The sequence below is a fragment of the Schistocerca nitens genome, unplaced genomic scaffold, assembly GCF_023898315.1.
Source record: "Schistocerca nitens isolate TAMUIC-IGC-003100 unplaced genomic scaffold, iqSchNite1.1 HiC_scaffold_375, whole genome shotgun sequence".
Lineage (NCBI taxonomy): Eukaryota > Metazoa > Arthropoda > Insecta > Orthoptera > Acrididae > Schistocerca > Schistocerca nitens.
The window spans coordinates 7,790,121-7,862,209 of record NW_026045909.1 but is presented as its reverse complement, the minus strand read 5'-3'; the positions used below and the strand labels follow the sequence as shown (position 1 = coordinate 7,862,209).

Sequence of the window (72,089 nt, the reverse complement as noted above, 5' to 3'; positions counted from 1 at the left end):
ACATATTGATTTTATTTTTTACTTTAGTGCCCTGTGCTGTTGCCTCGTTCACAGAAAGTAGGGACATTGTTTTACCCCCTCCCCAAGTGCACTCAATGTGCTCACTTAATAATGAGGTCGAGGGGATGGGACAATGTGATCAGAAAATTCGTCATCGCCTATTAATGTGGGACAAAAACAGACTGGAGGCAGAAGTGGCGGGGGAGGGCGCTCTGGCTGGAAAATCTCTTTGCCAACCTGATACATTTTGCGTTGTAGAATAGTTTTATCTGAATATTAAAGAACCAAAGTCTTCTTTGTGGAGCATTAAGTTACTTGACCCTCAAGTGGTCGCATCAATTTTTGTAACACTAGTGGTCGCATGGTTGAATCTGTCAATCAGCCATCGTTTTCCTTAAAGATGTGAAAAGTTCTACCATAATATGCTTGCTCCTGAAAAATAATAAGTTCTTCTGTTCTTCTACCTGATCCACAGTGCTACATGCAAACTTTTCACACACAACTGTAGAATGATTCTTGCATATAAACATCTTACACTGACTACAACGAACTGTGGTGACAACATTGTTTTTTCTGCACACATAACGCAACAACTCTTTTTTTGTTTGGGGGTTCTTTTGGTTCTTACAATTTATAAGGCATCAAAAATATTTTGAGATCTTTTCGAGGCATCGAAATGTGGGATATTGTAACTAAATGATCTTTCATAAGTTGTTGAGACAACTGTTTCAAAAATAGCCTCCTTGGTTTTTTTGGGTTTCTGCATTGATGTGAAACAGTATTTGGGCATTGATACCAGCGATGTTTAGTAAAGCGAACCATACAGCCATCGTCCACCTCCTTGTTTCTCGTGCAACAGAATATTTACTGCACATTTGGTCGACTGTGTCAACCCCTCCTTTTGTCATGTTGTAGTCCATGATAATAGCGGCCCTCACTCGCGTCCTAACCGCGTGATTTAGGACGAGCCACGCAGCTCCACACGCAAGAGCGCCCGCGTGATTGCAGGTAAATTCAAGACGCAGGTGCGCGGTCAAGCCGGCAGTATGCGCCCCGCTCTTGCCCGCCAGCGCATACAAACTTACACGCCTGGCGTGTGGCGTTCTCACGTGTGCTGCTTGTGCTCCCCTGAGTTGCCTACAGCCACGTTAATTATAGTGCGCTCTCCCGCTGGTTGTTGTCAGTAACCGACAGTACTCGACGCTATCATGGCGGATTCCCATTGCTGGACGAAGGACTTTTTGACGGAATTTATGCCAGCCGGAGTGGCCAAGCGGTTCTAGGCGCTACAGTCTGGAGCCGCGCGACCGCTGCGGTCGCAGGTTCGAATCCTGCCTCGGGCATGGATGTGTGTGATGTCCTTAGGTTAGTTAGGTTTAAGTAGTTCTAAGTTCTAGGGAACTGATGACCTCAGAAGTTGAGTCCCATAGTGCTCAGAGCCATTTGAACGGAATTTATAAACATCTACAAAGAGCAACAGTGCTTGTGGAAAGTGAGATCAAAAGACTACATAAATAAGAATTTAAAGAACGAAGCTTATGATAAATCGGTTGCAAACCAGTTTTTTCTGAAGCGAACCGCCACTTTGTTGCAAGAAAAATACAAAGCTTACGGGGCTCATTTAGAAAGGAGCTGAAAAAAGTTTGTGACAGTAAGCATAGTGGCAGTTCTCTCAATGACATTTATGTACCAACTTTGTGGTACTATGACTTGCTTTTATTTACTGTAGATCAAGAGCTGCCAAGTGCGAGTTGTTCGAACAAGGATATTTCTGTGGGTGTGCAGAGCGGTATCTTTGACTGTGAAGATGACAATGGAATTGACAATGAAGGCACTGATGAGAGACGAGGTTTCAGTTGATGGTGGAAGTCAACACAATGAACGACAACTTGAAAATGTGAGTTAACAGTTGTGTATTTATATTGTTAATAGTACAGTTACTTGAGTGTATTTTATAGCAACAGAACTTCCAGAAAAATATTAGAACAATATTATATATTTTACTATACAGTTCGCATGTAATGAAACATGTTACGCTCTTCCAGCATGTAACATGTCTTCCTGCCAGGGCACACTTCCTTCTGACACAAAATCTTTCTTGTATGCTTCCCGATTGTCTTTTGCTCGTATAGATGGATTTCTTGACACTCCAAACTGTAAACCAGGTAATTCCACTGCCCCCTTTCGCCAGTAATCCACATGTAATGTACAGCCCACCAAATCTTCCATGTCCAATGCTGTAACTGTAATGTATCCTTTACTTCATCTACATAAAAAATTGTGTTATGCACATATGGCCAAAATAACGTAATTTATCTTTTCGATCTTCATGTTGATTGGTGTATGGAGAATTCTTAATTGTGATGTTATTATACCAAAATCATTTTCTACAACATTGTGAGCACGTGGTAATCTGTTGTTAAAAATTCTTCTGTCACGATCTAATTCTCTTTGAGAATGAGGTTTTAAGAAGTTCTCTTTCAATGAAAAAGCTTCATCGCCCAAAAACACAAAATTTTAATTCTTTATAATTTCGTCATTACGTGGCAAATGTAAATGTTCGTTCTGCAGTGCATGAAAGAATTCTGTGTATTCAAGAATTCCTCCATCAGACATTCTTTCATTTTCCCCCACATCAACAAATACGAATTCGTAATGTGCATTTACCAAAGCGAGTAAAACGACACTGTAGAAGTTCTTGTAGTTGAAGTAATGGGCTCCAGAGTGAGGTGGTGGCACAATGCGTATATGTTTTCCATCTATTGCTCCTCCACAGTTTATAAATTGCCACTTTTCTTCAGATCCTTTCATTATGTCTATCCATTCTTCTTTTGTTGTAGGAAACTGAAGCAAAACCAAAATCAGTAATTTAATATTTCTCCTCTTACAGGGAGAACAAGGACAAACGCAACTTACATGTATGTCTTTGCCGGAACGATGATAGTTTTCTGCCCACTGATACCTGTTTCGAGATCTTGTAGTTTTTTCTAAAGAATTAATGATAAATTATTTGCTGTGAATCATTTCCATACTTGATGTGTTATTGTTTCAGTTGTAATTTGTATTGAGCTTTTCATCCCTTTGATCAAGACACTGGTATCATGTTACCTTGTTATTTACTGCTGTTGGTGTGTCATTAATGTATTTAAGGAAGATAAATGGTTCAAGGATCAAGCCCTGGAGAACACAGTACTTAATACTTCCCCACTCTGGTTTTAATTCTTCACCTGTACCAGTCAGGGCAACTCTTTGTTCCCTGTGATGTAAGTAACATTCTAGCCATACTAGTGATTTGCATTTGATGCCATAGTATAGGAGTTTTTGTACTAACAAGTTATGTTTTACATCGTTAATACCTTTATTGAGATAAAAAATCCCCTAAGAATACCTTATATAGTTCAGTCCATCTCCAATGTCTTTTGTGGGACTGAATATTGCTCTCTATGGGGAGAGTCCCGTTGTACACTACCCCTTCAAACACTTTTGAAAGAATATGCCTCTCTTCACCTTTGAACATTGTCATCGCTGTAGCGTGTTTTAATCTATAAGGAAATACCTCAGATTTCACAGACTAGTTGCATAAATAGCACATTATGTTGCTGGATAAGCTATCACATCACTTTAGTGCCTGTTTGATATTCTGTATTATCCAGAAGAGCTGTTGTTTTTGAGAGATCTGATGATTTACATAATGTAGTTAGTTTACGTTAAGTGAGATTAATTAGCTGTATGGCTTCTTAGAGAGGCCAAGTGTTTTGTTCATATATTTTCAGCTACAGAGAGGAAAAATTTATTCAACTCTGATGATGCCTCTTACATATTATATTTGTCTGTCCCATTTTCCATGAACTTTGATATCCCTCCTTAGTCTAATTTTTGATCATTATTTATTTCAGATTTGTGATTTTTCATGTAGTTTTATTGTTTGATCTGCTAATTTGCTGTGCATAATGCACGTTCTTGGCCTTTTTGATTACACAATAAGATTTTACAGCTTCTTATACTGTATTTTCACTGCTCTCTTTATACTATCCTTCTGTTCCATGTAAAGTTCCCTTTTGCTGTCACATGATATATGAATCCCTGCTGTTATACAGATTTCCCACCTGCTTATATTTGATTTAAGTTTTGTTTCTGTTTGGGGGGAAATGACTTCAGAGTTTCTGAGAAAAAGGTTTGGAAACGAATAAAGTTTCTTATCCATTGTAGCACGGAATTTATGCCAGCCGGAGTGGCCGAGCGGTTCTAGGCGCTTCAGTCTGGAACCGCGTGACCGCTACGGTCACAGGTTCGAATCCTGCCTCGGGCATGGATGTGTGTGATGTCCTTAGGTTAGTTAGGTTTAAGTAGTTCTAAGTTCTAGGGGACTGATGACCTCAGATATTAAGTCCCATAGCGCTCAGAGCCATTTGAACCATTTTTGAACTATACTCATCAACAACGTATTCTCTTTCGCTATTTATAAGTTTTCAAATGCTGGGGTAACTTTCCGATTCCATGACTGTAGTACATCACATAGTTGAGAAGAGCCATATTTGGAGCGCATTTTCATCCAGAAAGGAAGTTCCTTGAAGGTTATCCGATATAGAGCAGAAATGACGAAAATCTGAGGGCTCAAGATCAGGTGAATAAGGTGGGTGCGTAATGACATCCCAACTCTGGTATAATTTTTTTATCAGCCTAGCAGAATGTGGGGGGAGGGGGCATTATCATAAAATAGCATCACTTCAGCAGTCTTCCTGGTCGTTGCTCTTGAATTGCGTCTGATGATAAGTTAAGGCTTTGCATAGAGTTTTTTGAAACTGTTGCAACTGGTATCTAATTCTGTTTTATGACAGTTTCTTAATCAGGAATACCTACAGGTAAACGATAGAACCAGATATCTGATAACAAATATGAGAGTAATCGATTATAGGTGTATTATTTCCAGCTGAAATGTTTAAGTAACCAATATGCTTTCACTTACACTTACACATCATTTTAGAAATTATTTATATGATTTATTTGTGTGAGTTGTTCATAAAAGCAACGAAGAATTTCATTGATGTAAGACAGTTTCAACAAAGAAAGCATACACATTCATGCACTAGCAAGTAAATAATTTGTAACAGATAATGTTTGAGCCAGCAAGTAAGGGCTATCATAGCAGTAAATGATGTTACTCCAAACTAGGTTTGGGGAGTACTTTTAAGTGTCTAAGTCTATAATAATTCCTTGTCAGTGAGACCTCAGGAAGCATTTCCACTGTCCATTACACATGGTGTATCCGGTTTGCATATGGACAGACACACTCCATTCTGTCAGCTTACCACTAGCTCATGGGGTGAATTATGTTGAACAAGGCTTTGCAGTATTCTGGAGAATTCCGCCACCAGCAAGAGTCTGTCTTGACTTATAAAGTTTTCGTAACATCAGGATAAAAATAATAGTAATGAGTGATCATGACAGAAAGCGAAACCAAGGAGGAAAGAAATGGTAGAAGAAGAGGAGAAAGAACCAATTAGAATGCTTATACTGAGGTGGAAGCCAGTCAGTCTGTTACCATGCACTTATTAGCTGAAAAATTTAATCTGAAATGAATGTCCTGCAGGCTAGACATTTCGAGAAGCTAATAAGAAACCCTTGCAGAGGCTAGAACACAGTTAGGCGTCCTGCAGGCTGCAGGGTTCTGATTTTCGAGGTTGAGTGCTTATGTATTAATTTAAGCATGATGTCACCTTTCAACTGCAGCCATGTGGTAGGTTCTAGAGCTAATGTTTGAAATGACACATGATATAAGGATGTAACCAGGTTTGTCGAATATGCTGTCCATTGGCTGCACATGACCCAAAGCAAGTAGTAATGCGGTCCTAGAATTGAGCATCTGTCACATGAGTGGTAAAAAAAATCCCATCAAATTCCGTTTATGTTATGTTATGATAAATTGAATATTTTCAATTTGAAATTCCCACCACACTATGCTAGTCTCTCATTGGTCCATCTCATTCTTATCATTGCCGCCCTTGCTGTATTTGAACTCCTAGAGTCTCGTTCTCACAACCAGCCAGTCCATCAGATGTTCTGGTCTATTATCTCATGGCTACTTCAGTTGCAACTGCGAAACTAGAGATTTAGAGACATATAATGACATTAATTTATAGAAATACAAGGAAAATCTGTATTAATTCTGTACAATTATGATAAAGAACCTTTTTCACTGTATTTCTGATCGCTAGAAGTCGGTAGAAGTCTCAAATCTTCATGTGGGTTGCAACTACTGCCAATGTTTGCTATCTAACAGTACTATAATTCTGATACAACAGTTTTAATTTAATATCGTACCCATTGTTACAAATAATAACAACATTTGAACATGAACATCTCTGTAAGGGGTTTTATGAAATCTTTTTACTTCCATGTGCAATTTGTACCATTTCAGATGATCGCTACAAATCGAAATATGTTTGCATTGCACGTGTTGCGGAAAATGGTTCCCTTACCCTGTGTCGTCCTGCAGCGGTCACCATGCTCATTCCCCACACAACCCATCCACAGTACAGAAAGTTCTTTATAACATGGTTGTACTGCTGTACTATCTGACCACAACAATTTGGCCCCTGTCTCTGGGATGTAGATATCAGAAGCCATCGTCTTGGAACTAATCAAGTACTATCAACCAATGTGAGCTAACATCCTACATCTGACTATCGTCCTCCTCCCCCCCCCCCTTCGACTCGACAGTGAAACCTCGCTTAACGAGCACCTCCCATAACGCGCAATTCGCACAACGAGCAAAGCAAATTGTAAAAGAATAACTCGATTAACGAACGATGTTTCGCATAACAACCGACGAGGGTTTAGTGTGACGTCACCAGCCGTTCCCGCACGGTAGGGGAGACGTTCAACAATATGAACACCTTTCACTGCCGGCAGCGACATATGAACAATGTCTTTAGTGCGCACTTCAATCGGGGTTTAGCGCTTTTTCTGCTACTAACTTAGTGAAGCTTGTGATCAGACATTTTTCTAAACTTGTGTTCACGCATTCTTTTTTTGTGTGCAAATTTTAATTATTTTCATAGAAATGTCCCCCGAAGATAAAGCTGCAAGAAGAGCTGCAAGAAGAGAGAGAAAATGACCTTAGAAAGGAAACGTAAAATCACTGAAAATCGCGAACAGAATGTGAGCGTTGCTGATTGGCACACACATACATCCTCAAGAACAAGGACAAGATTAATGAGACAGATGCTTCAAAGGGAGTGATAAGAGTATCTAAACAATAGTTTCATGTTCTGTACGATGTCGAAAGGTTGCTCGTTATATGGATAAATGAAAAACAATTGCTAGGCAACACTATTATCGAGAACGTTATTTGTTTAATGCGAGAATGATCTTTGATGACCTCGTTAAGAAGACACTAGGATCATCAACGGCCGAAGAAGTGTTTAAGGGAAGCCATGGATGAGTCGAAAAGTTTAAGTGAAGAACCGGCATCCACAGAGTTGTGAAATGCGGGAAATCAGCCAGCTCCAACACAAAGCCAGCAAAGAACTTCATTAGCAACTTCAAGATGCACATAGATTCTGAGGGTTATTGGCCACAAAAGGATTTTATTTGTGACAAGATGGATCTATTCTGAAAAAAGATGCCACACCTTTATAACAGCAGAGGAGACTGCATTGCCTGGTCCAAAGCCAATGAAAGACCAGGTCACAATGCTATTCTTTGCTAATGCAAGGAGCAATTTGAAAATTAAACCGCTACTTGTTTACCATTCAGAAATTCCACAAGCCTTCAGGAAGTGTAAATTCCAGAAGAGCAGGTTAAATGTGACGTGGAGGTCCAACAACAGGGCTTGGGTGACACAAGATCCTTTTTATGATTGGATCAATGAAGTGTTTGGTCCTTTGGTGAAAAAATGTTTGCTTGATATGAATCTGCCACTCCACGTCTTCCTTGTTATGGACAACGATTCTACCCATTCTCCAGGCCTACAAGACTACTTCCTTGAAAAATTTCAATTCATCAATATCCAATTTCTGCCTCCCAACACCACTCCATTACTCCAGCCTATGGACCAGCAGATTATTCCTAACTTTAAGAAGCTCACACTAAAACACTCTTCGAGCATTTCTTTGAGTTGACTGAAACTATCAATCTCATTCTCAGAGAGTTTTGGAAATAACACGTCAACATTGTATCCTGTGTCCAGATGATCGAAAAGGTGTGGGAAGTGGTTACCAAGAGAACTCTCACTTCTTGAAAGAAGCAGAAGTGGCCGGAATGTGTTGCTGAATGTGACTCTGAGGCAATGTAGTCAGTACATGTGGAGACTATAGTCAATGAGATTGTGTCTTCAGCCAAATGAATGGGACTAGAAGTGGATAACAATTATATTGATGAGGTTGTGGAAGAGCACAGTCAAAAAATGACCACTGAAGAGCTTGTGGAGTAGCAGTGTGTTTCACAGCAGGAAGTTGTGAAGAGGAGTTCTTCAGAAGAGGTGGAGGAGGCAGTAACAGCAAAGCAGCGATCTCCTGGTGCAATAAGAGAGATGCTGAAAGCATGGGAATCAGTTGCATTGTACACTGAAAATCATCCCCCCAATAAAGCAGTGGCTACGCGCACTGCAAATTTATCTTTTCCCAAATGTTGAAGTGTTGTCAGAAACAAATGACTACATATAACCTCCTAGTAAAAAAGAATTAGTTATGTATCATAAGTAACAAAGCACATAATACTGTACGTATAATTTTCTTTGAATGACTTTTATACTTATAATATAAATACTTCATAATATACTTTATACTTTATGATATACTTTATAACATATAACTCTTATACTTTTTTTGCATGGAATGCGTTATCGTATTCTTCATTAACACCTTACTGCATGATTTTTTTATTTTTCTCAAAAAAATGTTACATGTTATGTTCGATGTTCTGATTTCATAAAAAATGCTTAAAAAATTCTAAATCTTATGTAGGGGCGGTTATTTTAGAATTAAGGGTTTGTGCCATATATGGGACAGCATGCAGTAACGACTAATACCATGTGATACCAGTTTTGGGATTGATGATGCACGATGTGGAAAATACACAATAAGATACGTACATGAACTAGCAGAACTGTATTTATGTAAAACAATTACACTTTCTATTCATTACAATACACATATTTTGAGAAAATAACACACATTCTGTTTCCATTTTTCTCTATACATTATGAAACTTGATGAAGCAATTTCTCTCCTTATTCAAGCACAATGTTGTACTGCACTTCATACACGCTATATAGGATTTTCCCTTGCATTCTGGATACTTGCAATGACCACGGTTTTCCAGCCAGATAGGCATGTGATGTATCCCATCCAGTCGCACCTGACGCTGTGGAAGATCTGCTGTAGGGCTTCTCTTCTTCTTGCAGTCAAGCTGTTTTTGTATTTCATTGCTTGGCCTACCACGTTTCTTGGATAAGGATTTCCCAGTTTTACAGAGGGCCTCTGCAACTGCGACCTTGAAATCAACAAGAGGCATGTAGTCCGTATTTCTTCTTCTCCATAACAGCCAGCTGTTCACACAAGCCAAGTCAACTAGATGAAAGAATATCTTCAAGTACCATTTCTTTGATCTGATTTGAATTCTATAATATCCTAGCATTGAATCTAATAGATCGACACCCCCCATGTAATCATTGTAGATCATCACAGTGTGTGGACAAGGTACCATTTTGTATTCTTTTTCCTCCCTGAAAAGCCTCTTGATCTCGCCTTCTGGTTTGCATCCAACGTAAGTTGACAAAGTGTTGACTACTTATTATCAAACCAGGAGACTACTGATAGTTGCACACCGTCTACTGTTGCTATCTTTTCCTCCATGCTGCCTCGACCATTCTTCTTCATTACTGCCTCCTTAGGTAAAATGCAACCACGTACTCGATTGGACCGGACTGCATGTTGTGCCATATCCGTCACAGACCTATTTTTCAGTATTATATGTATTCTAATGAACAAATATATAAACTTACCTCTTTATAACTGTCCACAGATGCCCTTTTTCCTCTGCAAATAATATAAACACTGAAATCAATCGTTTACTGTACCTGATTGCAACTGTTTGTGTGACCAAACTTGGATGTAAACAGCTAGCAACACAAAGCAAAGATTCATAACATGTAATTCCTTACTCTCCCAACAGATGGCATACACTACTTGCACAGCTGCTCTTGATTGTGTGCCATATCTGTCCCAACATGCAGTTTGGAAATATATTCTCAGATATGAGATTGACAAAGAGAAAAGTGGTATGTGCCATATCTGGCACATTATGCGGTAAGGGGTTAATTTATATCAGATAAATTTATTTGCTTAAAGAGTGTTTCGCACTATGAGTAAGATTCTGGAAGGAGTTATGCTCGCTATGCATGTATTCATAAATTAGTCTGAAGTACAACAATCACTCAAACACATTCATCATCAGTATAAAGTTCCAAAGTTCATGGAAGCACTAACTTACCTTACACTAGCTGTAAAATGCATGAAAAAATGGAAAGCAAAAAAAAGTGATATTCTGACAATATTTCAAATGGATTAAAAATAAAATGTCTTTCTTAAAATAAAATTTTGTTCTGGGTTTCTTTTGCAAGTCAGTGTCAGTGTTAATTTTTGCCTCTTTTTCGATAGCAAAAATAGCTTGATTCGTTAAACCCAAAGTGGGCATTGTAGATACTCAATAATTTTTTATCAGCGTCAGTGTACAAACGATTCCCTCACAACTGACATTGCTTGTGGCAGCTATGAGGATTACCTCAGCATTGTAACTATATTAGGTAACGACCCTTCAAGTTTGGACTCAAAAATAAACTTTAGTAAATGCAGTGGGCTGGAACAATAAGTTGTTTCTTACAGTCTGTTGTAGCTATGAAAGCCTGTAGATGCACTCACTTAAGTGTAAACTCTTCTCTGTCAATATCTTGAGCAGCTTGGTCAAGGTTGCGTTCCCCATCATCAACACTAATTATCGTTGCAAGCCTTAGGAAGGCATTTTTTCAACCAAATTATGGAGCTTCTGGAACCTTTCTTGAATTTCAGCAGTTGCTTTATTTAATGAAGAAAACATTTTTAGTTTTAAAATGTTTTCATGCGATAAGGTGACATCTCTTCTTCTGTTGCCAGAAATGTCCCTCTTCCTAACTCGTCTTAGAGGCTCAGTAGAAATGCCTAGTTTGGCACAAACTAGGCATTTGGCACAAGCCTCATCTACGAATTCCTCTCGTTTCCCTTCCAGTACCATCTGTAAGATGCGGATTTTCAGAGTATGATGAGGTATGTGAAATCCCTTCATTTGCAGATAATTTTGGGCACCATTCTCTTTATGCAGCACCAGTTGCTAGAGACCCAAGAAACTGCTTTACGATTAACAAAGATTCTTTGTCCGTTAGTGTGTTTGTGCTTTTGCATGCAGTGCCTCTTGCACTCCAATCCGTGTCCTGAATTCTCTTCAAACTCTTGCATGTAGCATCATCAGAACTTTACATCGATGTGCAGATGTAGAAAAGAAAGCATAAGACCGTACCAATTTGCCAAAGAACTCACTGAATTCACAATCATCGAGGCCCTTTCAAGCAAACCAGATTTAGGGAGTGATTTGAGCAGGACATAAATTTGGCATTTGTATTGATTTTACTTGTAGCTGCATACCTATTTGTTTTCCAGCCATTATATAGTCTGTCGGTTAACGGAAGAGCGAGCTAGCGAGTCCCCACTCTGCCAATCCAGCTACGTCACAAGGCGCTTCTACAGGCCATTTCAGAACGCAGTACCGGCCCTGCCGCGGCGCACGATTTAAATCTGTGGCGACGCCGTGTACAGATACGTCTCGGCTGCGTTAATTTTTAGACAAATGTATTAAGACTATAAGGAATACAAAAACGATACCTTCTTCCGAAATACAATATTATAGAGTAAATGATATTAAGATAAGACTGGAAGTCAGGATTATACCACAAACAGAGAACCGAATGCCTGTTCATGTGAATGTATTGTATGTTCCTCTATTGCTATTCTTAAAACGAACCCCACAAAATGCAATCAATCTGTAGAATTTGAGGCTTGTTCTTACTTTGTGTTTCTACTAAAAGGCAGATGTCTTCTTTGAAGGACTGCATTGAAACTTAAAATTTTTGCAACACGAAGAGTGTTTAAAAAGTAAGCAGAAATTAATAATTTTGCTTGTTGTATGAGTCAGATTTGCACTACTTTTTGTCACTGTCTTCGTAAACATGTCTCAAAAGTGTGTGTACAATGTTATGCATATAGGGCATTTACTCTGTTGCAGTCAAAAAGGTTACATGTGTTTTGGTAGCATCAACGATAATTTGCTTTGTATAAAAATAGATTAGAGATTCTGTATTAAATTTTGTTATAGGAATGGACTGAAGTGTATGAAATTTTTAGAAATGTCAAATATTGCTTTTGGTGAGCCTGTTACATGAACCAAGGGCATACAAGTGGTATAAACATTTCAAAGCAGGCCTTAAAGGACAGAGGTTTTACAAGCATGGATGAGATTGAAAATGCACAGTTAAGAGACCTATAAACTACCCCAAAGAAACAGTTCCTAAAGAATTTCGGAAATTGGAAAAAGCACTGGCACAAGTGTATAGTATGTAATGGGGAATATTTTGAAGAGGATAACATTGCTGTAAATTAACAAATAAAGTTCTTACCAAAAAATAAAAATTAATATGTGAACGCATCTCGTATGTCAAGCTTTTTGTATTCCAGAATCCACGTACATGTTTCGAAGAAAATTTCAGCAGTGTTTAGAATAGCTATTGCGCACAAATTTCAAGCAATATGTCTCAGAATCAGGTGAAGAGTGACCGAAATAGAGATTTAGTGTTCCATAAGCATCAAAGGTTTTAGGTGATTCAGAAACTGTCTATAACGATCGGTTTCCTCCCAAGATTATTAGTATTCCTTTGTGGCAATTCCACTAAACCATGCGGCTTATTCGCGCGTTCCTTCCTTATGTGTCCTATTGTACACGGCTGACGTTTGCATAAATTGCAGCCCTTTGATTGGGACTGGTAATATTAGCCAACTGTTCTTTTTGGGTCGCCTCTTTAATACACGATGTAATAACATTAGAGACGATCGAACGCTCGTTACTCCGCAAGTACGTCCTCTTCCTGGTATTCTGCACATTTTCTTGCAATCCTAGATGATTATCCATCACTTCCGGAAATCGAAGTATATCAGTAAGTATACAAAGTTAACTGAGTGACACTGGCAACTAAGATCATACGAACAGAAACGACGTATATCACTGCACTCCAATCTACACCTCTAGACAGGTAACGGGCAACAGATTTTGGGTGCCCCTGTAGGCCGGTGGCAGCGTTCTTCTGGGAAAGGCCACTTCCCCCACCAAAAGCGCTGCTCGCTCTTGAGTTTACAGACAGACTATAGCCGTAGTATCGTAAACTTGTCCACTAAAATTCGCGATATCGAATCTATCAGCATTGAACTTATGTAGTATCATCTCACTAATACCAATGGCTCCCTTGCTTCTCGCTTCAGTGACAGATTCTGCTATTCATATTTCCCCATTTTTCAGTCATCAGACATTGTAATATTCAGTTTGTTTGGTCTTTATGGGAAGTACTGTGGAGTCTCTTGCATTTTTAGCCTGATCTATAATTTTTTCCCTGAAATTTTATAAACTATTTTTGAATTTCTGGTGACATATAAGTAAATTAAATGTTTTTAGCCCATTTTCATTCTTGCCAAATGTCTTCAGAGAACAGGATATTACTTCGCTAATAGATGCACCAGGTCCTAAACGTTGTCTCTATTGACACTGGTGTCATTTTGCCTGTGGTCACATGACGCCAAATTTTGTTTTACCAGAAATCATACATTCTGGTTAGAATTTCATACATTTTTGTCCTATTGTATCTTGTCCTTACTTATCAGTAGTTTTTACGTTTTTATATTCTGTTTCCAGCTCCATCCATTTGGAAAAAAATTTGGTTGTGTGTAGCACTTGATTCATTGTTGGCACTTTGTTTCCAGTTTGTATTTCCGATAGCACAGTGCTATTCATCCACAGTAGGCTATCCTCGAAGCGTTGCCACTTCTTATGACTCCAGCTTGTGTTGTGGGCCCCCTAGATGGTCAACAATATTGAATGTTTCCCAGATTGACAATAATATTGACTTCCTAGGAGTGAGATTGAGAGGCTGTGTAAGAGTACCGAGAACTTCAAAAACTTTGGAAGTATATCGTGTTGCCTGGAAGTATTGTACCATCTGTGAGCTCAAATGCCTCACAGAGCAGGGAGCTTAGGTTTGCTGTTGCATGGAAAATAAGTTCAAAACAAGATGAAAGAGCATTATTATTACAGTGCACTGAAATTTATAAATCATTGCTGGCACTGTGTGATGTTAGGTCAGCGGAGTACAAAAACAGAAGTGTTAAGAATGTAGTAGTAGTTTAATTCATCTATAGATCTCTTTTACAAGGATGCTGGATATCTTTTGGTATTACAATTTTTAACGAAATCACTGTTTTATTTTCGTTAAAGAATAATTATTAATTATTATTGCTTTTAGTTACTTAATTTGCCTCTCTCTTTAACTGTCTTCTGTAAGTACGAACTTTGTTGTAGAACCTCTCTCTTATTTACGTGTGGTAATAAAAAATTCACTTTCAAAAGAATTACGTACATTTAAGAATTATGTGAACTCATATTAACTGATTAAGCATATTCAGTTGAGAATTAAATCCTTTACATAATTCGGCCTTGGCACACATTTTCTAAATGCAGTGGGTTTTTTGTTAAATATTTACTGAATTCTATCCCGGCGCTAGCTATGGAACACAAGATTATCTCTATTAATAGAAAATGGTTAATTATTGCCAAGCCGACATTTAATTATCGCTGATCAAACCTACTTCGCTATACATTTAAGTTATTTGAAAGAACCAAAATTGTTAAATTTCAATGTTAACTAACGTTAACTATCCGCCTACGAATGCACAAACGTATAATTAGTTTAAAAATTCATCAGTCTCAGGATCACTGTAAAAGAAGAACAATTTCTTAATTCACTGTTAATTTTTATCTATTTGTTCCCAATTTACGGGTTTGGTTGATTTTTCCTTTAGCGGAACAATTTTTTAAATGTGCCACCGCTGCAAATCGATCGGTCGCGGCACCGCTAAAAATGCTGAAAATTCTTTAAAGAAATTTTATAGATGACATGGGCAAGCTAATTTACATTAATTATACACACTTTTGATAAATTCTGATATATTTAGATCCAACAATAATTCAACTCACATTAATTTGTAACGCCTCCTCTAATGGCGGCTAAATCTAGACAGAGACAAAAGAAGCCTACCCATTCATAAATCAGTTCAGCACAGCTTCCTCTCGCATTCAGCTCTACACAGAGAAGACCAAAGAATACGCTGTACATGGTTCTTTTATACTAGTGCTGACTATTAACATTTCTTTGTAATTTGACAATATTATTCTCCTCTGGCTAAATTTCACATCTCTGTTATCGCAGATACTGACACATTTCACAATCACATAATAAATATAGAAAAATTACTATCCTAAATACAGAGAGAATATTACTACAAAAAATATTACGATAATATCAAATGTCTTTTACACAAAATTCAATAATATTTTTGTTCATTAATTACGGTATATACAACTTGCTCAGAGCGGCGTATATGGTACAATTAAACTTTTGTTCATTAATAGCGTGAGTTTGCCAGGGGACGTTACAAATTGAAGAATGGCAAAAATAAAGAAATTAACATATACAGACATTTGCAGACTCAGAGGTATAGTAAGATAAGAATGGATAGGTAGACAGTTCTGGTGTTATAGTAGGAACAATTCTGGCATTTGATGAAGTAATTTAGGGAAACCACAGAAAACCTAAATTGGGATTGCTGGATGAAGATTGGAGCTGCTGCCCTTCTGAATACAAGGCCACTGTGCTTAAAACAGTGCTATCTTATTCGGTTTATACTGTTTTACAAATAAGCTATTTCATAATGAAAGAGGCTAATGCTACACTGTAAATTCATTTCCCACTCCTAGTTATTGTTCATACTATACACACTGTAAACACATTGCTTCATAAGACTACACACTGTCAGCTAATGTCAGACCCATTTTGTGCATCTCAACTTCCCCATCGCAGCATGAGAAAGTGAGTCAGTATCAGTCTATAAAGAGCTAGATGTTGAGCTGAAAAAGAGCGTTGCATAGCCCTGACAGTAAGTTTCTCCAGAAACTGTAAATTCATTTCCCACTCCTAGTTATTGTTCATACTATACACACTGTACACACATTGCTTCATAAGACTACACACAGTCAGCTAATGTCAGAACCATTTTGTGCATCTCAACTTCCCCATCGCAGCATGAGAAAGTGAGTCAGTATCAGTCTATAAAGAGCTAGATGTTGAGCTGAAAAAGAGCGTTGCATAGCCCTGACAGTAAGTTTCTCCAGAAAAGGAAAAAGGAAAAAAAATATTGTTTGATATTATTGTGTGGATTGTTTTACGTTTTCTTATTACTATCGTTTGTTTGTGTTACCTTTTTTACTAATCCTCTTATCCGCATTATCTGAGTAATCCCTCAATGTATGGAATGTATTGCTCAGCAGGCACTTTTTAATTGCGTTTTAAAATAAGTTTGTTTTAGCAATGTTTTTAATCTCCTTTAATATTTCACTGTACAGTTTTATTCCTTGATAGAATATGCTATTTTGTTTTTCCTGTTTATTCTTTCTTGGTAAATTTAAGTTCAGTTTAGATTTCGTTCCATGGTCATGGGTGGAACTATTTGTGCTGTAATTATCAGTGTTATTTTAGATTGTACAATTTATACTAAATGTAGAATGAGATTTTCACTCTGCAGCGGTGTGTGCGCTGATATGAAACTTCCTGGCAGATTAAAACTGTGTGCCGGACCGAGACGCGAACTCGACACCTTTACCTTTTCCGGGCAAGTGCTCTACCAACTGAGCTACCCAAAGATGACTCACGCCCCGTCCTCACAGCTTTACTTCTGCCAGCTGCCTAAACGTACTCACACAGTGCAGTTAAAATCCACACTGTTTTGCACAAATCTCTACATTGAGCTCGACTAATAGTTTTCGTTGTTATTCTTATGGTCCTCTTGAAACTGAATTTCATGGTATTTGTTTTCTTTATGCTCAGTGAATCTCTATTGCTTCCTCACCAATTGTAAACTGTATGATTTATCGCTCAGAAAATCCAGGGAATGGCCATGAAGAAAGATTTTTTAAATTCATAGTTATGGATAAAAGTACATGTAGAAATTTGTCTCTATGTATACATTACTTACCCGAATATAGTCCCTTAGAGCATGTTTTATTGTATGACACGTTTCCACAACTATACCTATGTCTCAAATACTGCAAGGTGAAACTCCACTTGTAAATTTCAAGTCTTTGAATGAATTGGCAGTAACAAGGTATCGTCGCGTAGTGGATAAGATGGTGGTGGTGGTGGTTGGTGTTTAACGTCCCGTCGACAACGAGGCCATTAGAGACGGAGCGCAAGCTCGGGTTAGGGAAGGATTGGGAAGGAAATCGGCCGTGCCCTTTCAAAGGAACCATCCCGGCATTCGCCTTAAACGATTTAGGGAAATCACGGAAAACCTAAATCAGGATGGCTGGAGACGGGATTGAACCGTCGTCCTCCCGAAAGCGGGTCCAGTGTGCTAACCACTGCGCCACCTCGCTCGGTAGTGGATAAGAACGTTGTACCATATGTACACATAAATTTATGAGGTTGGTTTTTCGTTCAATCTCAATTCTCTCAACGATTTTTCGTGAGTGACTTTTGATGCTCCTTGAACCAATTTTTTACCTATCTTTTTTCTGCTTGCAACAAAGTAGAGTAATTATCACAGCAGCAGCATTTTTATCGTCCACAATTCCGAAAGACAGTAATATTGCGCAATGTTTTTGAATTTTGACCTTCTAGGGGCCGCACTACAGTCGACTGTGGGTTTTCCCTCCTGCATTGTTACTGGCACAAATGGCGGTGTGCAAGTTTTCAGCTCCTCTGGAAGCTACCCCAAGGCACGCAACAGTTGTTTATGGTTGTGTTTGCGCGGGTAACTTGGAACGCGTCAAATGTATTGTGACCGTAGTATGCCATTTTAATGCGCATGTGTCTTTGTTCTGTGGAGTTCGGAAAAAGTCAAGATGCCGGCGCAGAGGAGTATTCTGAATTTCATTAAACCGGTTCAGATCAAAAGGCCACTATCATCTCTTTCAGAAAATGAGACACAAACGAAGAAATTTAAAGAGAGCACAAATGAAGGTGTAGAATCGAAAACGGAGTCGCCCACTTCTTCACCCCGAGAGTGGCCGAATGCTGTGATTGCAAAAATTAAGCTTACCAGTAAAAGGTGTCCTGCGCTACATCATAGTATTGGTGTCTCTTGGTTCAAGGCCCTGGAATCGGAATTTAAAAGTCCGTATTTTGAGAAGGTATAAATTGTGTGTGTGTGTATGGTGTACTTTATTTATTCCAGTAGGCCATTGGAAATAATTAGAAGGAAACTAATTTTAAGCCATTTTTCCTTTGCAGCTTAGCGAATTCCTACAACAGGAGCGTGGGAAAAGCCGAATTTTCCCCCCAGAGGATAAGGTATGGACATGGACGCAAATGTGCTCCGTTAAAGATGTGAAAGTTGTAATCCTTGGACAGGATCCGTATCACAACCCTGGGCAAGCGCATGGCAAGTGTTACAACAGTTTTTAGTATTACGTGATGTAAAGTTAGCAACAATAGTCAGGCAGTTATTCTTAACACAGAGAATTTTTGCTTGCATTCGCATTAAAATTTTTTGTTTTCATTAATATTTATTTTGGCTGTTTTTAAATTTGTGGGAAATTTCTATATCGTTTATTACAAACGAAGGTCCTCAAAAGTGTATTTGAGCTCTTTTTCAATATGCATCTGTTGACCCATATTGTTATGACATGGATTACTTGCCCGATGATGATTGCACTAAGCAGTGTAGAAGTTTGTTTCTGGTTTGCAACCTCTGTTGATAGTAGTAGCAGCAGCAGCAGCTTTATTCATCCGTAGATCTGTCTTTACAAGGATATAGGACATGTCAAAATATTTACAAATTTAGATCAATTTAAAAAAAGCTAATTTGTATACACATATATTTAGCTATAGACTTCTAGTTAGAGACAATAATTAGATTTACTCCTGGTATAAAATACTTTTTTTTTTACAAATAACATATTAAGTAATGTAATGCCACATTGTTCATTCATCTCACTATGTCACTGCATGCGCTATACACACATTGTTTCATAACATACACACTGGTGATCTCTGTGCCATTTTCTGTACTGCAACTTCCCATCTGCTATCCTGGAAAACTTGAGTCAGCATCCCTCCATACCGAGAGAGCTGTTGAGCACAGAAAGAGGAAGAGGTGTTAGTATTGTGCTATGCATGTCTTGGGGGTAAGTATTTCTAGAAAGGAAAAAAAGAAGGGAAAAAACATAAAGTGAAGGTGTTATGTTGGATATTTCATAATCATTATTATTATTATTTATTTGTATAACATTTTTAATCAAACCCCTACTCTATTTTAGCTAAGTAATCCTTCATTGTATAAATTGTATTGCATAACAGGTACTTTTTAGCTGCTTTTTCAAATAAGTGTGTTTTGGCAATTTCTTTAATCTCTTTTGGTAATTGTACAGTTTTATTCCTTGGTAGAAAATGCTGTTTCGAGTTTTATGTTTATTTTTCTTGGTAAATGTAAGCTGAGTCTATCTCTTCTTGCGTGGTCATGGACACAGCTGTTTGTGAAGTAATTACCAATGCTATTTTTGATGTGTTTAACTGACTGGTAAATGTATTCACATGGAGCAGTTAAAATCCCCAGTGCCCTGAACAGATCTTTACAATGAGCTTGACGAGTATTTTTGGTTATTATTCTTATGGCTCTTTTCTGAAGTTTGAATATTGTGTTCATATTTTGTGCATTTGTTCCCCAAAAAAGAATTCCATAGCTAAGAACTGAGTGTACATATGAATAATATGTAACTAAAAGAAACTCCATTCTGTTTGCAAGTACCTTTGTGTGGTTACACCACTTGCGAATCAATATTCATTCCTAGAAATTTTGCATTTGTTATACAGTCTATAGAGGTGCCGTCTACATTTAATTTAACATTGCCATTTTTTTCTCTTCAAACACTGGGTGGATCGGTGGAATATAGGGCTTGTGTAGTGCTGGAATGGGAACAGTGAAGGGGCTAGATGGGTAAGGACTATGGCTAACGAAGGTTGAGGCCGGAAAGGTTACAGGTACAGAGGATATATTACAAGCAGAATTCCCACTTGGACAATTCAGAAAAGCTGCTGTTGGTGAGAAGGATCCAGACGGCACAGGCTGTGAAGCAGCCCTTGAAATGAAGAACATAATGTTGGGTGGTGTGCTCAGCAATGGGGTGGTCCAGCTGTTTATCCACAATTTGTCGGCAACCATTCAAGTGGACAGACAGTTTATTGGTTGTCATGCCCACATAGAATGCAGCACATTGGTTACAGCTTGGCTAGGCTGTATGGAAAGGACTTTTTGGTATGGAATGCATTGCAGCTGTTGAATTGGAGGTATTGCTAGTGGTTGGTAGGTTTGATATGGACGGAGGTACTGTCATAGCCATTGCCCTTACCCATTGAGCTCCTTCCCTGTTCACATTCCAGCAATACACAGCCCTCTGTTCCACCAACACACCCACGGTCATTTTATTCTCTCCTTTTCTGCTACCCAAACCCTCCCACCCAAGCCCTCCATTTAACCTCCAAACTGTGCACCTAGCTGTCCTACCTTCTCTCCATTTGTCCCTGTATGCTCCCACAAGCAGTGCTTTCCCATCCCCCCACCCCTACCCTGGTATCCCTCTCCCTCCCTGTCCCAGCCTTCTCCACATCTCCACCACCCAATTTATTCTCCCATCATGGACTGGTGCCTCGCAGTCTGGCCTCAGTAGCCAGAGACTGAAGTCGTGTGTCAGCTGCTTTCGTGTGCACGTGTAAGAGTGAGCGCGCAGATATGTTCTCTACTTTCGATGATGAAGGCCTTGTTAGCTGTAAGCTCACTTTGACTCTTCTTTGTTGTGCCTATCTATGACTCAACTTCTCTGCCATATGGTGAGTAGCAACTATCCTATTCACATATTTTAAATTTTGTTTATAATTCAGTTTTTGTACATAGCATGTGGCTTGATGATAAAGTTAATGTCAGATTACAAAACCAAGGATCCCGGGTTCAATCCTTTGTTGGTTCAAGGATTTTTTACCACTTGTTGTTTCTTTCACCTCTGGCAATGATCTGTCCATGAAAAATACAAAAAAATAAATGCCAAGCTGCACAACCACTTCATCGCCATTAAACTATCGGCGTCCAACAACTGCATGAATAATTCACGTCAAAGATTGAAGGAAGGCAAGGGCAGACAACCCTCAGTTGGAGAATGTTTAGGAAGTAACTGTATTGTTGAAACTAATCTCTGTTGTAGACAGCCTTCCACTCCCCCCCCCTCCACCCCCCCCCCCCCCCCAGTCTTGATCTGCGATCTTCAACCAACCTGGAAGCAGGCACATCTTATGAAGAAAAGAAAGTTATGCAGACTAGGCATTAATGGCAACATGACAAGATCATTAGTGGTTGAGCACTATCACTGAAAGGAAAGGAAGTCAACTTTCAAAAGGAACTATCCTGACACATGCCTTAAGTGGGCCAAGAAAACATATGTGGGGATAGCTGTATGGAAATTTCAACTGTTGTCATCTCAACTGACGTCTTGTACCTTAACCCCTGAGTCACATTGAGAAAATCTAAGATCATTTCATGTAGCAGTAAGATGTGATGAAATAGATAAATATATTACTTACTGTGTTGGCCACACAAACAGCAGTCGGTCTGTGGCCTTTGGGCAAATATATTGCGCACATTAATTTATTGACTCATTTGAAACATTTTCTTACTAAAACAACTTATTAGCTTAGTAATTTTAAGCCTTTCTAATTTGTTATTTGTGTGTCTGCCTGTCTGAACCATTTTCTTCATTCAGAATATCTCAATGTCAAACCTCTAGTATTCTTGATAAGTGCAATAGCTGCTTCCACAATTTAAAAAACTATACAGAACAGTGATAATTTAATTGTACTGACACAATTTATTTTGTTTGCTTTTAGGACTGTGTTTTAGTGTACCTCGTGGGGTACCACCTCCACCCAGGTATGTAACAGTAAAGTTTACTGTGTTCTGGTGTTAAGAAAAGAGCCAATGCCATTCTCAAAACTTTTCCCATACTAAAAGTCGGGCGGCATGTCATTTTTGTGTAGCCAAAGTATGAATACTTTCAGGTAATAAACTAAGTGGTAGTCATATAGTTCCGATTATCACCTTGGGAAAAAAGGTTACATACTTCATCACACCACTAGAGGAGCTCAAACAAAAAAAAAATCATTATTTTTATATAGGCACGCAAGGTATTGTGGCACTGGCAGTTAAGTGTGTACCAGGACTGCAGACATTTACCTACCAGTAAACAAAACATTGAGTACATCGCTTTATTTTTTCGAGAGGAATTAAAACATTGATTATGTCTTGTACAACTGAATAAACAGGCACTTAGTTTTTTTTTACTGTGAAATGGAAAGCTTTTCACACCAATAGTTTATCTGTTGTTGTGTTTAGGTTGGTACATGAGTGTCGCCACCGAGCGAGGTGGCGCAGTGGTAAGACACTGGACTCGCATTCGGGAGGACAACGGTTCAATCCCGCGTCCGGCCGTCCTGATTTAGGTTTTCCGTGATTTCCCTAAATCACTCCAGGCAAATGCCGGGATGGTTCCTCTGAAAGGGCACGGCCGACTTCCTTCCCCATCCTTCCGTAATCCGATGAGACCGATGACCACGCTGTCTGGTCTCCTTCCCCAAAACCAACCAACCAACCATGAGTGTTGATTGCAAATTAATACTACCAAAGTGAGCAAATTCAACATTTATGTCGTAGATCTACGTACATTCTCTGCAAGCCACTGTACAATGCTTGGTGGAAGGTACCATATACCACTGCTAGTTGTTTCCTTTCCTGTTCCATGGACAGTAGAAGGAGGAAAAATGATCATCCATGTGCCTCTGAATGAGCTCTAATTTCTCATATCTTATCTTTGTGGTCTTTATGAGAAATGTTTGTTGGCGGCAGTAGAATCTTTCTGCATTCAGCTTCAAATGCCAATTCTCAAAGTTTTCTCAATAGTATTTCTTGAAAAGTACATCACCTTTCCTCTATTGATTCCCATTTGAGTTCCTGAATCATCTCCTAATACTAAATGTTGCCTGAACCTATGTGCTTAAATGTCTGCGTTTAATGTGACCATGTGCACGATTCAAATACTCAAGAATAGGTCACAATAGCATCCTATATGTGGTCTCCTTTGCAGGTGAACCACACTTTCCTAAAATTCTCCCAATAAACCAAAGTTGACCATTTGCCTTCCCCATCACAATTCTCATTTCATTTCATATTGTTTTGCATAGTTACGTCCAGATATTTAGACTACATGATTGTGTCAAACAGGGCTACTAATGCTGCATTTGAATGTTAAGGGTTTGTTTTACCTAATCATCTGCATTGTTGTTGTGGTGGTCTTCAGTCCAGAGACAGGTTTGATGCAGCTCTCCATGCTACTCTATCCTGTGAAAGCTTCTTTGTCTCCCAGTACCTACTGCAACCTACATCCTTATGAATCTGTTTAGTGTATTCATCTCTTGATCTTCCTCCACGATTTTTACCCTCCACACTGACCTCCAATACTAAATTGGTGATCCCTTGATGCCTCAGAATATGCCCTACCAACCGATACCTTCTTCTAATCAAGTTGTGCCTCAAATTTCTCTCCTCTCCAATTCTATTCAATACTCCTCATTAGTTATGCGATCTACCCATCTAATTGTCAGCATTCTTCTGTAGCACCACATTTCATAAGCTTCTATTCTCTTCTTGTCTAAACTATTTATTGTCCACGTTTCACTTCCGTACATGGCTACACTTCATACAAATACTTTCAGAAACGACTTCCTGACACTTAAATCTATACTCAATGTTAACAGATTTCTCTTCTTCAGAAACGTTTTCTGTGCCATTGCCAGTCTACATTTTATATCCTCGCTACTTCGAGCATCATCAATTATTTTGCTCCCCAAATAGCAAAACTCATTTATTACTTTAAGTGTCTCATTTCCTAATCTAATTCCCTCAGCATCGCCCTACTTAATTAAACTACATTCTATTATCCTCGTTTTGCTTTTGTTGATGTTCATCTTATATCTTCCTTTCAGGACACTGTCCATTCCGTTCAGCTGCTCTTCCAATTCATTTGCTGTCTCTCACAGAATTACAATGTCAACAGCGAACCTCAAAGTTTTTATTTCTTCTCCATGGATTTTAATTCCTACTCCGAATTTTTCTTTTGTTTCCTTTTCACAACCACTGCTTCCCTTTCATGCCCTTCGACTCTTACAACTGCCATCTGGTTTCTGTAGAAATTGTAAATAGCGTTTTGTTCCCTGTATTTTACCCCTGCCACCTTCAGAATTTGAAAAAGAGTATTCCAGTCAACATTGTCAAAAGCTTTCTCTAAGTCTGCCTTTCCTTAATCTATTTTCTAACAAGGGAACCTCCCCATCGCACCCCCCTCAGGTTTAGTTATAAGTTGGCACAGTGGATAGGCCTTGCAAAACTGAACACAGATCAATCGAGAAAACAGGAAGAAGTTGTGTGGAACTATAAAAAAAAAAAAAAAAATAGCAAAATATACAAACTGAGTAGTCCATGTGCGAGATAGGCAACATCAAGGATAGTGTGAACTCAGGAGCGCCATGATGTCGTTGTTAGCGTGAGTAGGTATGGAACGAGTGAAAAGTTTAAATTTTTATTTTCAGACAATTATTATCTGTCCGTCTGTCCGATGCAAGGTAACTGTGCAGTAGTATGGGGACGCTACACCTAAACAAACATTGAAACACACGTCAGTCAACTACAGCGCACAGAAGAGAGAGCATTCCTGCTAACGAGGCTCCATGGCTGGCAGTTGACTGTTCGCTACGTAGGACGAGAATGCATTAAATACATGAGATGTATTCCGTGGGCAAAATGAATCCAGCAGATATAGCTCGCGACTTCAATAACAAGGTCAATGAATATTTTCCGAACTGTAAGGAATCGGAAAGTTCCTTAAGGGATCAAATGATTGTCGAACATTTGTATGATTATTTCCTACATTTGTTGATAAACAGTACATGTGGTGATGACGATACCTTGCTGATTGCTGCGGGGCTGTATGTACCAGATGATGAGATTGTTGACGATCCGTACGAAGAACATGTAGAGAAAATACTGCGACTTCAATCTGATGGTATTCCTTTGGGTTACATGAAGGAACTGCTCCAATACAGGTTACTGTCCAAACCAATTAAGACGCCAATATAGATTATGGATTGAAGTAACAAATAAATTTAAGAAATTTAAAAGGATGGAGGAAAAAAGCACAATTAAATATTGCAAAGAAGTCGTGGAACCCGAAGACAGAAATTCAGTGATCTAGAAAACAATGTATACCGACAATTTATTAAAGCCAGAAATGAATTAAGTGCAGTGCTTGATACAGACTTACAGATTTGGGGATTGCATTACACTAAGCAAATTGGCCTGGACTTCAAGGCTTCATCTCATTGGCTTGTCACATTCAAAAGAAAATACAAAATTACAAGCAGGAAGATTACGAAATATGTAAGCAAGAACTACGCGAATAAACTGGAAGAACTTTTAGTGTGTTCCAAGACGTTTGTTACAGAAACTAACATCAGATTCCAACAGTATGAAGACGCATACATTATCAACACAGATCAGTCCGGTTTTAACTATGAAATGAAATCGACCCGCACGTTATCGTTAGTTGGAGAAGGCGACACGGAATGTACTGTAGACCAGCTGCATGCCACTTCACATAGTTATACCATACAATATGCTCTGAACAAAGCAGGATTTCTTTTACCCACATTTTATTTATGTTTGCAGGGGAAAAAAATGGTGTATTTGGACTGCAAGTTCAGCAACAGGTGAATAGTGTACTTGCGCAAATGACGAATGTCATTGTGGATTGCAGTGCATCAGGAAAAATGGAGAAAAGACTAGTGAAAGACTTTAATGAGCGTGTGATTGCTCCTTACGCGTACAAAGATTTTGCCTTACTCCTTGACTGCTATACAGGACAGAAGGATCAGGCATTGTACAATTTTAGTGTGGGAGTAGACATGATTACCATTCCTCCAGGTTGTACACCTCTTGTGCAACTGTTAGATGTGTTTGTTTTTCGGCAAGTGAAATACTTTGTGAAAAGATTCTATGATTTTGCGAAGCTGCACAGGTACACAGAGTAGTATTGTTGACGTGATTGTGTGTCAGTTATCAAAGTTCAGGCACTCACACATAATCAACTCCGCTCTCCAAAATTCCAGGACATGTTCAGATTTGCTTGGACATATGCAGGATTTGACGGTCTACACACGGAAAAATTTGAAAACGTTAACATATGTTTTGACAGAGCACAGGGAAAACTGTGCGACTGTGAAATTGTTGCATTCATTTGTTACAGTTTATGTGACAAACTTCTATGTTTTCATCACTTTTTTGGGAGTGATTATCACACCCCCAAGAAAACCTAAATCGGGCAAGGTAGAAGAATCTTTTTACCCACTCGCCAAGTGTAAAAGTTAGATGGGTCGACAACATATTCCTGTCATGTGACGCACAGTCTGTCAGCAGTGTCGTCTAGAATATATCAGACGTGTTTTCCTGTGGAGGAATCGGTTGACCTATGACCTTGCGATCAAATGTTTTCAGTTCCCATTGGAGAGGCACGTTCTTTCGTCTACTAATCGCACGGTTTTGCGGTGTGGCAGAGACGTCATTGAACAAATGGACAGATCATAAATTTGCAAAAATAAAGAAAGTAAACTTTTCACTTGAGGGAAGACTTGAACCAAGGACCTCTCGTTCCGCAGCTGCTCACGCTAACCACGAGACTGCGGCGCTCCTGAGCTCACACTATCCTTGATGTTGATTATCTTGGGCATGGACTACTCAGTGTGTATATTTTGCTTATTTTTTTCATAGTTACACACAACTTCTTCCTGTTTTCTCGATTGATCAGTGTTCAGTTTTTCAAGGCCTATCCACTGTGCTAACTTATAACTAAATCTGAGGGGGGTGCGATGGGGAGGTTCCCTTGTAAGATAAGTTGTAGGGTCAGTATTGCCTCACGTGTTCCAACATTTCTACGGACCCAAACTGATCTACCCTCAGGTCGGCTTCTACCGGTTTTTCCATTCATCTGTAAAGAATTCGTGTTAGAATTTTGCAGCCGTGGCTTATTAAACTGATAGTTCGGTAATTTTCACATCTGTCAACACCTGCTTTCTTTGGGATTGGAATTATATTCTTCTTGAAGTCTGAGGGTATTTCGACTGTCTGATACATCTCGCCCACTAGATGATAGAGTTTTGTTAGGCCTGGCTCTCCCAAGGCTGTCAGTAGTTCTAATGGAATGTAGTCTACTCCCAGAGCCTTGTTTTGACTTAGATCCTTCAGTGCTTTGTCAAACTCTTCACACAGTATCATATCTCCTATTTCATCTTCATCTACATCATCTTCCATTTCCATAATATTGTTCTCAGGTACATTGCCCTTGTATAGTCTCTCTATATACTCCTTTCACCTTTCTGCTTTCCCGTCTTCGCTTAGAACTGGGTTTACGTCTGAGCCCTTGATATTCATACAAGTTTTTCTCTTTTCTCTAAATTTTTTTTTTTCAGTATCTATCTTACTAGTGATATATGCCTATACATCCTTACATTTGTCCTCTAGCCATCCCTGCTTAGCCATTTTGCACTTCATGTCGATCTCATTTTTGAGACGTTTGTATTCCTTTTTGCCTGCTTCATTTACTGCGTTTTTATGCTTTCTCCTTTCATTAGTTAAATTCAGTCTCTCTTCTGTTACCCAACAATTTTGATCAGCCCTCGTCTTTTTACCTACTTGATCCTCTGTTACCTTCTCTATTTCATCTCTGTTACCCAATAATTTCGATCAGCCCTTGTCTTTTTACCTACTTGATCCTCTGTCACCTTCACTATTTCATCTCTCTAAGCTATCCATTCTTCTTCTACTTTATTTCTTTCCCCCGTTCTTGTCAATCGTTCCCTAATGCTCTCCGCAAAGCTCTCTACAACCTCTGGTTCTTTCATTTATCCGGGTCCCATCTCCTCAAATTCCCACCTTTTTGCAGTTTCTTCAGTTTTAATCTACAGTTCATAACAAATAGATTGTAGTCAGAGTCCACATCTGCCCCTGGAAATGTCTTAAAATACTGAATCTCTGTCTTACCATTATATAATCTATCTGAGACCTTCCAGTATCTCAATGCTTCTTCCATGAATACAACCTTCTTTTATGATTCTTGAACCAAGTGTTAGCTATGATTAAGTTATGCTCTGTGCATAATTCTACCAGGCGGCTTCCTCTTTCATTCCTTACTCCCATTCCATATTCACCTACTACGTTTCCTTCTCTCCCTTTCCCTACTACTGAATTCCAGTCACCCATGACTATTAAATTTTTGTCTCCCTTCACTATCTGAATAATTTCTTTTATCTCATCATACATTTCATCAATCTCTTTGTCATCTGTGGAGCTGGTTGGCGTACAAACTTGTACTACTGTGGTGGGTGTGGGTTTGGTATCTATCTTGGCCACAATAATGTGTTCACTATGCTGTTTGTAGTAGCTTACCCACATTCCTATTTTCCTATTCATTATTAAACCTACTCCTGCATTACCCCTATTTGATTTTGTATTTATAACCCCATATTCACCTGACCAGAAGTCTTGTTCTTTGTGTATCCCACCTGGAAGGCGGCCCGTGGGTCTGCTCCTGAAAACTGAAAGGTTGGCAGAATGAAGGAAGTGAGTAGGAGCAGGAACGGGTAATACAAGTCGATACTGCAAGAAAGTAAAAGTGGTTTACTGGTGCTTGAATATATACAGGGCATACATAACTTTGTAATGAAGAGCAAGCCTTAAACCCGTCGTAAGTAGAGCGAAGTATATGAAGCGAAGCTGAAGTGAAGTGTCCCAGCCATTTGCTCTTGATCAAATGGGCAGAATCTGGAGCGGAGCTCGTAGAGCTCTCCCGTCCCGGCTAGTGAGCTGTCGTCAGTGTCTGTTGTAGTGCCAAGCTAGCAGAGCGCACCTACGTTGTGGCATCGTAGCTATCGATACCACATTGTTCCTCCTGCCACCAAACTTCACTAATTCCTACTATATCTAACTTTAACCTATCCATTTCCCTTTTTAAATTTTCTAACCTACCTGCCCAATTAAGGGATCTGACATTCCACACTCCGATCCGTAGAACGCCAGTTTTCTTTCTCCTGATAACAACGTCGTCCCCACCCGGAGATCCAAATGGGGGACTATTTTACCTCCGGAATATTTTACCCAAGAGGACGCCATCATTTAACCATACAGTAAAGCTGCATGCCCTTGGGTCATTCTGTGCGAGTTCAACCAGGGGCTCCAGCTCATAGTCCCAGATTTGACTGAAATTCAGTACACTAATTCTACCATATGTAGAACACTCGTGTGCAAAGTATTAGTTTCCCCTGCCAGTTCCAGAATTATGACTTGTGAAAGAAGGTGGCGTGACCCGGAAATTGCAACTCGCATCTGGCAATCTATCTTCAGACCCAACTTCAGGTCTTGATAACTTTGGAACTATTCCACACAGTCCAGTGAAATTTTTACAACCCAGTAACATCTATTTAGAGAACACATGCCATGAATCAAAACACCAACATATTTCTGAGTGAAGTAAAAAATTCCAAAATGTGATTAAAAAAATGTAATATGTTAAAATGTACATATTGTAGGTGCCCTCTATGCCGAATATAATTCATTCAAAAAGGGTATATTTTTTTTTTTCTGTGGTAAGCTTAATGTGGCCTAAACACACACAGAACTCATCATGCCCATATCAGTCACAAAAACTGAGTTACATGCACACAAAAATACAAAAATTTGAAAAATTACCTGAAAAACATGGATTTTCGAAGAGTGGTTGCACAAAAGCGACAAGTGGTATCCAAGCCAAATTTCACACACTGCATAAGTAGACCATAATGATATATATCTCAAAATGTCAGCATGTTATTGCACAAGACGTTTGTGTACAATGGAAGTTTACAGATGTATTTGGTGATGTGGCCATTGTTCCACAACACAATTTTGTAAAAACATATCATAAACTCTTCTGCCTCTTCTTATCCTCTCCCACAACTGTTTAATCACTGAGCAACAACATATAGACAGATTTACACAACCTATCATTAATGTTTACTGCACCTTAACTGCTAAAAACCAGTCGATTGTGCTTTGAACAGATGTTCTCCCACATTTTAGCTACTGTACTCTGTACATTGAGTGGCAAATTATACTTTCTTCCTGACACTGTCATAAGAATATGTTCAAAAGGAATCCAACACCTGTCTGCCAAAAGTGGCTGATCTTGCTGGTGCCATGAAGTTCACAAATACATCACCTTCTGCTTCACAGCACTCTGCAACACATCCTAAGTACCATTTGTCATCATAAACAGCAATAACATAGCAACCTGGATGTATGTTGGTGCTTTTGCTTCTGAATCCTGAGTCAGACTCGCTGTTAAGACACATGTTGTGCATGAACCTATAGTTATAACTGGACAGTCTGCTCATCTGCACATTGTCAGAGTCCGCTGGAGAGAAGTGATGGTGGCTCCTTGTGCCTGCAACAGTTTTAATGTGTTCTAGTCTGCTTTTTAGCAACCCTTCGACTGATTTCACCTCATCTTTTGAAACATAGAATGATTGTATGACAGAGATACTTTTCTGTTCCCAGGTAAATAATTGAAGAGGTGTTAGAATGTGACCTTCTGTAGGGTGCTGCAGACTAGCTCATGATGCCATGCGCTTAATGGTAGCACTAATACCATCACATACATTTTTACCATGACTTGTTGCAAAAAAAAATCCATTCTGCATGAATATGAAAATCATGGTAATGCATGCATACATTTTTGAGATTTTTACAGATTTTGTACTGACTAGCTGCCCCATCACTGAAGTATTTCGCAAAATGTATGTGAGGCAGTTTGTTTTTCACATATGCCATGACAGTGCAAATGTGGGCATGAGCTGCAATGGCATCATGAATTAAACAGTCACTAAAAATGCACAGGTTCATGACAGACACATCACCTGATTCACCTCTATAGTAAATCGCAAATGGCTGGAGAGTTGCTTGACTGTCCTAATGATATCCTTGGATGGCATCTTGAACTATAAATGCATAATTTTCAGAAAAGTCTAGTATTACTGTAATTTCATCTTGTTTCAAATTATCCTTACAAAACTGGAGATAAGCCGGTTGTGCTGTTTCTGTGAAACTGTGTGTGGTCAGTTTGTCCATTTTTTGACAACATATTTCAACAAAATCTTCCACTGTACTTTGCTTTGTTTCAAGACTTCTGCGATCCATGTGTGTCCATTGTTTATAAGAAACAAGTTCATTGTTATCCACAAGGAGTTCACCTTACAGTTTGTTATTCATGTGTTCTGCAAGATTTGCCTTACCAGGACACTTTTCACACCTATCATGCACTGGTAGGAACTGATGTGTCACACTAGCAGCTTCATTGCACCTTTGTAATGCAGACCAGAATCCTTTATAGCAGCAAACATCAGCTAAGCATTTTGATGGGTCTTACATACACAAACATTGTGTGTTCCCCTTGCGGTTACAGGCACAACCCATTTTGGCCGAAGATTGAAAAAGATGATAAACCTACTTTGGTATTGGTATACTTTTCCTGGAATTCTACATATAGTTCTGATATGTTGCCTGCAACAGTCTTTTTAGCATCTGTACATGTACATTTCCCATTTTCACCGTTACATAGTCCTTTTTTTTTCCTGGCATTATTTGGCTGTAGTCATTATTTTCATAAAACTCTGACACTAGCACCTTTATTTCTGAACTCAATTGCTTACCCTGAGCCTGCTGAAGTTGTGGAAGCACTCCTTGGGTTGCTTTTATTTTCCTAGCTTGCTTTACCATATATGTAGAAACATGGAATTCCTTTGCAGTGTAGTCAGTAGACCAGCTGGAAGGTGCAAGGGTAAGAATAGCTTCTTTTTTTTCCTGGCATGTGGATATGGCACATTTTTCTTTCAAATCATGCACAATTTTGTCCAAATCAGAGCATTTCTGGCATGATTTCTGTTCCTGTGGAGCAGATAATTCTTCCTCGCCCACCATTAGTGTGTCATCTATTTTGTGTTTTAATTCCATTTGAGCTTCTTGTAGTTTTCTTCTACCATAGCTGGGCCTGTCCTTCTCCCAACTTTGTGTATCTTCATGGGAGACAAACCAAGCGCAGTCACTGGAGTATTTAATTGCTGATCTGCTGTGGTATTAGGTGGCTGATACTCTTCGTCACTGTCATGTAAATTATCAGAGTATTCTTCATTTTTTAGCAGTGTAACACACCTGGAACATAACTTTTGTCCTGTTTTCGTGTTAAGTCGCATGCACTGATTCACTTTCAATACTGATTTTATATCAATTTCTCAGAGGCTACATTTCACTGTCCTCTCAGAGGCTACACTTCACTGTCTTCTTATGAATCTGAAATGGATCAAAACAACTTCTTTGTAGGAAAGAATACTTATGCAGAAACGCTTTCATATGATGATAACAACCACTAAAGTTTCCTGGAACTGTACTTCTTGTGCCCACAGGGTGTAACCCGCATCTCCATAGCAACAAATCTTGGTCCGATTCATCCAGATCATACAGTCAAAGCGAATGCCACATTTTGTTCCATATGTTTGTTTTATGACATTCAGATGCTTGTGTTCTACCAATACTGCAACTTGTTTGAACAAAAGCATCACTAGTACACTCTTGTGCTTCCATACTGACTTTCCAAAACAGTACTGACCAGTCTGAACTAGAATCTTAAAAACATGAGTAACCTGTAATTGTTGCTTGTTTCCTTTGTTGTTCCTGCCTGACAATGAATCATTCTGTCCCTGAAAACTACCATTGTTTAACTGTTGCCTAATGGTTCCCAACAATTGCTGCAGCTTTATCTGAAACAAGCTGTGTGCATCATAACTATTACTTGCTACATTGGGTTAAAAGAAACGTAACCAAATACATCTCTGTCAACTTTTATTGTACACAAATGCCTTGCAATAACAAGTTGAAATTTTGCCACATATTATATTATGGTCTACTTATGCAGTGTTAGAAATTTGGTTTGGATATCACTTGTCCCTTTTGTGCTACCACACTTAGAAAATCCATGTTTTTCAGGAAAATTGTCAAATTTTTGTATTTTCGTGTGCATGTAACTCTGTGTGACTGATATAGGCAAGATGAGTTCTGTGTGTGTTTTGGCCACATTAAGCTTATTACAAAAAAATTTATACCCTTTTTGAGTGAATTATGTTTGGCATAGAGGGCACCTACAATATCTACCTTTAAATGTACATTTTTTTAATCACAGTTTGGAATTTTTTATTTTCCCTCAGAAATGTTGTTGGTGTTTTGATTCATAGTGTGTTCTCTAAGTGGATGTTACTGGGTTGTAAAAATTTCACTGGACTGTGTGGAATAGTTCCAAAGTTATTAAGACCTGAAGTTGGGTCTGAAGATAGATTGCCAGATGTGGGTTGCAATTTCCGGGTCATGCCACCTTCTTTCACAAGCCATAATTCTGGAACCAATTGGCAGGGGAACTTAAAATTTTGTACATGAGTGTTCCACACTTGGTAGCTTTGGTATGCTAAATTTCAGCCAGATCTGAGACTATCAACTGGAACATTTTCTCAAATTGTTTGAATTGACATGGAATGACCCCCTTGGGAAAAATTACGGCTGTAGTTTCCCCTTGCTTTCAGCCATTTGCAGTACCAGCACAGCAAGGCCGTTTTAATTAGTGTTATAAGGCCAGATCAGTCAATCGTCCAGACTGTTGCCCCCTGCAACTACTGAAAAGGCTGCTGCCCGACTTCAGGAACCACACATTTGTCTGGCCTCTCAACAGATACCCCTCTGTTGTGGTTGCACCTACGGTACAGCTGTCTGTATCACTGAGGCACGCAAGCCTTCCCTCCAACAGCAAGGTCCATAGTTCATGGCGGGGGGGGGGGGGGGGTTGGCATTATATAAGGATATCATCTGCATTACCTTATATTTTCCCCCTAAGGTAAGTCTTTCCGCTCCCGGGATTGGAATGACTCCTTACCCTCTCCCTTAAAACCCACATCCTTTCGTCTTTCCCTCTCCTTCCCTGTTTCCTGATGAGGCAACAGTTTGTTGCGAAAGCTTGAATTTTGTGTGTATGTTTGTGTTTGTTTTTGTGTCTATCGACCTGCCAGCACTTTAGTTTGGTAAGTCACATCATCTTTAGATATATTTTTCCCACATGGAATGTTTCCCTCTATTATATTACCTTATATTTTTGTATATTTAAAGCTATTGGCCACAAGTCGCTGGCTGTGAATATTTCGAATAAATTGTACATGCTGATGTTTGGATTTGGTTGGAATGTGAGAGATTAATAAATTAATTACTATGTAGCATGTTTTCTATATGCTGTTCTCACATTGGGTAATTAAAAACATCTATAAAAACATCACTTACATTCTCTTAAAGTCTAATAATAAGTGACACATTGTTCCACAAAACTTGCAAACAGCCACATTGCGTGTTTATAACTTCAAAAACCTTGGCTTTTGGGTAGCCTATCTTTGACACCAGCTTAAAATCACCCAAAGAAAATTATTTCTAAATGATAAGAAATCTTGATCACAAATGAAACGTGTATCTTTCTACTGGGTAGTGGGAATGCCAAGTCCTAACAAATTCAAGCTTGTAATCGAAATGTATAGAAATCGAATAATGTAGCTCCATTAGTGTCATCATGTGTGACCGGTCAGATCAGTCTTAGAGTTGAGTGTTGAGGTGCCAACATGAAAACATGGAAGCAATTGTAAATATGCCTATACTTTCCTTAAAGTACATTTATGATTTACACATGTGTTGTGGAGAGTGGAGGTGCCAACTCATACCAATGAAGCCACGTGCTCATGCAATTGAAAATTACTTCCCCCCACATACATCTCACAAGATAACCGTGATGAAAAATTTTGAGAAATTAGAGCTAATAACTAAGGTTTACTGACAGCCATTGTTCCCAGGTGCCATTCGCGAGTGGAATATGCTCAACGGGGGATAAGTTAGTGGTACCAGAAGTACCTTCTGCCACAGTCAGGTGGCTGGCAGAGTACTAATGTTGGTGTAGGTGTAGTTCTATGAGTATGACGTGTAGCCTGCCTCACCTGCCCCCGCTCCCCCCCTCCCCCACTTGTAACCTGCCCTTCCCAGCAAGGCATTTGGCATTTCTGCTTGTGCCTGCAAAACTGGTAACACAGTGAGCATATGGAACCCAATGTGGAACTGTGATTCGCTGACACCTAGCCCCGTGCCGCTTGGCACGCAGAATTTTCAATCACAATGTTATTTTAACCAAAGTATATACTCCAATTGTGTAGCAGAACCTGTGTAGAATGCACATGTTCCTTCTACTAATATCTTTAAGAGCCCCAGGCAAAAACTAGATGTTTGATAACCCATTTCTTGAAAATTGAAAGGTATCAAATATGAAGAAAGAATATTATAATATTTATTGTTAACAGCAGCAAACAGCACTCGTTTGTCTTGCCCCCCCTCCCCCTTTCCCTCCTTCCCTCCCACTTCAACCCCTCATGTCATTGCATGTTACATGATCTACATGCTTTGATGCTTTGTTTGCCATAACCCATATCCTCTCCTATGCTTTGGCACACTCCTTCCTTCTACCTTGGCACTTGTCTGTGTGGGCAGTTGCTCATAAACAGTCATTGTTGGTATGCGATGTAAAATTTACATGTCTATGTGTGGAAAAGTATATGCTTTACTTAAACTGAAGTAGAAGAGTAGCACTCTCAAAAAATAGTTTAAATTTTCTGTGCTGTTAAGTTTGCATGTAAGATGCTTACATTATCAGCAGGTGAGTGGTTGCCTTTCTTTGTTTTTGTTTATTCTTTCCTCCCTAGAATTTCTATAAAGCTTATACATTTCATGTGATTCTTCTGACAGTATTAATGAAAGCAATAAATTCAAATATCTCTTGCAGTCTGTTGAACATGTATAAGGAGCTGGAAACTGACATACCAGGCTTCAAGGCACCTGTGCATGGAAATCTCTGTGGCTGGGCTCTCCAAGGTTGGTTTGACTTTCTTTATTTGTTATGTTGTTCACTTATTTTGTAAACCAATACATCATCAACTTAGTAAGTTAGTATTTAACACTGTAGGGGTCTAGCCCACATTGTGTCTTTGTATTCCCATAAGGTAGCTATTTCTTCATAGGTTCGCTATTGCACAATAACGGGATCTCTCTAATTTCATCCTTCCCCTTTTCAATCTGTTTCATTAGTTGTACGCTTAAAATTTGTGCAGTGACATCAAAATTATTACTGCTGAGGAAGTTTATATTTGTTTCTCTATAGCTGTGAATATTTTTACTGAGAGTCATGTTTCCCAATTTTTTTGTTTTATTTTATTTTTACTTTCTTGCTCTAGGGGTTTTATTACTTAATGCTGTCCTCACAGTTCGTTGCAACAATGCAAATTCCCACAAGGATCAAGGATGGGAGCAATTAACAGATGCTGTTATTAAATACCTCAGCAGTAATCATAACAATATTGTTTTTCTTCTGTGGGGATCATATGCACAAAAGAAGGCAGCAGTTGTTGACAAGGTAATTTATTGTAAACTTAAATATGTCATAATTGGGAAATTTATGTTCCTTTTTTGTATGTCTTGGAAATACTGAAAATATGCATGACTTAAAGGTGAAGAATGACTCATTCATTCATTGTGTATTAGGTAAATCAGGTTAGTGCAGTTATAGTGTCAGTTCCTGTTGTGTTGCATGTTGATGTTGGCAAATTGTTGATATGGGTTGTAGGCAGTTGGGTGATAGGATATGATAGCCTGACACTCCCTGAATCTAATGATTTCTTTTGGCAGGAAATAAGAATTGAATTAAATTTGTTTTCAATATGGAGAGAACTCTGGTTATTATGAATCATAATGCAGGTTACGGATTTTCATATTTATTTGGTAAATGGAAAAAATTAACGTCCTGCAGACTGGTCTGTAACTAACCCCAAGGCCTAGGTTAGGTTTGCATGTGGCAATTTGATATGAGTTGGCGAAGCCAATGAATGCGAATGGAAGAAACTGACAAATTGACTTATAATGTATCCAGAGGACTGGGTTATTTTGAAAAGTGACAAGTGACAAGTTATTTGTTAGTTGGTGAAGGCAATGAATCTCAGCACAAAAATAAGATTTTCACAATAGATTGATGTCTGGTGTAGCCTGGGATATTGTTCATCGCAGTAACCTACTTGTTTATCATATTTCTTGACAGTGTGATAAAATTCTAATGTAGTAGAACAAAATACTAGCCAACTTCATTTATGAACCAGGGAAAATTCCAAATGAGTATTCTGATTGGCTACTGACAACTGACTTTCAATCCATCATACTTGGTTGCTATTGTTTGTCACACAGGTTGTTACAATCATCAGCACAAAATGCACCAAGTGCAGACACCATAAGACCATGTTTACCAGTAGATCTCCCTATGAAGGAGAACCTTCAGATCTGTGGAAAGAAATATTTAGAAGATTAACATAAGGGAGCCATTTGTTAAAAACTATATCTTACGTTCTGCATTACAATTAAATGACACTTTGCTCCTACACTGTGTATCCCACATCTTTAGGGATCTATAAACTGAACATTCTGAAACAAGAAACCAGTGGATTAAATTAATATTTCAGTCCCTGAGTGGAGAAAATCACTGACCCCAGAACATTCTGTTAGACTTAAATAGACTACATTTAAGATAGAAAACAGAGCAAAAGCAAAAATCTACTTCCTCATTATGTTAAGCAGATACTGTTTGTCATACTCCTTTGGTTATACTGTCACCAGCAGTTTTGAGTTAGGAATTTCATTGGCAGGCATCTAGTTTAATGATGATTTCTGTAAATCGAGGTACTGGTATTTATCATTTAGGAGTAATTGGGGAGGAGAATACCCTTGATTTAATGTCTCATAATGTCCCTGGAGTCTTTCCCTCATAAGATAATTAACTTGTGGCTCATGTGCATGATTCCACTGCTGCAGTCCTGACACAATTGACAAAGAACGGAGGGATGTCATGCTTGTCAACAGTATAGTATGATTGTTTTTAAATGTAAATGAGATTACATACAGAGATCATTTCGTTGTATGTCAGGAGTTGAAGCAAATTTAATAATCCATTTCATTGGCCATATTTAATCCTTGCAGTGGTAGTAGGTATAAGATATTTGTGATTAACTGATGTATGCAAATATATGCTGCCTAATGTGCCTTACAATTTTCTTGTTATAGTGCAATTCTCTGTATGTGGTTCAGGAATTGAAACAGCTGCTGGATTTCAGAAGTTACTTGCTTATGGAATTTGACACAGAATTTTCTACTTTAGTGTACTGTGTACTAAATAGAGACTTATTGAAGGCTTTGGTAAACAGGGACTTCATCTTATTGAATATTGTAATAAATCTGTATAAAAATCTGTTGCTTGTTTTTCTTAAATGCTTAAGAAAGACTATGCTCTATTGTTTTACACAGTATAAAGTCTTAATTGACAATATTTTGGTGCCATTCATTCGGTACTGTAATTTTCTCATTCAGTCTTCTTTTCTGTTGTACTCAATCCTAACATTTGTCACCCAAGGAAAAGAAAGCGAAAAGACACTAAGTCTTGCTGAGGTCTGAAAGCAAATTTTAATTTTAGCAAACAGTTAAACTATTGGGTCAATCCATACCAAGTGGTCCAGCACTTGCTTGACCATCTCAGAAAAATTTTATACCGTATTTACTCGAATCTAAGCCACACTCGAATCTAAGCCGCACATGAAAAATGAGACTCGGAATCAAGGAAAAAAAATTTCCCAAATCTGAGCCGCACCTGAAATTTGAGACTCGAAATTCAAGGGGAGAGAAAAGTTTTAGGCCGCACATCCAAATCAAAACAAAGTTGGTCCATTGTAATACGAGACACAATTTAGGTTGAATGAATGACGATGCAGCTACAGTAGTTTGGTTCGAGTCGTAAGCTTAGCAGTTAAGCTTCACCAGGTAGCCATTGCTATGCGTCAAGCGCTCCGTCATATTTATACGGGTACCCTTCCTTTTTCACGTGCTTTGTCTGGTTTGAATTGTTTGCTTTTTTTTCTTTGATCTAATACATGCTGTTCTTTTTGTTATAGGTATTTACGTCACTCTAAGCTGAAGATGCATTATTGTACTGTGTCATGCATTGTTTGTCACATTCTGATAATGAGTGTTTAGCAGCAACCACGAAAGAATACATGGCAAAATGTTTATATTCGTATTATTCTTATGGTGAAGAGAATACTGCGTGTGATTCACAATTCAAAAAGTTCCTATTAGCAACCATCTCTTCTCACAGGTAGGAAAAAATTCAGAACGTAGAGTTGGCCATATTGCCAAACATCCCAAACAGTCTTGCCAGTCGGATTTTCGTAGTGCATTGAAATGCTGCTACGTTTGAAGATGAACAATACGGAATTTGTATTTACTTCGTTGGATAATGTATGGCAATGCAGTGGTCGAAACTCGGGGCGGAGAAAAAAAGCTCGTCTTCCACTTTTTTTTTTTTACTGGCGCAGAGGTTTTGGCGCCAGTATTTATCATTGTGCCTGCAAAACATGCCTGTGTAGCGCTACATATATTTAACGGCAGAAGTTAGTTATGGCGGCACCTACCAACATTTTTCAGAACTTCCACTTAGTTTGCACTCGATTCTAAGCTGCAGGCGGTTTTTTGGATTACAAAAACCGGAAAAAAAGTGCGGCTTAGATTCGAGTAAATACGGTATTTGCTGGGTAAATTCCCCAATGTTTAGTAGTAACAAAAATATTTTTTAAAAAATTTATTGTTTATTATTTTGAAATGGCGGCCAGATTTGTCCAGGCCGTATGCATTTTTTCGTATTTGCAAGCACCTACATTTTTACAGTTATACAGTAGTGGATTGTCCCATGCCTTTATGATAAAATGCATTTAGTTCAACACATTCTGGGCTACAAATTAACATCATTATCACTTAGCTGAATGTATTCTGTAATATATTTTTAATAGTTCCAAGTTATCAGCCAGAGAAAAAAAAACTCAAATTTATGAACAGTAGTTTTCCAAAGAAAGAGTAATTTCTAAGCTTTATTATTTTTTCTGCTATTACACTGTATAGTATAGTTACTTTTTATAGAATACATTATTTTAAAAATGGATTTTTTAATTTTTTCCATTTTGTGGCCTACAATATCTTTGTTGGGGAGCAGATAAAAATCTGAAAATTTCACAAATTATAGACCTTTATGATATCAACTTTCAGTATAAATTTCAACTTTGAGATTCAGTTGGAAGTTATGGAAAAAGATTACAAACAAGAGTCAAAAATAAGTTTTTTAACATCTGCGATACCTAGTAGACCAATTAAATTAAGTATACCAATTGCATAATGTAACACACCACATTACACTAGCTAATGATTATTTGTCTAAACAGTGCTATGGTAATTGTTTCGGCAGGCTAACAGTTGCATCTACAAGCCTATACAAGTCTGACTGTTCTCTTCCCTCTTACACCAACAATTTTCTACTCACAATTATTTATCTAGAAGTTCTTGAACTGCGCATGTGCAGTTGAGAAATGGGGACTCAGTGTTTTGTTGATGTTACTGTTAATGAAGCATGTCATAAGTGTTTATGGAGTGTATCCTAAAGACATGACTTTAATCGAAGATTACAGTTAAGAAGAAAAAGTGTTGTTTTAGTTCAGAGTCGACCCAGAGGTCAAATCAACATGCAAGTACCATGAAATGAAATACTTTAAAAAATTTCATTGCCTTTTTGGTGAGTCTTGCATGAACCATTTTGAGAAACTTGCTGTTGTTGTTGTTGTTGTTGTTGTTGTGGTGGTGGTGGTGGTGGTGGTGGTGGTGGTCTTCAGTCCATACGGGTTTGATGCGGCTCTCCATGCTACTGTATCCTGTACAAGTGTTGTCATCTCCCAGTACCTACTGCAATCTACATCCTTCTGAAACTGCCTAGTGTATTCATCTCTTGATCTCCCTCTACCATTTTTACCCTACCCTCTACCATTTTTACCCTACCCTCTACCATTTTTACCCTACCCTCTACCATTTTTACCCTACCCTCTACCATTTTTACCCTCCACAATTTTTACCCTCCACGCTGCCCTCCAATACTAAATTGGTGATCCCTTGATGCCTCAGAATATGCCCTACCAACCGATCCCTTCTTCTAGTCAAGTTGTGCCATAAATTTCTCTTCTCTCCAATTCTATTCAATTCCTCCTTATTAGTTATGTGATCTACCCACCTAATTTTCAGCATTCTTCTGTAGCACCACATTTCGAAAGCTTCTATTCTCTTCTTGTCTAAACTATTTATCGTCCAATTTTCACTTCCATACATGGCTACACTCCATACAAATACTTTCAGAAACGACTTCCTGACACTTATATCAATACTTGATGTTAACAAATTTCTCTTCTTCAGAAACACTTTCCTTGCCATTGCCAGTCTACATTTTATATCCTCTCTACTTTGACCATCATCTGTTATTTTGCTCCCCAAATAGCAAAACTCCTTTACTACTTTAAGTGTCTCATTTCCTAATCTAATTCCCTCAGCATCGCCCGACTTATATAAATTTGACTACATTCCATTATGTTCATTTTGATTTTGTTGATGTTAATCTTATATCTTCCTTTCAAGACATTGTCCATTCGGTTCAACTGCTCTTCCAAGTCCTTTGCTGTCTCTGACAGAATTAGAATGTCATCGGCGGACCTCAAAGTTTTTATTTCTTCTCCATGGATTTTAATACCTACTCTGAATTTTTCTTTTGTTTCCTTTACTGCTTGCTCAATACACAGATTGAATAACATCAAGGATAGGCTACAACCCTGTCTCACTCTCTTCTCGACCACTGCTTCCCTTTCATGTGCATCGACTCTTATAGCTGCCTTCTGGTATCTGTACTAATTGTGCATAGCCTTTCGCTCCCTGTATTTTACCCCTGCCACCTTCAGAATTTGAAAGAGAGTATTCCAGGCAACATTGTCAAAAGCTTTCTCTAAGTCTACAAATTCTAGAAACGTGGGTTTGCCTTTCCTCAATCTATCTTCTAAGATAAGTTGTAGGGTCAGTATTGCCTCGCATGTTCCAACATTTCTACGGAATCCAAATTGATCTTCCCCTAGGTTGGCTTCTACCAGTTTTTCCATTCGTCTGTAAAGAATTTTGCAGCTGTGACTTATTAAACTGATAGTTTGGTTATTTTCACATCTGTCAACACCTGCTTTCTTTGGGATTGGAATTATTATATTCTTCTAGAAGTCTGAGGGTATTTTGCCTGTCTCGTACATTTTGCTCACCAGATGGTCGAGTTTTGTCAGGACTGGCTCTCCCAAGGCTGTCAGTAGTTCTAATGGAATGTTGTCTACTCCCGGGGCCTTGTTTCGACTTAGGTCTTTCAGTGCTCTGTCAAACTCTTCATGCAGTATCATATCTCCCATTTCATCTTCATCTACATCCTCTTCCATTTCCATAATATTGTCCTGAGGTACATTGCCCTTGTATAGTCTCTCTATATACTCCTTTCTGCTTTCCCCTCTTCGCTTAGAACTGGGTTTCCATCTGAGCTCTTGATATTCATACAAGTGGTTCTCTTTTCTCCATTTTTTTTTTTTTTTTTTTTAAGGCAGTATCTATCTTACCCCTAGTGAGATAAGCCTCTACATCCTTACATTTGTCCTCTAGCCATCCCTGCTTTGTCATTTTGCACTTCTTGTCGATCTCATTTTTGAGATGTTTCTATTCCTTTTTGCCTGCTTCATTTACTGCATTTTTATATTTTCTCCTTTCACCATTAAATTCAATATTTCTTCTGTTACCCAAGGATTTCTACTAGCCCTCGTCTTTTTACCTACTGGATCCTCTGCTGCCTTCACTGCTTCATCCCTCAAAGCTACCCATTCTTCTTCTACTGTATTTCTGTCCCCCATTTCTGTCAATTGTTACCTTATGCTCTCCCTGAAACTCTGTACAACCTCTGGTTTAGTCAGTTTACCAAGGTCTTATCTCCTCAAATTCCCACCTTTTTGCAGTTCCTTCAGTTTTAATATCTCTTCACTTTCTGAATAGTTTCTTTTATGTAATCATACATTTCATCAATATCTTCGTCATCTGCAGAGCTAGTTGGCATATAAACTTGTACTACTGTAGTAGGTGTGGGCTTCGTGTCTATCTTGGCCACAATAATGCATTCACTATGCTGTTTGTAGTAGCTTACCCGCACGCCTATTTTTTTTATTCATTATTTAACCGACTCCTGCATAACTCGATTTGATTTTGTATTTATAACCCTGTATTCTCCTGACCAAAAGTCTTGTTCCTCCTACCACCGAACTTCACTAATTACCACTATATCTAACTTTAACCTATCCATTTCCCTTCTTAAATTTTCTAACCTACCTGCCCGATTAAGGTATCTGACATTCCATGCTCTGATATGTAGAATGCCGGTTTTCTTTCTCCTGATAACGACATCCTCTCGAGTAGTCCCTGCCTGGAGATCCGAATGGGGGGACTATTTTACCTCTGGAATATTTTACCCAAGAGGACGCCATCATCATTTAACCATACAGGGAAGCTGCATGCCCTCAGGAAAAATTACGGCTGTAGTTTACCCTTGCTTTCAGCCATTCGCAGTACCAGCACAGCAAGGCCGTTTTGGTTAGTGTTACAAGGCCAGATCAGTCAATCATCCAGACTGTTACCCCTGCAACTGCTGAAAAGGCTGCTGCCCCTCTTCAGGAACCACACGTTTGTCTGGCTTCTCAGCAGATACCCCTCCATTGTGGTTGCACCTACGGTACGGCTATCTGTATAGCTGAGGCACGCAAGCCTCCCCACCAACGACAAGATCCGTGGGGGTTGAGAAACATAAGAAACCTATAACAAAATGTTTGCGTGAAATAACATTTGATCATTATTCTAAAAATAAAAGCCTTGTCAATCTCATACCAGGAAAATCATTGTCCAACGTGTTATTCTAAGATATTTGTAATTCACAAGAGAAAGGGTAGTGAAACCTCAGATACAGAATTTTGTGACTTATCAGCAACCATTAAAAAGGTAGATACAGCTTATGAAATCCTGGGTACATCACCTGCTAGTATAATTAGAGAACCAAGTCAAGATAAAAGACTAAGTGTCTTGAATACAAACATTGAGAAAGTGGCAGCTAAAGTCAAAAAGAATTTCGAAGTCTCATTTCAAAATAAAATTTTTAGTAAAACAGATGAAAGTTCTAAAACTTCACCAACCGAATATGATGATTTGATAGAAAAACTAAATGCCGTACGTCAAACGAAAAGGATAAAATTATCAGTTTACTGTCGAATTCTTGGAGTTGTGCAAAAGTTAGTAATTAAATTAATGTATCAGAACGTCTTGTTAAGTTAACAGGCAATTAGTAAAGAAGTGCATCTAATTTGGTAGATGATAACACAATCAATAAAGTAATTAAGTATTATGACGATGGCAGTGACAGCAGTTTGATGTCTGGCAAAAAAGACTTTGAATCTTAGAACCATTTTCTTTCACAGAAACAAAGACAAAAAAGGTTAATACTGTGTAATTTAAATGAAATATTCACTGAATTTAAAAAAGAAAATCCTGACATTAAAATAGGAAGATCAAAGTTTTGCGAGTTGAGACCAAGATGGTGTATTGTTGCAGGGGCATCTGGCACCCATAGTGTTTGTGTTTGTTTGTTTGTATCATCAGAACGTAAAGTTGATGATACATGGGGCCAATCATAGATTTGACTATAAAGACCTTTTGGAAGTTACGGTATGCAATATTGACAGTTACAATTGTATGATCAAGGGAAAATGTGAAGATTGTCTAGGCAAACAAGCCTTACAATTTTGACATGTTTGAAGAATTCAAAGATGATTTGATGCCTGACAATATAAAATACAAATTGAAAATCTGAAAATGCAACATTTTATTGCAAAAGCTCAAAGTAAATTTTTGAAAGACAAAAAGCAAACCTTGGCAGCTGATGAATGCTTAGTTCTTGCTGACTTTTCGGAAAATTATTCCTTTGTTGTTCAAGATGAAGTATAAGGGCACCACTGGGTAAACAAACAGGCCGCAGTTCATCCATTTGTATTCTATTATAAAGATAAAGATAAACTAATGAGCCACAGCTTTTATGTCATAAGTGATTATCTTGAACACAACACTACAGCAGTGCACATTTTTCAACCAAAATTAACAAACTACATTAAACAGCACCACCCTTCCATAAAAAAACAGATTTACTTTTCAGATGGGGCAGCAAGTCAATATAAAAACAAAACAAAAAATTATTAACTTCTCCTTTCATAAAGAAGATTTTGGGTTTGATGTAGAGTGGCACTTTTTCACTTCATGCCATGGGAAGAACGCTTGTGATGGTGTCGGGGGTACATCAAAGCGAGCTGTCACAAAAGCAAGTCTGTAGGGGACTGATGACAATCATGTAATAACACCTCAAGAAATGTTTGAATTATGTAAAAAACATATCAAAGGAATTACCTATGTTTTTGTACAATGTGAGGAAATACAATGTCTATGACAGTCTCTTGAAGGAAAGGTATAACACTTGTCAGAAGAATTGCAGGAAGAGTTGTGCAGTTTAGATTAACAAAACTATTCTAAAATAAATGCAGAAGAAGACAGCTGCCCAGTCCTGGAACTGTGCTCTTCTCAACTGTTATCTTTCACAAGTTGGTAACAGGCAAGACGTTAAGGACTATGACGTATCAACTGCCTGTTGTAATATACACAACATTCAATAAAACCCTTATTGACTGCGTAGCAAAAGATTTGATTTTAATGAGAGAAAGGAGCAAGCGAGATTTAAATGTGGATTTGGTTTAGTGAATAGTTTAACTCAAGAATGAAATTTCAGAATGGAACAAAGAGTATAAATTAAAACTTCGTGAGTAATAGATTTTGAGAAAATGTGTGACTCTGCTTCAACAAATCTATTTAAATGAACCTTGAGAAACAATCTGTTTGAGTACAGAAGAATATGCACTGGTGATACAGTTTCCCTTATTCTTGTCAAGATGGGGAAATTTAGTATTAAATAGGAGTCGAGCAGGAAGATTTCAAATCCCTATAATTATACTCCATTTAAAATTACTTTGTGATCGACATTTCAGCAAGTAGAGTGGTAGTGAGCAGCCGCCATCCAATCTAGTTCTTTCTCAAGCAGCACCTTGCGAAGCATGGCTGTCTGCACCTTGCATGTGTTCCATGCCACTACAGTCTGTCAGTCACAGAAAAATTATAATCGAAGTATAGTCTCGGCAGTCCTACTGGAGGAAGTTTCCAGTTCATTAAACAGTGAAGATGAAGGAATATGTAATAATGGAACATATATTTGAACCACCTCAGTTTTGCTAACAGAAAAAGCCTGACAGTAGGTTTGAAATGCAATTATAAGAAGACTAAAGTAATGTATGTTATACACATGTATTGTACAAATTTATAATGACATGGAACCAATTTAAGGGTTTTTGTATATTGGACAGTTAAAGAAAAGGAGTGGGTGAATTGTTACACAGAATAATTTCCAAAATGAATATTACAATGTGTGAAAAGGGAAGTGCGTATTACCAGTTTTGACTTGAAGCAGTGAGGCATAGTATAATGTGAAAAATTGAAGCATTAGTGTGAAAAATCATTCAAAAATTGAGGAGTGCTCAGTGAGCGAGGGAGATGTGCATGTTGTGAATTACTAAAGATATGTTTGAATGGGCCATAAAAATTGCGTATTGCCGATGACGCTTGAAAGTCTTTTTTAGTATGCAGTCAGATTTATTGATCGTCATAGAACAACTATGTAACATGCCATCATCATCAGTTTACAGCTTCTGACAGACATGCTGGCCAGTGGATGCCATATATATGCCAGTTGTCTCCCCCCTCCATTGACCCTGTGTATGGACGGCATGACGTGCTGGCTGTGTTGGTGGGGGTAGCTTGTGTTTGGGAGGCAAATGATGGTCCTCAGTCTGCACTCAGCCTTTGTCACACTCAGTGTTATGTATCCACTGCATTTGAAAAATTTTCAGTGCAAGAGCCCACACTTGACTAAATTGAAATCCATTGTCCTTGTTAATGAGGTTTTCATGTAGCTGGATTTCGATAGCAATCTTGTATTTACAGTCCCAATAGTGGGATGTGTTGTGCAGAATTTTGTATCTTTGTTGTTGTTGTTGTGGTCTTCAGTCATGAGACTGGTTTGATGCAGCACTCCATGCTACTCTATCCTGTGCAAGCTTCTTCATCTCCCAATACATACTGCAGCCTACATCCTTATGAATCTGTTCAGTGTATTCATCTCTTGGTCTCCCTCTACGATTTTTACCCTCCACGGTGCCCTCCAATACTAAATTGGTGATCCCTTGATGCGTCAGAACATGTCCCACCAACTGATCCCTTCTTCTAGTCAAGTTGTGCCACAAGCTCCTCTTCTCCCCAATTCTATTCAATACCTCCTCATTAGTTATGTGATCTACCCATCTAATCTTCAGCATTCTTCTGTAGCACCCTATCTCCAAAGCTTCTATGCTCTTCTTGTCTAAACTATTTATCGTCCACGTTTCACTTCCATATATGGCTACATTCCATACAAATACTTTCAGAAACTACTTCCTGGCATTTAAATCTATACTTTATGTTAACAAATTTTTCTTCTTCAGAAACGCTTTCCTTGCCATTGCCAGTCTACATTTTATATCCTCTCTACTTTGACCATCATCAGTTATACTGCTCCCCAAATAGCAAAACTCCGTTACTACTTTAATTGTCTCATTTTGTAATCTAATTCCCTCAGCATCACCCGACTTAATTTGACTACATTCCATTATCCTCATTTTGCTTTTGTTGATGTTCATCTTATACCCTCCTTTCAAGACACTGTCCATTCCGCTCAACTGCTCTTCCAGGTCCTTTGCTGTCTCTGACAGAATTACAATGTCATCAGCGAACCTCAAAGTTTTTATTTCTTCTCCATGGCTTTTAATACCTACTCCGAACTTTTCTTTTGTTTCCTTTATTGCTTGCTCAATATACACATTGAATAACATCAAGGATAGGCTACAACCCTGTCTCACTCCCATCCCAACCATTGCTTCCCTTTCATACCCCTTGACTCTTATAACTGCCATCTGCTTTCTGTAAAAATTGTAAATAGCCTTTTGCTCCCTGTATTTTACCCCTGCCACCTTCAGAATTTGAAAGAGAGTATTTCAGTCAACATTGTCAAAAGCTTTCTCTAAGTCTACAAATGCTAGAAAAGTAGTTTGCCTTTCCTTAATCTATTTTCTAAGATAAGTCGTAGGGTCAGTATTGCCTCACGTGTTCCAACATTTCTACGGAATCCAAACTGATCTTCCCCGAGGTCGGCTTCTACCAGTTTCTCCATTCGTCTGTAAAGAATTCGTGGTAGTATTTTGCAGCTTAGTATTCCATTTTGTGATTTGTTTCAAGGCAATATTCAGCAGTTGCTGATTTTGTGGGCTACTGGAAGTCAGCGTGCTGTTTTTGTTCTGTGCACTTTTCTTTAACTGTGTGAGTGGTTTATCCAACAGAATCATTCCCACACTCCCATGGTACATAATACACTCCTTATTTCCAGAGTCCCAGGTCATCTTTTACTGTCTGGGAATCTGGGCTTCTGTATACATTCCCCAAACTGAGCAGAGTTCTGAAGTAGTGTTCACATTTACCAACAGACTCGCAACTAACAAAGCATTTTGTCATATTTCTTCCACCATGTCCACTGGTAGAGTGGAGGCAACTTCTTCTACTCCACTGATGGCTTCCGCAACAGGTAGTGCTGCTTGGGGCAGAGTCTAAGCCATTCTCAAGGACAGAACATGAAGTGTCATCAGTGGTTTTCCTCTAAGATTCATGATGGTTCACCTAGTCTCTTGTTTTGGCTGTTTTGTGGTAGTCAGTTGAATTTTGAAGACTGTTCCATAGATGCATTTCATTGTGCCCTTCCTGTTTCTGAACAGGATGAACATTCAACCCACTCGAAGGTAATGGGGATGAGCAAGAATGCCAATTCCAGATATAGGGCAAAGAATCTCTACAAAGTACTTCTACAGAATAGAGAGAGAGCAAAGAAACTTCACAAGTGCTGCCACACCACTTAAGCTCTAAGAGTTTACTAAGGTAAACAAAGAGGGCACACCCTGAGACCAGTAGGAATGCAAAACAGTTGACATTACTTTAGAGTCTGGTTGTTGGAAGATATGAACACCACTTAAAGAACTCGGATGAGCCAGTTTAGATCTCGTGGTCAGCTTTGACGTCGCTTTTCACTGGAGTTCACCTCGATGAGTCGCTGGAACTTATTGAAAAGAAATTTGGGCCCTCATTCACTAAACTTTTCAATTTTGTGCTCACCTCCACATATTTTCTTTCTGGTTGACATTACTATGAGCAGACTGAAGGTGTGCCTATAGGTAGACCTCTGTCATCTGTAGTGGCTGGTATGTACATGGAAGACGTTGAACACAAGGCACTAGACTCTGCACCATTAAAAGCAATAGTCTTTTACAGATATGTTGGCGATACATTCATCATTTGGCCTCATGGGAAAAATGAAGAAGTTCCCTTGCAACACCTGAACTCTGTCCACAACCAAGTTCAGTTCACCATGAAGGTGTAGCAAAATTGTCAGCTAGCATTCTTGGATGTTCTCTTTCGGAGAAAACTGGACGAACACTGGGACACAGTGTCTATTGGAAGAAAACTCTCACAGACCAATATTTTCACACCTCTATCTGTCGTTCTGTTACATCGCGTGGTCCATACACGGGGCAGTGGAAGGGGGCGACAAATGGTATATATATCGCACCCTCTGGTCCAGGATGTCGGCTAGCAGTAGTAACTTGATGATGGCATGTTACGCCACCAAAAATTTGTACTACAATTATCAGTCAATCTGGCTGCATGCCTGAGAGACTTTTAAGCAACTTAGCAGTCACACGAATTGTTGTCACATGTACTACAACATTACTGACCACTTTCACGTGGCAGTGTTTGTGGGTCAGAAGTGTTTACTAGGTGCCATGTTTTTGCCGCAGAATGGATTAGCGCGAGCTGTTGGAAGTGAGTGTGGTTCTTCTGTTTTTGCATCACCCAAGGAATCAAGTTACAAAGGACAAGAGGGACTGAGCTTTGTGATTAGATAAGATTTACTTTCTTTCCAATTGACCCGTAGTGAAGAGGTCTCCCAGGATGTAGAACAATCAATAATACATGACGAATATTTACAACTGAAACAAATAAGCTAATGTACCTTCCACAGGTCCCAAGTGGAATCATCATTATTTTTTTAATGAACACTATATGAAAGAATCATTTTACAAACACTCATTACTAACATCGCATTAATGCACTGAATTTAAGACTTTTTTTTTTTAATAAGGTAATTAACATATAATAGAATTACTACAATACTTATTTACAAAGAACACGTTACTGCACTGAAATGGTGCATAATTTAGATTGTACTTACACACACACACACACACACACACACACACACACACACACACACACACACACACTCGAGAAATTCATCGAAGGAGTAGGAGTTGGCCACCAATAAATCTTTTAGGTTTCTCTTAAACTGAATTTCACTTGCAAGTCATCGAAAATGTGTTTTTCCTGAATAATGCACATCTTTTTGTACAAGAGTAACTGATTTTAAATCCTTGTGAGAATTATTCTTATTTAAATATATTGGGAATCTGTATGTTTTGGGATAGGGTCCACCTTAAGCAAAACACAATTTTGTTTTTTAACCCAAACATGTTTCACTGCAGTTGGAGCATCTTCAGTGAGCTGTTATTTTATGGTTTCCACACCAACCACTTACAGGTTTTCTTTTTCCTCATCTTCATCACTGTCAAACACTATATTTTGAGTTACCACTGTCACTGTTTACCAGCTGTAAAAACAAGCATGGTGGGCAGTGGAACAGTGATTGGGAATCAGTAGTTAGTATTCCCAGTTCCCTAAACAGGCCTCTGCAGGATGTTCTTGAGTTCACACCACATATAACTCTTATTGCACATTTTTGTGACTGGAAAACTTTAGCTTGGCTTGATGAATTGCCCCAAAAAATGATCACATATGACATTATGGAGTGAAAGTAAGCGTAGTATGCCAGCTTTTTAATTTTTATATCCCCTGTGTCTGACAAAATTCACATTGCAAATAGAGATTTGTTTAGACGCTTCAGCAGTTCTGTGGTGTGCTTTTCCCAGTTGAATTTATTATCAAGCTGTAATCCCAATAATTTAACACTGTCCACTTCTTCTATCTACTTGTCATCGTATGTCTGGCAAAAGTGAAATTGGATGGAAATTTGATGTTATTTCTTTATCTCCCTTCTTAAACAGTGGCTTGAATTCAGCATATTTCAACCATTCAGGACATATTCCACTGATAAACGACTGGTTACACAGATAGCTTAATATGTTACTTAACTCAGAATCACATTATTTAATTAACTTTGTTGCTATTTCATCATACCCACTAGATGTTTTTGATTTTAAAGATTTTTTGATGGACATTAATTCTGCTGGGGTAGTGAGGGTCATATTCATATTACGGAAATTACTTGAAATGTCTGGTCTGAGGTATCTCCTGGCAGCATCTACAGAACCTGACAATCCCATCCTTTCTGTAAAAGTTATAAAATGTTTGTTAAAAAGTTCTGCAACACTATACACATCTGTCACCAATGTATCATTTACTCTTTAACGCTATTTGCCCCTCTTCATGTCTGGTTCTACTGGTCTTCTCCTTCACTATATCCCATATTGTCTTTATTTTGTTATCTGATATGACTATCTTTTCCTTGTAATATATTTGCTTTGATGTCCGTATTTCAGTCTTTAATATTTTGCAGTATTTCTTGTAATGTGCTATAGCATCAACGTCGGAACTGTTTCGGATTGACAGGTATAGTTTTCTTTTTGTTTTACAAGATACCTCTATTCCTTGAGTAATCCATGGCTTCTTTGTAGACTTTGCTGTAACCTTGGTTGGTTTTGGGTAAAACTGTGTTCAAATAAGGTAAGCACTTTATTATAAAAGTGTTATATTTTTTCATTCACGCCATGAGCACTGTAAACATCACTCCAGTGGATGTTTCCTTTTTTCTTTAAGTACAGTAAACGAAATGCTTCAGAAAAACTGATCCTAAAGTTGAAAGACAAGTTTTGAATATCTGGTACAAGCAATTAGTCCAAGAATTGCTAAAACCAATAGCGACAGGAGAGATAGTAGACCAGTAACAACCTGGCTCGTGATCACCCTTCGATTTTTAGCTTCTAGTGATTCATACACAAGTTTAATGTAGCTGCTTTTAAAGTTCAGTATTCATAAATATGCCCCATGTACAAGAAGTATGCAGTGCTTTGGTAGAAGGACTGAATCAATTCATTAAATGAAGTTTGAAATAAGAGTAAAATTTTTATTTTATTTTTATTCACCAGGACACACCACTGTTTATACTGTTAATTCCTGCCTCGGGTATGTCTTGGGATAGTGCAAAGCTCATGGCACCAAGTGCAAACCATGTGGATGCATTTTCCCTCTTCCTATTCAACTTTTGTGCCTTGTGTTTGGCACAGGTTCAAATACTTGGAAATTTTTTGTATGCTGCATCAAGCATGATCCTGAGCTCATCAGCAATAGTTTCCCAAATGTTTTGTCACGTTGTGATCTTTGTGTCAATTAAATTCAACCTCCCACAGCTCCAATGCAGATGGATTGCATTTGTAAAATTCATAGTTCTGTCTTTTGTCCACTTCCTCATGACTGTACACAGCAAACTCACTATAACTAACATATGACTATATATACTGAAGCACCAAAGAACTGATACAGCCATGCGTATTCAAATACAGACATATGTAAACAGGCATAAGACAGTACTGCCGTTGGCAATGCCTATGTAAGACAACTGTCTGGCGCAGTTGTTAGATCTGTTACTGCTGCTACAATGGCAGGTTATCAAGATTTATGTGAATTTGAACGTGATGTTATAGTCTGCGCATGGGCAATGGGACATAGCATCTCCGAGATAGAGATGAAGTGGGGATTTTCCCATACGACCATTTCATGAGTGTTCTGTGGATATCAGGAATCTGGTAAAACATAAAATCTGCAAGATAGCTGCGGCCAGAAAAAGATACTGCAAGAACTGGACCAACAAAGACTGAAGAGAATCGTTCAGCGTGACAGAAGTGAAACCCTTCAGCAAATTGCTGCAAATTTCAGTGCTGGCCCATCAACAAGTGTCAGCGTCCAAACCATCCAATGAAACATCATCGATATGGGCTTTCGGAGCCGAAGGCCCACTCGTGTACCCTTGATGACTGCACAACACAAGCTTTATGCCTTGCCTGGGCCCATCAACACTGACATTGGACTGTTGATGACTGGAAACGTGTTGCCTTGTGTCAAATTGTATCAAGCGGATGTACATGTATGGGTATGGAGACAACCTCATGAATCCATGGACCCAGCATGTCAGTAGGGGACTGTTCAAGCTGGTGGAGGCTCTGTAATGGTGTGGGGCATGTGCAGTTGGAATGATATGGGATCCCTGGTTTGTCAACATATGACTCTTACGGGTGACACAAACATAAGCATCCTCTCTGATCACCTACATCCATTCATGTCCATTGTGCCCTCTGATGGACTTCAGCAATTGCAGCAGGACAATGAGACACCCTACATGTCCAGAATTGTTACAGATTGGCTCCAGGAACACTCTTCTGAGTTTATACACTTCCACTGGCCACTAACTCCCCAGGCATGAACATTATTGAGCATATCTGGGATGCAAGATGTATGAGACAGGCGAAATACCCCCAGACTTGAAGAAGAATATAATAATTCCAATCCCAAAGAAAGCAGGTGTTGACAGATGTGAAAATTACCGAACTATCAGTCTAATAAGCCACAGCTGCAAAATACTAACACGAATTCTTTACAGACGAATGGAAAAACTGTTAGAAGCCGACCTCGGGGTAGATCAGTTTGGATTCCGTAGAAATGTTCGAACACGTGAGGCAATACTGACCCTACGACTTATCTTAGAAAATAGATTAAGGAAAGGCAAACCTACATTTCTAGCATTTGTGGACTTAGAGAAAGCTTTTGACAATGTTGACTGGAATACTCTCTTTCAAATTCTGATGGTGGCAGGGGTAAAATACAGGGAGCGAAAGGCTATTTACAATTGGTACAGAAACCAGATGGCAGTTATAAGAGTCAATGGACATGAAAGGGAAGCACTGGTTGGGAAGAGAGTGAGACAGGGTTGTAGCCTCTCCCCGATGTTATTCAATCTGTATATTGAGCAAACAGTAAAGGAAACAAAAGCAAATTTTGGAGTAGGTATTAAAATCCATGGAGAAGAAATAAAAACTTCGAGATTCGCCGATGACATTGTAATTCTGTCAGAGACGGCAAAGGACTTGGAAGAGCAGTTGATCCGAATGGACAGTGCTTGAAAGGAGGATATAAGATGAACATCAACAAAAGCAAAACAAAGATAATGGAATGTAGTCGAATTAAGTCGGGTGATGCTGAGGGAATTAGATTAGGAAATGACCCACTTAAAGTAGTAAAGGAGGTTTGCTATTTTGGGAGCAAAATAACTGATGATGGTCGAAGTAGAGAGGATATAAAATGTAGAATGGCAATGGCAAGGAAAGCGTTTCTGAAGAAGAGAAATTTGTTAACATCGAGTATAGATGTAAGTGTTTGGAAATTGTTTCTGAAAATATTTGTATGAAGTGTAGCCATGTATGGAAGTGAAACATGGACGATAAATAGTTTGGACAAGAAGAGAATAGAAGCTTTCGAAATGTGGTGTTACAGAAGAATGCTGAAGACTGGATGGGTAGATCACATAACTAATGAGGTATTGAATAGAATTGGGGAGAAGAGAGATTTCTGGCACAACTTCACTAGAAGAAGAGATCGGTTGGTAGGACATGTACTGAGGCATCAAGGGATCACCAATTTAGTATTGGAGTGCAGCGTGAAGGGTAAAAATCTTAGAGGGAGACCAAGAGATGAATATACTAAGCAGATTCAGAAATATGTAGGTTTCAGTAGGTACTGGGAGATGAAGAAAGAGAGGAAAGGTAAGCAACATTGTTTTTAATCACATGTCTTACTGCTGTGTTGTCGGTGAGAGAAGTAGGATATAAAGGTGAAAGCGAGATGGAAACATAAAAGGACAAGGACAGACATACACTGTGTGATTAAAAGTATCCAGACACTTGGCTGAAAATGACTTAAAAGTTTGTGCCGCCATCCATCCGTAATGCTGGAATTCAGTATGGTGTTGGCCTTGATGACAGGTTGCTACTCTCACAGTCATACATTCAATCAGGTGGTGGAAGGTTTCTTGGGGAATGGCAGCCCATTCGTTGTGGAGTGCTGCACTGAGGAGAGGTATCGATGTCGGTCGGTGAGGCCTGGTATGAAGTCAGTATTCCAAAATATCTCAAAGGTGTTTTATAGGATTCAGGTCAGGACGCTGTGCAGGCCAGTACATTGCAGGGTGGTTGTTGTTGCGTAACCACTCCGCCACAGGCCGTGCATTATAAAAAGATGCTCGATCAATGCAATCGCCATCCCCGAATTGCTCTTCAACTGTGAGAAGCAAGAAGATGCTTAAAACATCAATGTAGGCCTGTGCTGTGATAGTGCCATGCAAAACAAGAAGGGGTGCAGGTCCTCTCCATGAAAAACATGACCACACCATAACAGCAGCACCTCCGAATTTTACTGTTGGCACTAGACACACCGGCAGATGACATTTACCAGGCATTCGCTGTAGTGGACTGACAAGGCAGCCAGTCCACAGTGACGGGTAGCCGAAAGGGCACACGTACACACACGCCGACTGGCGCGAAGTCTGGAACAGGATTCGTAATGAATGTGATAAAGAAAAGAACGTAGCTACTAGAACACTTAACTTTTATATCGTCCTTTGGTATACAGCATTCTTGATGATACAAGTGAGACTATCTTGAGATACATGGAGTGGTACAAATGGCGCCTTGCTAGGTCGTAGCCATTAACTTAGCTGAAGGCTATTCTAACTGTCTCTCGGCAAATGAGAGAAAGGCTTCGTCAGTGTAGTCGCTAGCAACGTCGTTGTACAACTGGGGCGAGTGCTAGTCAGTCTCTCGAGACCTGCCGTGTGGTGGCGCTCAATCTGCGATCCTGACAGTGGCGACACGCAGGTCCGACATGTACTAATGGACCGCGGCCGATTTAAGCTACCACCTAGCAAGTGTGGTGTCTGGCGGTGACACCACATTCCTCCCCCGCAAATCGGCGAACGGTCGTGTGATAAGGCTTCCGCCCGCCATGGGGAGGACCCCATGTTGACGTATGCAATGAGGTGGGGAGCCTAACAACAGGCGAGGCTGTGCCACCCGCACCCTGCCATTCGGTCCGAGGGGAGCTAGGAAACGCCTGAAAACCTAGTCCAGGGTGCACGTCAACATGCGGTGTATGCGCCCGTAGAGATATAGGACGGGCCGAAGGGTCGACTTCCATGTGGTCGGGGCACCCGACGGGCGAAGACGACATCTGGTCCGGAGCGGGCAAGAGTTCCATGGTGGAGGACAGCTGGTCACTGGAAGCGATCGGCGGCACGTGACCCAGGGAGGCGCTGGGCGGCTGCAGCGAAGCGTCCACTGCGGGCGGCGCCAGCGGGAGAACAGGCGGCGGTGGCGGCGCGTCGCCATGAGGCAAAATTGAAGGCAACGTCGGTAACACCTGGGGATGAGGCGAGCCAGTAGATGGGTCCCCAGGGCGCTGACCGGACGGCACCGTCGCTGAAAGCAGACGGGGAGCGGCAGAACCCAGGCGACGACAGAGGCGCAGCTGATTGAGATGCCGACGCACCTCACCAGAGGCCCCCAAAACCAAATACATCGCGCGGCCGAGGCAGCGAAGAATGCGCCCTGCGAGCCAACGCCGTGAACCGCGATTGTTGCGATAGAAGACAACGTCGCCAGGAGCAAAAGCAGGAGTCTGCCGCTGCACAGGAACCTGATGCGGCGGATGCAGCAAAGACATCAAGGTTCGATGAGGACGACCATGGAGCAACTCAGCCGGCGAGCGACCATCGCGGGGCTGAGAGCGATACGAAGACAAAAAGAGCAACAACGCGTCCTCCCGAGAATGCGACTCTTTCAACTTCAACATCTGTGACTTGAAAGTCCAGACCAAACGTTCAGCGGCACCGTTTGACTGTGGTGAAAACGGCGCGGATGTCAGATGTTGAATACCATTGGCCTTGCAGAATGACTGAAAGATTGACAATAGACAAGTTAAACAATTGAAATAAATCTAAACCAAACAAGTTCACTGCAGTAGAAGAACGAAGAACGTAAAATGACACAAGTTTTGTTTGTTCCTTGTATGTAGCAAGAAGAGTGCACTATCCTAACACAGGGATAGCTTGTCCGGAATAACTAATTAACTGAACACGTGCAGCACGCAACGGTGGTGCGCCCAGTTGTTTGTACGTGGCGTGATTGAGCAATGAAACTGCCGCTCCGGTATCGAGCTGGAATGGTATCACTTGTCCGGCAAAGTCCAAATCTACAAAAAGTTTATTGTCCTGCTGACGACAAGAGTGACTGTTATGTGCAACTTGAACAGACACTGGTACAGAATCACGTGCGACGGGACGGGACTTCCGTCGACGTCGACGCACACTTTTTGTGGGACGAACACAGTCACTGTTAGCGAGAGGAACACTGGGCGGAGTGGAATTAACTACATGAATGTCCATGGGCGAAGGTTCACGAGCCTGAGTGTCCTTGGTGCGATTCCGGCGTGAAGCAAAGGGCCGGGAATGGTTGTGATTGTCTGATCTGAGCTTTTTCTGGCAAACACTTTGAACATGTCCTTTCTTGTTACAGAAAAAGCAAATAGCCTGGCGTGACGGGCAATTCTCACGCGAATGTCTAGTTGCACACCACGGGCATGATTTTAGAACTGCATTGGCACGCTTACGCGGCACACGTGTTTGCGAGCTAGGCTGCAGCTGCGCGGACGTGCGCGAGGGCCGGTTAGCGTCCCATGCTGCGCGCCCGGCGGGCCGGTTAATGTGACACACTGCTGGCGAAGTTGCAAATGAGTCCTGAGCAAAGTCAAGTGTGTCTTGCCTATCCAATATGTCTATCACTTGTTGAAGGGAGGGATTAACTAGTTTCAAAATCTGTTCCCGTATGCGAACATCAGAAACGTTCTGTGCTATTGCATCACGCACCATAGTATCTGAATAAGGGAGTCCACAGTCACATTCAAATGCACAGTCCCTAGTAAGTCCTTGCAAAGTTGCAACCCACTCCCGATTAGTCTGACCGGCCGTACGTTTGGTACGAAAGAACGCATACCTTTTTGCAACGACATTTATTGTTTACTTGAAATAGGCATCTAAAGCAGACAAAATTTCTTCGTATGACAGAGTTGCTACGTCACGCCGGGGAAACAATTTCACTATCACACGGTAGGTGGACACACCTACACACGAAAGCAAAAACGGCTGCCGCTCATTACCTTGAATTCTGTAGGCGGCGAGATGAAATCCAAATTGTCGGGACCATTCTGTCCAGCTTTCGGCGTCGGGACGAAAAGCACGGAACGGCAGTGCAACTGCGGGTTGTGGCTGCGGTAGCGATGAAGCGGCGGCGGCCGCATCGTTGTGCAGCGCACGGTGACCCTGGACGAGCTGTCCAAGGGCATCCAATAACGCCTGCGTCTGCTGATTCTGCAAGCGATAAAATTCGGACAGTACATCTGGAGAATGTGGCGAAGCCATGACACAAGCAAATTAGTGCAATACGAACGCTAAAGTCCCTTTTTAGACTCGTCGCCAATGTAGTGGACTGACAAGGCAGCCAGTCCACTACACACACGCCGACTGGCGCGAAGTCTGGAACAGGATTCGTAATGAATGTGATAAAGAAAAGAACGTAGCTACTAGAACACTTAACTTTTATATCGTCCTTTGGTATACATCATTCTTGATGATACAAGTGAGACTATCTTGAGATACATGCAATGGTACAAATGGCGCCTTGCTAGGTCGTAGCCATTAACTTAGCTGAAGGCTATTCTAACTGTCTCTCGGCAAATGAGAGAAAGGCTTCGTCAGTGTAGCCGCTAGCAACGTCGTCGTACAACTGGGGCGAGAGCTAGTCAGTCTCTCGAGACCTGCCATGTGGTGGCGCTCGATCTGCGATCCTGACAGTGGCGACACGCGGGTCCGACATGTACTAATGGACCGCGGCCGATTTAAGCTACCACCTAGCAAGTGTGGTGTCTGGCGGTGACACCACATTCGCCATACCCACACCCTGCCGTTGGATCACCACATTGTGTACCACGATACATCACTCCACACAACATTTTTCCACTGCTCAATCATCCAATGTTTATGCTCCTTACACCAAGCGAGGTGTCGTTTGGCATTTACCAGCATGATGTGTGACGTATGATCAGCCGCTCGACCATGAAATCCAAGTTTCCTCACCTCCCGTCTAACTTACATAGTTCTTGCAATGCATCCTGATGCAGTTTGGAATTCCTGTGTGATGGTCTGGATAGATGTCTATTACACATTACGACCCTCTTCAACTGTCGGCTGTCTGTCAGTCAACAGAAGAGGTCGGCCTGTATGCTTTTGTACTGTTCGTGTCCCTTCACGTTTCCACTTTAGTATCGCATCAGAAACAGTGGACCTAGGGATGTTTAGGAGTGTGGAAATATCGCATACAGACTTATGGCACAAGTGACACCCAATCATCTGACCACGTTCGAAGCCTATGCATTCCGGGAGTGCACCATTCTGGTCTCTGATGTCTAATCACTACTGAGGCCGCTGATATGGAGTAGGTGGCAGCACAGTGCACCTAATATGAAAAACGTGTGTTTTTTTGTGTGTGTGTGGGGGGGGGGGGTATTCAGATACTTTTGATCACAGAGTATAGATATTGCCCCACAGGAGGAATAGCCTCCACCCTTGGTGGACAACATGGCACCCACGTGACAATTACCTGCAACATAAGCAGTTTTGACAGCAGTGCTATTGTGGCCAAATATTGCTGTAATGTAGGCCCATCTAAATGCTCCTTGGGGGGGGGGGGGGGGATGCAGAAAGAGAGGAAAGCAGATTGGTCAGGGAACACACTGAAATGGATGGTGGACAGGACATTAGCTAGGGAAATGGAATGGTAGGTACTCCAATGGTGTTCTTTGTTAGATTTAGGTGATGAGAATAGAGTGAGGCAGTTTAAATGAAAGCTGGGCAGATTGCATTAGGAGACATACATGGATGTATGTTGCTAAAATCTATAATGGATAGAAAATTCTGAATGATGCAAATGGTGGTCAACTTCAAGGGGGAATAATTTGGGCGCACACCTGTCTATATTCTGACCTTCCAGTACCAAGCAAGAACATAAGTCACCAACTGTTTGTCTTTTGCCATTTGAATTTATTAATTTTCGTGCAACTTATTATGCATAAGGACACAGTTTTAGGTTGAGAAACAGTTGCACAATAATGTGCCACGACAAATAGTCTTTTAGAAATGCGAGCCGCTTTGTTTCTGTTGTGTTCATGTGGTATTTTGCATTTTGTCAAAGCTTTCGATAAAATTCTGCTTGTGAAGCTATCGTGTTATTGGTATTGAGTGCAGCCTTCGTGCATGGACATAGTCTTATAGAAAGCACCTGTTTACGCTACCTTGCATTTCAGTAATAAAACCAATCTGAGTGAGTGAACATAAAATACAGGGTGTGAATGACTTATCAACTAGTTTTTGGTGCTGTTCAAAAGCTGTAATCTGATGATGACACAAGCATACTAAGCAAGTCCTGAAACTGACTTATCAACTAGTTTTTGGTGCTGTTCAAAAGCTGTAATCTGATGATGACACAAGCATACTAAGCAAGTCCTGAAACTCAACCAGGACTAGTCCGGATGGTGGCTGAACAATTCTACTACTGTCATAGCAAATGTTTTAAGCATTAAGTTAAAATTCTCATTCTTGATAATAAATTCTGCCTACTGTCTTTTATGTAATTTCTCTTTTGCCAATGTATATTTCAAAGCCTGTGTGTGTGAATGGGGGGAGGGGGCCATTAGGGTGACACACATTTGCAGAAGTCCCACTATAGTAAAGTGTTTTTCATTTCCAGAAAAAACATCATCTTTTAAAGGCACCTCATCCTTCCCCACTCTCTGCTCATCGTGGGTTCTTTGGCTGCAAGCATTTCTCTCAGTGCAATGAGCTGCTAAGAAAGGCTGGACGTGGAGAGATTGACTGGTGTCACCTCCCTGAAGATCTCAGTTAAATTGTGTTTCAGTACTTCCTTTATTTTTATGTGCCAATTTGATATTATAAGTTTCTGTACTTGTGTTCATAATTTCCACAGTACTGTGATCTGCCCTCACCTATAGATTTTGCAGTGACAGGCGTGTTTTTATTTTTATTTTGTTTTCTTTTGTTTTTTTATGTACATTAGTGTAGCAAATTGAAAAAGTTCTATACTGGAGCTGTATTAAGTGTATAGTATTTTAAGGCTGTTAGTTCGACCATACCTGCCTGCAGCAGTACAAATTTTGAGTACAAATATTTTTCCCATCACCATGAAAAATGGTGAAGTATATTTTTGTACTCGACAGAACTGCACTGAAAGTCTGATAGCTAATTAGTGAAACAAGACTCTCTCAGCATTGTATTAGCTGATAGGATGCATTGTATGAATGAATGTTCCTTTGTGTAAATAAATGCTTACTTTCTATGTGTTGTCATGAATATTTTTCACTTCCCTGTGTCAGTATCAAGATGTACATTACATTAGCTTTATTCTCTACTTGATAAGTACTTCTGCGTCATATATATCTCACCTGAATGGCATTGTCTGTCTCAAATGTGTGGGTAATGTAGGCCCTGCTAAAACTTCTTCTTCATGAAGACCATCACAGCCTGAATTTTTACTAGTACTAGTTGGTTGGTGTGGCCATTTTCAGCAGTAAGTGCATAACTATTTGTTTTATAAATTCATAAGCATTGTGTCTGTTACGATATAATAACCTGACTGAACAAAATATTAGTACCCCTTTAAAAAAAAAAGGATAAAGGTCACTGTGGAGTGCTGTAGTTGGTCTAGAACTGGTAGGTGTGGTTCATGCTGAGACGATGTGATGTGTGACATGACACATTGCAGTCATGGTCATGCACAAGATGCTTATCGGTGTGACACATGTTCCCGGTGGAATGCTACCATATACGATTATTACAGGGAAGTCTATAAACATAAAAAATTACATGAATTCTGTTGAATGAGTCTAGGCTGCTAACAGTTTTTGGAGAGTTTAATATTGACTACTCTGTGAAAACAGGGCATAAATTTTGTACTTGCTGTTTCTCCTGCTTAGTAGCTAATCATTAGATAACTGTGAGCTGGTGAAACTGTGTGAATGACGTTAAAAATGCCACCACGAAAAGTTAATTTTTTGTAAAACCACACAGTATGGTACTTTATTCAATGTGCACATGTATAAAAAGTGTTTACAAATTAGTAAACATTGGACAGTATTTCTAGAACTGTTCAGTTTCCCACAGTAATGTAGGATACAGCTTGTGGCTTATTCAGAAGAAACATTGCTGGACATGGAAGTGAGATAAAAAAAGATGGCTCTGAGCACTATGGGACTTAACATCTGCGGTCATTAGTCCCCTAGAACTTAGAACTACTTAAACCTAACTAACCTAAGGACATCACACACATCCATGCCCGAGGCAGGATTCGAACCTGCGATCGGAGCGGTCACGCAGTTCCAGACTGAAGCGCCTAGACCGCACGGCCACACCAGCCGGCGAAGTGGGATCAGGCAACGTTGATGTGGGTGGTGAACTTGGCATAGGAATAGACAGTGTATATGGAAAAACAGACGCGCCCTTGATCATGAGGAAAATCCTGACATGTCCTTCTCGGCTTTGTCTAGCTGCTCATTCAGAAGTAACAAGAGTTTAGCTTTCAAATCTATTTTATGCCTCTTCAAAGTTTCCTGATGAAGCATAAACTGTAAAAGCATATTGTTAGCTGATGACTCCTGGTGTCTTTTCAGTACAGTAAGTTTTCCATTTCCAGCTTCAGTTTGTATTGGCAGCATACAAAGAGAAACATGAGCCATTTGCATAGTGGGTGGCAATAGTGTCATCGGTGGCAAGTATCTGCCAACCTCACCGCAGGCAATCTCCAGTATAACTCTCATATTTTCTGGAGAATGAAAAAGGTATTGCCCATCTTCTGCTGTTAGAAACAATGTAGATATCTTAGCTATACTTTGTACGAAGTAATCTAGACATAAAACCCACCAAACTTAAACTGGCCAGCGACTACATCATTTACTGTAAGCTTTTCAAAACATGCTCGATGGTTTAATCATTTATGAAGTATTGCAATAACGAAAAGAAAACCAGTTTACCATCAGGCTGTGATGTCAGACTGTAAGATATGGAGAAATCGTCTTTTTTTTCCCAATAGTTCCTCAAAAGCAAATGAGAAAGACTGCATCATGGAGAATGGACAAATTACAAAGGTGTGGTTTTGAATTTTTTACATGAAAAGTAAAAGTTAATGAGAACTAACACAAACACTGATGTAGCTTTGCTTCATCTTTGTTTCTCATGCACATGATCTGAAATTTCCCTCATGGATTGTACAACACAAGTTGTATAGAGTGAGCAGCACTCTATGTTGCGCCAGGTGATACAACAGTGATATGTGTTGGTGTTGTATCTCTGTCTTCTCAATGTAACCAGTTAAGTAGCTTAAACTATGTTTCTATGTGCTCTGACAATGCGAGTTGTTTCTGCATCGAATTGCAAGACACTAACATATTGTATTGCCTCATTGTGTACTGCGCCATACAGAGTGGTCATGCAAACCTCCACCACTGATGTAAATCGTGACATTAAGATGGGTGATGTGTGATAGTTGGTCATATGGAATCAGCTGAGTAAGTTGGGTTGTTGTGGGGACATAATATGATGGCAGGAAAGAACTATCATTTTTTTTAAATGCCCATGACCACATCAGCATGTCTACAAGGATTTGTATACAACCAAATAGTGTAACATGGCATAAGATCCTAACCAACAGGAACCAGAGACCAGTGGACACCTTGCCAGTGACAGTTGGGTTCAAACTCGACAGGAATTGTTGGTGTTAGTGAGATTCAGGTTCATCTCAAATCAGTTTCCAAGAGAACATTGCAAAGCTGACTGCTTGCAGTGCACATTTGCAGTCAGGTACCTCACAATCTATTGGTTATGAACTGCAGACTAAAACTTGAAGAAGTTCCAAAAAGGTAGGAAATTAAGGAGATGGAACCTGGATACACTGAAAAAATGAGATTATTGAGATCGAACAATTAAAAATCCAGGATGGAATGTAACATTATGAAAGGAAAGTTACTACTCACCACATAGCGGAGATGCTGAGTTGCAGATAGGCACAACAAAAAGACTGTCAGAAATAAGCTTTTGGCCAACAACGCCTTTGCCAAAAATAGACAAAACACATACACACTGCAGGGTATTGAGAGTTTGAGGGAGCACAATAAGAATTGAGTAGAACAGGGGAAAAGAATACAGTAGAAGACGAACGGCAAGCTTTCAGAGATGAAATAGTGGAGGCATAGAGGATAAAATAGGTAAAAAGACAAGGCCTGCTAGAAATCCATGGATAATACAAGGTATCGAATTTAATTGTTGAAACGAGAAAATATAAATATGAAGCTGGTGAAAGGGAATACAAACGTCTGAAAAATAAGACGAATAGGAAGTGCAAAATGGCTAAGCATGAATGGCAGGAGGACAAACATCAGGATGTAGAAGCATACATCAATAGGGAAAAGATAGGAACTGCCTACAGGAAAAATTAAAGAGGCCTTTGGGAAAAAGAGAAGCAACTATATGAATATCAAAGAGCTCAAATGGAAAACCAGTCCTAAGCAAAGAAGGGAAAGGTGGAAGTAGTATATAGAGGGTCTATACAAGGGAAATAACTGGAAGGCAATACTATAGAACTGGATGACATAGATGAAGACGAGATTGGAACTATGACACTGTGAGAATAATTTGATAGGGCACTGAAAGACCCAGGTCAAGATAAGGCCTCAGGTGTAGATGACATTCTGTCAAAACTACTGATAACCTTGGGAGAGCCCTCTATGACAAAACCCTTTCAGCTTGTGTGTGAGGTGTACAAGACAGTCAAGATTAGATTTACTTTCATTCCAATTGATCCGTAGTGAGGAGGTCCTCCAGGATGTGGAACATGTCAGAAAAACAACAATACATGACAAATATTTACAACTAAAACAAATAAGCTAATGTACCATTCCACAGGTCCCCGGACTTCAAAAAGACTAGTAATTGCAATTCCAAAGAAAACAGGCGTGAAGGTTACCAAACTATCAGTGTAATAAGTCATAGCTGCAAAATACTAACCCACATTTGTCACAGGAGAATGGAAAAATTGGCAGAAACAAGGTCTGTGGTCCTCTTGCATTCTGGAATGAGTGGCTCACCCGTCTTACCCTCTCCCCTCCTACTTCTCCTTGATTTTCTCTCTGTCTTATTGTATCTTGGTTACTACCGGACTTCCCAGGCTTTGGCTTTTGCATCCTTCCTCAGAGGATTATTGATACATATCGGATCCCTTTGACTCCCAACGACCAACCAACCAGCTGGCTGAAGCCAACCTTGGGAAAGATAAGTGTGGACTGGAGAAGTGTAGGAACACATGAAGCAATACTGGCCCTACTACTTATTTTAGAAGATAGGTTAAGGACTTGTAGACTTAAAGAGAAAGCGTTTGACAGTGTTGACTGGAAGCCTCTTGTTTGAAATTCTGAAGGTAGCAAGGAGAAAAAATCAACAGAGAGCAAAAGGTTTTTTACAACTTGTACAGAAACCAGATGGCAGTTACAAGAGCTGAGGGCATTAAAGGGAAGCAGCAGATGAAAAGGAGAGAGGCAGGGTTATTCAGTCTGTACACTCAGCAAGAAGTACAGGAACCAAAGAAAAAATTACAGTTCAGGGCAAAGAAATAAAACATTGAGATTTTCCGAGGACTTGGAAGATTTCGCGTCCCTCGTAATTTAAATCTCTTTTATTTATTTTGGTTTTGTTTTTGTTATTTTTATTGCTCGCGTATTAACGCATATATGAAAAGAGCCGCGAAATATCTGTTAGTAATGCTGTGCTTTGAATTTCCTTATCATCATTACCTTTTAACAAAACAAATATATATATATATATATATATATATATATATATATATATATATATATATATATATATATATATATATATATTGAGATCTTATTGTTCTGTATCTGGCCTACAATTAAAGGAACGTTTTTTTGTGACTGTAACTCATTCTAAAAATCAACATATCTTCCCTACTTTATAGTAATTGAAAATTGAAATTACTTTGTTATGAACACTGATGTTACAGTTCGTATGATCGTTCAAACAACAAAATTTTGCAGTGGATTTTGTTTCTCGGTAAAACACCATTCAATACCACGACTAGCACAAGAACATGAGACTTTTATTGAAAAAAATACGTTTTCACTGTAAAGTTTGCCAGACCAGAACGGAGCACAGCAAGATTCCTATTAGATTTTGACGGTACATTAACTTATTTGTACTGTGAGTTATATACTATCAGCAGCCCGCGTCAACCTGCAACACATCATAAAATCTGCTGATCTGCACTGCAAGTCTGGAAGCTAAAAGAAATAATATTATTTTACTATTACTTTACCGCTTCCTTGCGGTATGATAGATTATATTGGAAGTAGTTTGAATACGCCGCGGCAGCGGCTCTTTCGTTCGCCACGCAGCTCAGCACCACAGATAATATTTATATAACTGAAAAATGTCTCAACAGGATGGGATAATAGGCAAGCAAGCTTTAACAATTAATAATGCAAGTTTTCATTTAAATAACTCTATTAAAGCATTTAAATATTTCAATTATTACACACCTTTATGAATTCACACGTAATGGCGTACATCTCTTGGTCTCGACAAAAGAATGCTACACTAGCGTTCGCTACTACGACACAGGGTATCTTACTCGCTCGACTCCCAGATGAAGAAGACAAAGAAATTAATGTTTGTCACGTATTATATACTAGTTACCTATTTTAATCTTTGTTGGACATTTATCGTCTGTGGCGGTTTCATTACTCGCCGACGCAGATGTTCTCAAAAATAAATAATAAAAAAAAAATACATAATTTCATACAATAACACAATATGATACATATAATTTTCTCGTTACTACATAATATGTTGTTTTCTTTCTTACTAGACGTTACAATGCCCCCTGGCAGCAATTGACTAACGTTAAGAATGTTCGGCAATATGCTGCCACTAACGTCTGTTTGGTTATTGTCTGTTACCTTGGTTGGAACATTCACTTTACACTTCCTAGTTCTTTTGCACCGTAGTTTTAATTACACTTTTTATACTGGTTTTACACTTTGCGAGGTGACCGTAAACCTAGTCCCAGGGTCATTACAGTTATCTGGCTCCCCCGTTCGGGCTACGTGCGATCAGAAAACCTGGGAAAACTGCGCCGGAGCCATGGTCATCTCGCCTGGTTTGTTTTAATACCCAGTTTGATCACAAAAAGGTTCAGACTTTATCCAATGTTCACAGATAACAAAGGCTATTGATGACAACATGTTACACTTTTAGTCTCTTTGTTACCAAAATACTTTCTACCCTTTTTCACATTTGTGTTCTGTATTGCAATGAAAGTCACTCATTAAACAGTTTTACAGTAGTATAATGAATCGTCTCTGCACTTACTCACGACAATTGTTTTAAAATGTTCTAACATTCGTGCGAGTTTACTTCATTAACATGATGAAAACATATTGTAACTATACATCACTGAACCAATGAATACTTTGAGTCTGCATCGAGTAACTCAAGAAAAAACAAATGTTTGTCACGTCATTTCGTGTCCAATAAACCATTTTCCTATCAGTGCATTAACCACATATTTGATAGTTCATTTGCATGACAACAATGTTGTACGGAGCGGGCGGCGCGACGCAATTGTTGAGTAGCGTCGTCTGGAGCGCCGCTTGCCGACGGCCGCTGGGGTCGGCGACCGGCTCTCAGTAACAGCGACGTCGTGCTGACGTGGCGCCCAAGCAGTCGCGAACCGCGCCGAACCATTCGCCGATGTCGGTGAGTTGCAGTGGTTTACCGCGACCGGCTGGCTGGTGGCACGGCACTCTCTGCTTCTCCGCATGGCTCCCCGTCGTAACGCATGAAACAAACATTCCACAACGGTGTACTGTCTTTAAGGACACAGATTACTAGCTGTGGAAGAAAATGCAATTTGTTTAAAAGCGTTTATTGTTCAGTAAGCCGTCGCTTCACTGGTATGCACAGGATGTTTTGGCGTGATAACAGGTTTCTTGTGGCATTGTGACACTGGTATTCAGGGTTCGTCACACGCACATTGTACTACACACTTTCACTCACTCTCACGGTTGATACACTGCCAGAGCGTCTTTCAACACGCGAAAATGTTTCGGGACACACATACTAAATGTCTCCGTCGAGCGATGTTTGTTTGAATCGTCTCCGAACGGATCAATAACTACTGTTTTTATACACTGTCTATTGTTCGTTGAGCACTGCACTATGACAGTCTGTCACTCAACACTTATATCGACGTATATATTGGTGCAGGTACAACAGTCATTTTCTGTCCCTACTACACACAATATTCCGTCCTTTCCTCAATTGTTTATGCACACAGTTTATTTTTAATGCATTTTAACTGTTCTTAGCATAATCACTCTCATCTACATTGCGTCCATTGTTTTTACCTTGTCACAACACACTTTTAATATTATTACTAGGTGTATATGGCCCTTTTGTAATTTTTTTTAAAGGTGTGTGATTTTTTTGTACATAGCTTTCCTTTCCTCCTTTCAGTGTAGCTTGCCTGGTTATCACCCATCTAGCAAACAGATTTTACCATGTGCATGACAGCTTGACTTGGGCATATTGCTCAATAAATACTTCATTTAGTACTAGCATTATTTTTAATGATTTTTCCTACATGACTACAGTGTAGGTTCCGTGTTAATTGACTTAATTCGCGTATCGCGTAATGAATATTCAAGGGCGTGTACCAAGTACACAGGCTTCAATTGAAGCTTCGATACATACAAATCGGAGTTTACACGGAACGGGCTTGTTTTTGATTAGCTTCTGCTCCAGTGTCGTTCTCAGATCACTACTGGCAGCAAACATCACATCACATAGTCAATTTTTGTCTAGTAGAGACTCTCTCTCTCAGGGTTTCTTATTCTAATACAATTACAACTGTTACCTTACTGTATAAGATTGCATCATTAATTGTACTTACATACTACACATAGAAAATGATTCAAGAAATTAATCCTTTGTAAAATGATTCAAGAAATTAATCCTCACTTTATCAACAAGAAGATTGTTCGTTGCTTGATGAGCATATAGTATTTTAATAACTCTAATTGTCTGTAAACAAAATCTTCCCTGTGTAAGCTATTGCTCACTTCCTGATTCCACTTCCTCCAAGTTTAATTACACACAAATTTCTTTCTTAATACTAACATACTTATACTCTAAAACATACTTAAAAATCTTCTTACAACTATTACTCCTTATATATGGCATGTCACTGAATAAATAACTTTACATCTTTACGTGGATACAATCCTTTTATCTTCCCCGTACGGGGATGTGCTAACAAATAGCTACATTCGTGTGGCACGCTTATTACTTCAAAGGGCCCTGAATATAGCAATTGCCACTTACTATTCTGTTTTATGGTGGCTGAGGATTTAGGGTGGTTACGAATAAGTACCAGGTCCCCTACATTATATTTCTGTTCGTTAGTTACACCTCGATCGTACCTCTTTTTTTCTCTTTGGCCACTACTTCTCTCCTCGACCAAGGGATGGAGTAAGTTGCGCGACAGTATGTTATGTTTTGTGGGGCATCACCTCTATGTGATAGTGGTACCTTTTGACTATACCTGGTCGGTCGGTAAATACCATAGTATATTCCGATAGCAGCTGCGTCAACTGTTGCTTTTGTATATCGCTTAAACCTTCCGATTTCTGCACTTTGGTTTGAAATGTCTCAACATTTGTTTCAAAATTTCGATCCTCTAAATTCGGGTAATAGAGGTCTGCTACATGTGAAAAATCATCGAGGTGTAGTACCCAGGGGTTCCTACATTTGATATTAATTCGATTACAACATGGCACAAGTACCTCCTTCGATTTCATCATAGATAACTCAATCCTCCTACCTTTATTAACTATGCTTAGTTTCCCCAAGGAGAGGTCGATCACTGCGTCCCTCTCACGGAGAAAATCTACTCCCAGAATGCAGGCCATCTTTAATCCTTTAACAATGAGGAACGAGCTCACCATGGCTTCGCCCTCCTTACAAATCTCTACCTGCACCTGGTACTTAACTAATTGGCTCTGTGCACTTATGGCTCCAGACACCTTACAATTATTAACCGGGAAAGTCGGTATGCTACGTCCTTTTCCCAGTGCTTTAAATAACTCTATACTCATTACACTTACTGAGGCACCTGTGTCGATGATTATATTCACTGCAACATCCTTGATTTTCGCTTCTATTATGGCTTGCACATTTTCGTTGTTATCTTTCTTACATTCGTGCGGTTCGTTCAGTAGATCTTTATCCATACTGATACCGTCGTTGTATCGCAGCATACATATTCCAGGTATATTATTATCCTTCGTGTTGCTCTCACTCCACCCCTCGGCCAGCGATGGAGAGCATATCGAGGCCGATTCTAGTTTGTTGGATTGCTTACTTGTGAGGTACTTGGACGGCTATTGTCCGCGACCTCCACTATGTGTACATTCTGATTTGTAGGCCGCCACGGCTGCGCAATAGGCGCGTTTTGCGGTGGTGGTCTATTGTTGTCATACCGGTCATTACCCTGTCGCTCTGGGCTTGTTCTCTGATTCTGATGCCAATTTCGATTACTATCACTATAATTGCTATACCACTGACCTCGCGCATTTTTCCAGCGGTTGGTCCCTGACATTCCGGATTCGTACCGGTCGTCAAATCGACGCTTTTTGTTATAAGTTGGTTGCCCATACCCGTTCTGGCTTCTACCATTATTACTATTTTGCGAATGCTCTTGCCGCTTGTTACCACCCCCACCATTTCCATGGCTGTGGTTTTGTGCACTATTATTTCTGTCATGTTCTTAGATAATACAAATCTCCTTCATCATAACCAACATGGATTCCGCAAACAGAGATCATGTGAAACTCAGCTCGCCCTATTTGTCCAAGAAATTCACAGTGCCGTAGACACTG

General features: G+C 39.6%; 1 protein-coding gene across 1 annotated transcript; it reads left to right on the top strand.

Annotated features, from left to right (window-relative positions):
- The first annotated feature begins 18,112 nt into the window (after window positions 1-18,112).
- Window positions 18,113-62,422, top strand: LOC126229548 (uracil-DNA glycosylase-like). Its single transcript, XM_049942312.1, has 6 exons — window positions 18,113-18,537; window positions 18,638-18,788; window positions 22,280-22,322; window positions 36,433-36,521; window positions 36,881-37,059; window positions 61,817-62,422. Exons 1-6 carry the CDS (start codon window positions 18,250-18,252, stop codon window positions 61,970-61,972), a joined length of 906 nt encoding a protein of 301 aa, XP_049798269.1. The 5' UTR covers window positions 18,113-18,249; the 3' UTR covers window positions 61,973-62,422.
- The last annotated feature ends 9,667 nt before the right edge of the window (window positions 62,423-72,089 follow it).

Coding starts and splice junctions, on each gene's coding strand:
- LOC126229548 (XM_049942312.1), top strand. CDS start 18,250: ATGCCGGCGCAGAGGAGTATTCTGAATTTCATTAAACCGGTTCAGATC. Junction 18,789..22,279: donor CAACCCTGGGCAAGCGCATG/GCAAGTGTTACA, acceptor GTTTGCTTTTAG/GACTGTGTTTTAGTGTACCT. Junction 36,522..36,880: donor CTGTGGCTGGGCTCTCCAAG/GTTGGTTTGACT, acceptor TTCTTGCTCTAG/GGGTTTTATTACTTAATGCT.